Source organism: Manis pentadactyla, chromosome 5 (genome assembly GCF_030020395.1).
Source record: "Manis pentadactyla isolate mManPen7 chromosome 5, mManPen7.hap1, whole genome shotgun sequence".
In the NCBI taxonomy this organism is placed as follows: Eukaryota; Metazoa; Chordata; class Mammalia; order Pholidota; family Manidae; genus Manis; species Manis pentadactyla.
The window spans coordinates 96748334-96820422 of NC_080023.1; the positions used below are offsets into that span (position 1 = coordinate 96748334).

General features: G+C 35.4%; 1 long non-coding RNA gene across 1 annotated transcript; it reads left to right on the forward strand.

The window, feature by feature from the left end:
* The first annotated feature begins 10581 nt into the window (after window positions 1-10581).
* Window positions 10582-55051, forward strand: LOC130683941 (uncharacterized). Its single transcript, XR_008998076.1, has 4 exons — window positions 10582-10632; window positions 17110-17194; window positions 39212-39311; window positions 54938-55051. It is a non-coding gene; the product is annotated as an uncharacterized LOC130683941 (long non-coding RNA).
* The last annotated feature ends 17038 nt before the right edge of the window (window positions 55052-72089 follow it).

Genomic DNA, 72089 nt, shown 5'->3' on the forward strand with positions numbered 1-72089 from the left:
AAAAATCCATACAACTCAAAAGACAATTAGAAAATTAGAAAAATTACTTGATATTCACTTGCCAGGAAAGAAATGTCAATGTATAATTTTCAAAAAGTTTAGATGACATATACAAATAAAAAAATGAATGTTACAAAGATTAAATTAGCTCATTAAGGAAAAAAACAATTTTTTAAAAATTATATTTTGACATCAGATAATATTCTTAGTGTAAAATGAACTATTAAAAAATCAGTAAGAAAACAAGACCCAGTGGAAAAATGTGCAAAGAATGTAAAATACAATTGACAAAATAAGATAACTTAATATCCAAAAAAATTATTTAAAATATTCAGTCTTATTCATAATTAAGAAAATAAGTAGGAACAAAGAGCACATGTAATGAAGTAACAAAAATTTGAATTTCACTAAAACTTATAGGTTAGTTTTATTATCCATGTTTTACAAATAACTTGGTAAGCTCTCCGGACAGTGACTTTAAGAAAACTAAAATTGGTTATCCTAAGTAAATTACCTTAAAAATGTTTAATTCTAGACCTTTTCATTCTGTTCTTTATTTTGAATGTGTCTGCAAAAATAGTTCGCTAATGTAATAGTGATATTATTTCAGATTTTAAAGCTTTAAAAGGATTCTTGGGCATTTTTGTGGTAACCTAAAGAAAATTAAGCATCAACTTCCTTTACCCTTGTTTCTTGTATAAAAAATAATAATAATTACCAGTACTACCTTATTTTATTTTCTAAAGATAAATGTTAATGTGTATAAACTCTAGTTTGTGAAAATATATGTTATACTAATCTATTTTAGTTGTTGAGGAATTAAAAAACAATGATGAAATTGTCACATATATTCACATTCTGTTTGTAGGATATGGGAAGTTTCCAGTGAACCTCAAACTAATCATAAACTGAAAAGGTTTATTTTACTTTTTCTAGTGAAACTAATACATGTCCATAAACAAAGCAAGACAGAATATGAATTTACTTAAAGTTGTGGCAGTCATTATAAGCATTACAGACAAGAGCCTTTAGCAATATCCTCATGGTATTTAGAAATCTGCTTAAAAGCAATGTCAAAACTAGGTTATAGATTTCCTAATAATAGCAACAACCTGAGGACTTTCTAAAAGAGCTACAGTGACCCAAAGGCAGTCTTTAATGCAAGCATTGAGGCTACCGAAATCTAAAAACTGGATATTTAAGGAATGTGTTTTATAGTTGAACATAGATCTTTTGTGTCTGCCTTATTCCCCCTCTTTTGCCTTTGGAGAAATTCCAAAATTGAATTGCAAGCATATAAGATATACACCCTTACATTTTAATATATCACTATTTCTTAGTCTAGGTTCTCTTGAATGTTAAGCATGAGACAAAGGATTTGGTGCAGAAGGTTAATTTGGAAATATTATCCCAGGAAATAGGAGTGCAGGACAAGGTATTAAAGCAAGGAAAAAGGGAAACCTAAAACAAGAATGTATTTTGAATGGCCACCACTTCAGGCATGTGCTAGATTTGCTGGTACCTTATGAGAAGTTGTAGGAACTAATTTAGTGCTTTTTGCCTATGGAATAAATTGCCTCCTTTCTCCACTGGCAAGGTGACCACTCAGGCATTAAGTCTCTCATTTTCAGGCTTCGAAGGTTCCTATTGAAATCCTTATCAGAGCATAACAGAAACCCTGAATCCCAAAACAAGGGAGAAACAGTAAGGCCTCAGGTCAAGGGCTGTGATTGTACATGAACAGAGCAGGTAGCAGGGTCAGGAGTGACAGCTGGGGTCTAGAGGAATTTCAAATGAAGGAGAAGTATACAATAAAATTGTCAACTTTGTCTTTAGAAAAGTTATTCTAATTTAAACTTCCATCAGCAAAACATACCAATGTCTATACACACATGTATACATGCATACATACACTGAGTAACATTACTCCTAATAATTTTGGTATGGTTAGGCAATATGTATCTCAGTGTCCTAATTAATATGAGATTCTTTTTTTAGCAGTCTCTTATCATTTAAAATAATTTTATTTAAATAGAAAATCTGGCTAGAGAGGATAATGTTTATTAATGTTAATTCTTTGTCAACAAGATGACACACAAACTGTAAGCAACTGTCCATTTTCACTGTCAATCCTTATGGGGAATTATCAATAAGCTCCATTTTCTAGTGATTCAAATTATTTTTTTAAATAGTTTTATTGAAAGGAAAACAGAATGAGTTTAGGATAATGGATCTCAGCTTATAATGAAATCCTTAATTTCAACATAAAACTCAACAAATTTTTATTGAGGTGTCTGTTGTATGTGAGGAATATTTTATGAATATTTAGACTGGAGTATTATTTATAAAAGAAAAACACTGAAAATAGCCTAAATGACTATTAAAAGGAGATTGGTTAAAACAAACAATAATGGAAGCTACTATGCAGTCATTAAAAATGATATATATCTAATTTTATTAAAATAAAATTTCTGTAATATATTAAGCAAAAACTGTGTAAGAAGCTATGTATTAAAATTTTGCAGAAAAACAAAAGCTTGTGTGTTTTTGTAAACATTAATGAAATTCTGAAGAAATACATGCCAATATGGAAGTGAAAATTATCTCCAGAATATAAGATTCTAATTTTAACTTTCTACCTTCTAATGTTTTATACTTCCTAAAGATTATGTTAAATAGTTGTATATTTACCTTTACCAGTGAGTTTTACACATTCATATGTTTTTATGATGTTAATTGGCATCCTTTAATTTTAGCTTGAAGAATACCCTTTAACATTTCTTATAAAGCGTGTATGGTAGTAATGGACTCTCTCTGTTTTTGTTTGTTTTGGAAGTTTGTCTCTCTCCATTTTTTAAGTGTATTTTTTTGTTGAGATATAGCTGATAGACAATATTATATTGGTTCCAAGTGTACAACATGGTGATTCAGCAATTACACACATTATTAAATCCTGACCCCAACTAGCGCTATTACTATTGGTTGTGTTTTCAAGTTCACTGCTTCTTTCTTCTGTTTGGTCTAGTCTGCTGTTGAAGCTCTCTGTGCAGTACTTCAGTACAGTAGAATTCTTCAATTCTAGGATTTCTGTGTAGTGCTTTTGTTGAATTCTATTTCTTTGTTGAACTTATCATTTTATTCATGCATTCTTTTTAGTTTTTTTTTTTAGTTTTCTGTTTAGTTTTGTTTAGATTTTTTTAGTGTGTCTTGTAGCTCACTGAAGTTTAAGAAGAGTATTCTGAATTCTTTGTTAGATAGTTCATAGATCCCATTTTATTAGTGTCTGTTATTGCAGCTTATTAGTTTCCTTTGGTGGTGTCATGTTTACCTAATTCTTTATGATGCTTACATCCTTGTGTTGAAATGTTCACTGAAGAAGTGGTATTTTCTTCCAGATTTTACAGGTTTTACAGATTTTACAGGGAATACCATCACTAGTCAGCTCAGTTTGGGGTTGGAGACAAGTCAGCTGGTAGCATTTGCAGGCAGACAGAGCTTTCTGTTGGGATCTTTGGCTGGGCAAGGCTACTATCCCTACTCTGAGATAAGGTGAGGGTATGATCCTCCTGGTTGGGATCCACAAATGAGTGGGCCTGCTGACTGGACTTTATGTTAAGGCAAGGCAGCTGGCTGGGCTCCATGGTTAGGGAGGGCTTTGCAGTCACCTCTGGTTGGGCAGGGCATCAGGGTGTGTTCTCAGGTAGGTAGTGCCACTGGTTGGACTCTGCAATTTGGACAAGACTGCAGGTGGGGTTTCACAATCACTCCTGGTTGAGTGAGGCTTCAGGCTGTGCACTTCACCTGGGTAGTGATGCTGGCTAGACTCTATGTTCACGTATGGGCACAAGCAGGGCTTAACAGTAGCAAATATTAACATACTAGAAGGAGAGACTGACAGTAATACAATAATTGTTGTGGACTTTAATACTCCATTCCCAACAATCCAGGCAGAAAATCAATAAGGAACATCAGATTTGAAAAATTCCATAGAACAAATAGATCATATGCAGAATATTTCATCCAACAGCAGCAAAATATATTTCTTCTCAAGTACACATGACATTCTTAAAAATAGACCATATGTTATGCCACAAAACAAATTTCAATAATATTAAGAATATTTGGTTATCTTACCTAACCACAATAGAATAAAAGTAGAAATCAATGACAAAAATAAAGCTGGAAAACTCACAAATATGGGAAGATTAAGCAGTATGTTACTGAGCAATCAATGGGTCAAAGAAGAAATCAAAAAAATACCTTGAGACAAAAGAAAATGAAAATACAACATACCAAGATTTATTGGATGCAGCAAAAGCAATTCTAAGAGGGAAGTTCTTAATAAATGCCTGCCTCAAGAAACAAGAGAAGGCTCAATAAACAACCTTACTTTACACCTTAAGAAATTAGGAAAAGAAGAACAAATGAAGTCTAAAATTCATAGAAGGAAGGAAATTACAAAGATCAGAGAAGAATTAAATGAAATACACTAAAAAAATCAATGAAATTAAATTGGTTTTTTGAGAAGATAAACAAAATTGACAAATATTTAGCTAGACTCTCCAAGAAAAAAAGAGGGAAGGCTCAAATAAATAAAACTTAAATGAAAGAGACATTTATAACTGATACCACAGAAATACAAAGGATTATAAAAGATTACTAGAATAATTATTTGTCAATAAATTTGACAATCTAGAAGAAATGGATAAATTCCCAGAAATGTGCAACTACCAATACTGAATCATGAAGAAATAAAAGATCTGAACAGATCAATTGCTAGTAAGGAGATAGGGTCAGTAATCAAAAAACCTCCCAAAAAACAAAAGTCCAGAACCAGACAGTTTCATTGGTCAATTTTGACAAAAATTTAAAAGAGAATTAGCACCAATCCTTCTCAAACCTTCCAAGAAACTGATGAGAGGGAAACAATCCCAAATTTATTTTACAAGGCAAGCATCACCCTGATACCAAAGCCAGATAAGGGCACTACAAAAAGAGAAAACTGCAGACCAAAATCCATGATGATTATAGATTCTCAACAAAATACTAGCAAACTGGATTTAATAGGACATTAAAAGGTTCACACATCATGACCATGTTGGGTTTATCCTTGGGATATAAGAATGTTTCAACATACGTAAATCAACAAATATGATGTACCACATTAATAAAAGGAAAGATAAAAATTGATTGATCATACCAATAGATGCAGAAAAAGCATTTGTCAAAATTCAACACCCTTTCATGATATAAATTCTCAGCAAATTGTGTAGGAAATGCATGTATTTTAATGCCAGTTTTCACAGAATTAGAAAACACAGTCCTAAAATTTGCATGGAACTACAAAAGACCATGAATAGCCAAAGTTACCTTGAGGAAGATCAAAGCTGGAAACATCACTTTTCTTGATTTCACACTATATAACAAAGGTATAATAATCAAAACAATATGGTAGTGGCATAAAAACAGACATAAACACCAATGGATCAAAATCAAGAGTCCAGAAATAAACCCAGGCATATATGACCAAGTAATATTTGACACAGGAGCCAAGAATACACAATAGAGAAAGAATGGATTCTTCAGTAAATTGGGAAAATAGGAAGTCACATACAAAAAATTAAATTGGACCCCTTCTTTATAGCACCCACAAAAATTAACTCAAAATGGATTAAAGGCTTAAATGTAAGACTTGAAATCATAAAACTCCTGGAAGAAACATATGAATAAAGCTCCTTGACATTGGTCTTGACAATAACTTTTTAGATATGACATCAAAAGTGTAAGGCACAAAAGCAAGCATAAACATATGGTACCACCTCAAACTAAAATGCTTCTGCACAGCAAAAGAAACTATCAACAAAATGAAAAGGCCACCTAGAGAATGGGAGAACATATTTTTAAACAATATATCTGATAAGAGGTTAATATCCAAAATACATAAAGAAGTCATAAAACTTAATAGCAATAAACAAATTATCTGATTTAAAATGAGCAAAGGACCCAAATGGATATTTTTCCAAAGAGGATACATGAATGGGCAACAATACAAGAGGAACATGGAAAGGTTCATCACTAATCAACATCACTAATCATAAAGGAAATGCAAATCAAAACCACATTAAGATATCATATCACATTAGAATGGCTATTATCAAAGACAAGAAATAGCAAGCTAGTTTTGGTAAGAATGTGGAGAAAAGAGAACCTGAGGGCACTATTGGTGAGATTATAAATTGGTACAGCTATTATGGAAAACAGTATGGAGTTTCCTCAAAAACTTATAAGCAGAACTATAATTTAATCCAACAATACCACTTCTGGGTATACATCCAAAGGAAGTGCTATTACTTTATGTCAAAGAGATATGAGAACTTCCATGTTCAGTACAGCTTTATTAAAAATAGTCAAGACACGGAAACAACCCAAGTGCCCACTGATGGATGACTGAGTAAAGAAAATGTGATACACACACATATACACACACAAATGGAATGCTATTCAATCATACAAATGAACAAAATCAGAAAGACACTGTGTGATCTTGACCTCACTTGTATGTGGATACTTAAAAAACCAAAGTTACAGAAAGAGAGTAGATTGGTGGTTGTCAGGGGCAGAGGGGTGTGGAACATGAGTGAACATAATCAAAGGGTACAAACTTCCAATTAAGAAACGAATATATTTTTGGGATCTAATATAGGGCATGTTGATTATAGTTAACAGTACTGTATTGTATATTTGAAAATTAGTAAGAAAGTAGATCTTAAAAGTTCTTACCATACACAGGCACAAATAGTAACTATGTGAGGTGATGAATGTGTTAACGTGGTAGTCATTCTGCAACATATACATACATCAAGTCGTCATGGAGTACACCTTAAACTTACACAATGTTATATGGCAACTACCTCTTAATAAAGCTGTGGGGGAAAGAATGTTGATCATAAGGGCACCTATAAATTTACATAAGTTCATAACAGAGGACCTGAATAATTATTATGAGGTACAAATGTATGTTTCACTCATCCACTCATTAATTTAGCCAACAAATATCTTTTGATTCTATCATACACTAGGTATTATATAATAGGAATTGCTATAAATACAAAAATGATAGAGCAATCATTAATTCCTTTTTCCTGGCTGTTTCCAACTTTTCCTTCTACCTCCTACTTACATCGTTCGAGATTTACCTCCATCATCATCTCTCTGAAACATCACAATGTGTTTCAATTGTTGAGGGAAAGAAATGAGTTAAAATGGCACGTGATGATTACCTGGAGTGATATTAGGGGATCTGATGCTTAATTACTGTGTTGAAGAATAGATGAGTAGAAACTATCCAGCCAAATAAAACCTGGGAGATTAATAGATATTTAAAGCAAAAGAAGCAGAATGAGAAAAAACCTTGAGGTTTAAGAAGACATGGAAATTTGGGGAAGCACCAAATAGGTATTGCATACCATAGTACAATAAGAAAAAAGGCCAGCATTCAAGATTGATGAAGATTTCAGGAGAAAAAAAAATGTGTAAGAGGAAACCAACAGTCCAGAAACCAAAAGTTCTTCTTTGACATTTCCTCTTTTATTGCCATATAATCAGCTGTGATGATATTTACTTCTAATATATCTCTCTTATCAGTACATTCTTTCTTCATCTCTACCAACACCCTAGTTTAAGTGATTTACTTTATTTGGACTGCCAAAACAAGATACCATAGACTACATGGCTTAAACAACAGAAATTTATTTTCTCACAGTTCTGGAGGCCAGGAAGTCCATTATCAAGGTTCCCACAGAGCTGGAGCTCCTACTAATTTCCTCAGAGCTCTTTTCCTGGTTTACAGACAGCCACCTTCTCATTGTAATTTCACACTGTGGAAAGAGACAGATATTTAGCATTTCTACCTCTTTTATAAGGACATTGGTTCTATTTGATCAGGGCTCCTTTCTTTAACCGTAATCATCTCCTTAGAAGCCCTATTTCTCATACAGTCACATGAGGGGTTCAAGTGCCAACACATGAATTTTGGGAGAACACAATTCAGTCCATAGCACCAAGCTATCATTATTTCTTGCCTGAGTTATTAAATTAACTTTCTACCTGATTTTTCCATATCCGCTATTGTTCACCTTCCAAAATGTAGTCATTGTAGCTGAAATATTTTTAAAACACGTATCATTCTTTTGCCGGTGATATCTAAATGGCTTCCCATTAGTTTTGGGGTAAAAATAGTTTTTTAAACTGCCAATGAGCTCTGAATGGCTCCACATCCCCCTCATGCCCCTACATGCCCTCTGCTTCCAGCCACACTGGACCTGAGCATTGTTGGTTCCCCCCACCAAGGGGCCTTTAGACGTTTGTCCATGGGTAATGTGCTGCCTCCACAGCTTTCTTTCTTTGGTGAATTCTACTTTATCTTCAGATACCTGGAAAGAATTATTTTATGCTAATTAAACTACTGAGTGGGACCATACCCATTTTGTCTGCACGTATTCACAGCATCTATTACAGAGGTGGTGCACAGATGGTGCTTAAGAAAGTCTTTGAATTCATTAATTAATTCATGGCATAAAGATCCCAGATGATTTTTTTTAGAAGACTCTGTAGCCAAATAGGACCATAACCACGCTCTTCAAGTTCCTTTAAGGTGGAATTTCCCAAACTGTGATCCATTAAATATTAATGTTTTGTTAGACATTAATAGATGTATTACAAAATGGAGTTCTTTGGTCTCTAGAAGTGCTGAGTTAAATGAGATTTTTTTTACTGCAAGACTCCTTAGATCCTTTAATAACTTACTATACAATGTGAATCTTTTGGAGACCATACTATTAAATATAACCTCTTGATCACAAAACTCTTTTTAAAAAACACTCCTAACATTACGAATGACACAATGTTCCATATGCATACTTTGGCACACAGGCTTAAGGAATTTGGCCATACCTATCTTCAAGTAATTAAAATAAATGCCAACTAATAGATACTAGAATTGTTCATCTTTATCCAGTTATATTAAAACCTCCTTCTTTGATCTCCTGTATTATACAAGGTAGCTTTTGTTCTTTCCTTTTATGGGCTTCAGAATTTGAAAATAAATTACACAGTCTGTAGAATACATTGTTTTTATTTTGAAACAAAGACCAAGGAGATGGAAGCAGGACATTGTCATTTCTTCCTAAATACATTAATTTAGCAAATATTAATTGAGAGTTGTTAGTGTAAAAGGCTTGGTTCTGTGGGAAATACTTATTTGTATTAGGTATGGTCTCTGTACACAAGAAGTCTATAATATAAATGAAGATACAACCAAGTATATAATCATTGCAACATAAAAGCATATAATAAGCATATCAATGGAACAAAATGTAAGAATCCATTGCAAAAACAGATCACTTCTTTCTTTGACATAAGCAAAGAATACATAATGCATAAATAAAAACTAATAAGTGAAGTGAGAGCTTCACCTTAATAGCCTTAATGTCTTCAATCAACAAGAAGGTGAGGCTACCTGAAGATCTAGACTATGTAGGAAGTTAGGCAAGAGAATTGAGAAGATGAGAGAAGATTTGAAATTTGAGTTGTAAGGAATGGACCAATTTATCATCTAGCAATGAGTAATATGATTGTCAAGGAGTTTTGAGAACCCAATTGAAAATAGCATGAATTTATGGCGGATTCGTCAGCATGGTTCTATGATTAGCAAAGTCAAATGAGAGCAATGCTCTTCATAACTGTCCATGGCAGATGTGGTGGAACAAATCAACTCTTTTTTGAAAAAAAAAAGGCTATTTTGAACTATAATAGGCCATTAATCTTCACTGTTAAATCCTCAGGTCATTGAACTTTTTTTACACAGAGCCTGACGTCAATATCAAAGAACCATATATTTCAATTTGTGTTTCTGTCTTTAAAGTGTTGAAATATAAAATAATAGAGGACTCAGACTTTATCTCATGCTTGAGGTACTGTTGTTTTTCTATAAATACTGTATAATGATTGAGGGTAATGTCCTATACAGTTGTATTTCACTCAGAATACAGTGTGTTATGTTCCAAGTGGCTACACCTGATTTATAATTGTTGGTAAGATGGTTCTGTCAGGCAAGCTGTATTATGGCTTATTTTCACTTATCACATTCAATAAATCACTAGAAAAATAGGCCACAGGACATGTGAAACTCTGCAGAACAGAACTTAAACATCCATTTGCCTTATTATTGTGGTATGGGAGCTTCAATTTATTGCAAAAAGTGAATGGATGTTTTTTTCTCTAAGGTTCAAGTATATATGTCCAATGTTTTTGGCCTTTCTCCAGCAAAGGGATAATAGAGCTGGGATTATAATGCATCATTTTATACTTTTATATTCTTCATCATTTTTTGGTATTTCCAGCTCTGTCGCCACATTAGACTCAAAGTACATAGTGTTACTCTAGGATATTCTCAAAAATGGGAATCCTTAATAAGACATTTTACATTTTCTTATTATTACAGTTTGTCATTTCCCTTTTGTTCACTCTCTGTGTATACGTAGGAGGAAAGAACAGGAAGAAAGTGTCAAGAGGGAAAGAATACTTTTGTTCCTGCATGTCGACCTGAACAAATGAGCCGTACCCTGAATGGAGGTAATCATTAGCTAATAAGGATCAAGACTCTTTTCTCTTACTGGAGATTTCCAGTGTGAGAGTCAAAAAACAATCCCCACCTTGTTCTAGCACCTTTCAAGCACTTGGACTGGCAGAAGGAGCACCAACCCTGGTTGGTGCCTAGGTGATCTTTGCATAGCAATGCCTCGAACAGGGAGGAGAGCACTGAATACTCCAACCCCTGGTGCAGTCCCCAAGGATGGCAGCTGGTGCTGCAGCACCTTACTCTGATGACTCCCTGAGACCCAGTGCCACTCTGCTCTCTCTTCATGGATAGTTTGGTGACACAGCCAAGTTCAGATCCCGAAAGAGCCATTAACACTACTTGAATCATCAGCTCATTGTTCAACCCTTAGTCGGAGATGGTCCAGACCATCAGATTATCAAGATAGCAGATAGAAATAAATGCCTGCAAAACCTACAAAATCCACATTTCTTTTTGTCTCCTACTTCCACCTTCATGGCAGTTCCCTCTATATGTTCTCAAGGCTTCATGTCCACTCACATCCTCAAACATCTTGGCTACCTTGAGTGTCCTCTCTCAGTAATGCATTACCAAGATTCCTCTTCAGTGAATTACTCTCTTCAGTGCAACATCATGGTCTAGTATCACCTATATTAAAAAAGAAAGGTCCTGGTCCCACACATTTTTTGAGCTACCAACACTTTTTACTTCATTCTAATGTAGCCCAACTTTGGCCTATATCGTGCAGCTTTCAAGGTCACAGAGTAGAGACTTATTTCTTGTTTTTTGGGTTGCATTAGTGTATGGTCCTAGTTTCTCTCTCAGTTCACTTTTTAGGTGGCTTGGCACCTAAAATTGGCTCAGCAGCACTGAGTAGACTTATTCATAGAACACAAGGCGTGTCTACAGCTCAAAGCAGTGGCGTTAGTATGTGTTTTCCCCTGTTATTGTCTTACATGGCCATGACCCTAGCCAGGCAGCTTCCATTATTACATGGCTGATTCGAGTCCCCTGACTTTTCTCAGCTGTCCTATAAATACATGCAGGACCATAGAGAGAGGGTCCTTCTCTTGAAGCACTTTCCATGTTTTGTCCAGCTGGCCCAGTATTAATCTCATGTATGATGAATAAAAAAGGAATTTGTGCGTCCTACTGAGTCTATTGCTTCTACACTTCCCCTAATAAATGCACACAGGGACTAGTGTGTATGCGTCTACATTCCTCAACTCTAATGTACATTCTCATTTTACTCAGTCCTCATTTTACTCAGGCTTTCAGGAGCACTCAATATGTGGACTGTTCCCTCTCCTTTTTCTTCTCATAGTTCTCATGACTCTATTCCAGTGGGTCTCAAACTATAGAGCGAATCAGAACCACCAGGAACACAGAGCCCTCCCCACCCCCCAGAGTTTCTGTTTCAGTAGGTCTGGGGTGGGACCTGAGAATTGGCATCTCTGTTGCGTTCCTAGGAAATGTTGGTGCCTTTGTTCTAGGGATCCATTGCTCTATACTCTCATGGAAACCTCCTTTATCTTCACAAGTTCCCCACTTAATTATGCCACCGTCATGGACACTTATCATCCTCTTTGCCAGATTAGCCTGCTTCAAATGCCTCTAATTTATTTTCATAGTTCAGCCTCTCCCTTCAGTATTCATCCAGTCCCATGGCTTTATCCACTGTTTTCTTTTTTTTGAACTAGTCCACAACGTGGCTGCAGTGGGGTATGTGGGAGGCACTCGATAATGTGGGTGAATGTAGTAACCACAATGCTGCTCATATAAAACCTTCATAAGATTGTGTATCAATGATACATTAATAAAAAAATAAAATGAGCCCCTATATTCTGCGTAGATCTGCCTAGTCTTTACAGCTTGTTCTTCATATGGTGTTGTGGTGAGTATGAGGTGGTAAACTTCAATCACTTTGGCCACAACAGGATAACTACTAAAGCAGGCACAACAACACCTGGCAATCCAAGCACTGACTCTATGCTATTTTACAGTAGGTCTGTAAGATAAATTCAGAACCTAAAATATTTTCAGAAATAGTTAATTTTGTCTAGTTAATTTATATTAGTTGTAACTCCATAGCTTTGATTATTTTGAAATTCCTTGTTTAAAATCCATAGCATCATTTATAGTTTAATATAATATAATTACCCTGACTAGATAAACTATGTTAAGTTCTATTTTCAGTCATTGCCTGGAAAGATTTACATATGTCAGGCATTCTGTCAAGTTTTATAATTATTTATTGCATAATTGTATCCAATGCTAGGAAATGTTATTGGTAATATGCCTAAAGACAAGCAGTCACTTAACAACTTGAAGATGTAATTATTTAAACAAAAGGCTGTTTGACAGCATGATTCTGTCATGTTGGACAGAAGCACTTATCATCTTTTTGTGTAAGGAAACCAGTATTTACTTCTTTGGATTCAAAGTACTACAACTTGCTTCTAACCAGCATAATGTTTCAAAGGTGACAGGATGTACATGGTTATGTTACATGATATTAGAATGTGGATCTTGCTAAGAGACTGTCTCTTTCATTGGCTGTGAAGAAACAAGTTGCTATCTTGTAAGATGCCATATAAACAGGACCACATATCAAGAAGCTAAGGACAGCCTAAGGCTGACATTCAGAGAAAACTGAGGCCTTCTAGTCTGGTCGCCTGCAAGAAACTAAAAGCTACCAATAACTTTATGAGTTTGAAACTATATCCTCTCCCAGGTGACCCAGATGCAAACCCAGTCCTGTCTGACACTTTGATTGCAACTTTGTAGTGGACTCAGCTAAATTATGCATGACCCACAGATTCTGTGAGATAATAAGCATGCTTTGTTCTTAGCTGCAAAGTTCTTGGTTAACGTTGTACAAAAATGCATACGTAATACAATTGGGGATCTAGTTCTGTGATATTTTTCTAATTCAATAACAAGGAGAGAGTTCACTGGTTTTATTATAACAACTTTGAAGAATAATAAATTTAATGAGGCATTTATGAGGTAAAATGTTCTGAAGGCTCAATGCAGTTTCAATAGCTTTGTGAGCCTTATGCAGTGTTTACTGTCATAGATGATATAGAAGATAGGATGTTTTGATCTTTTGAATAATTAAAACATCATTGAAGAATACTTATGATCATTTCATGATTTCTGTCCAGGTTCACTGCATGGCTATGAGTACTTTATGAAATATGCAACTTTCTGTACATACGTTATTCTTCAATAAAATATGGAATAGTATGGCTATATTGGTGTGATGTACAACCAAATAATCTATATATTTACTTCTTATCACTAAGATCTAGAATGAGTATAATCTAAATAGGACCAATAAGACAATCTTTCACTTCACAGTTAATAATTTTACTTTAGAATTTATAAAGGCCAGGATCTTTGAGAGATAAAGCAACATCAGAGAACAATAAATTAAAATTATAGATGATAGATAGGTGAAAAATTGTTCTAAAATAGTATATGTCTTTCCCTGATTTTCTCTTCTGACAGTAGAATTAGGAATATTTGGGTTTATAGGCCTTCTATTTAATTGTATCTCCAAATTCATATCTGTTGTTCCAGTCTAGTCTCTTGATTTCTTTCGTGGTTGTTTTTAATCTAACTAAGGTTCTGAAAAGATATTCTCACTATTATTCTCCATAAACCTGTGTTTATGAGTAATCTTCACTAATTAATTCTATAGTACATAATCTTCTTTCATTCACCCAGCTCTCTGAATATGGGATGCTGCCAGAGAATCACTGAATCACTTTTTATTGCAAAAATTGGATCATGATTTCATGTTTAGTAAAAGGCTTGTTGCTCTGCTCAGACTGATGTACGGTCCAATATATCTTCCCACCCTTTTGCAGCAAAAGACTAACTGCATAATGTATTATTGTGGGGTACTGGAAAATGCACATGAATCTACATCTATAAATCTGTGCTCTAAAGTCTTTACCTCTAGATTGGTGAGGCATATTATCAATCTCAGTTGAACCATAGAACAGTCACTGTGTCATTGCCCTGGCTGAAAGAAGTTAATGCCTCTGTTGACAGATTTGTTTCAGAGAAAAAGCTATGTAATTTCCAAACCTTGGAATTCATGGCTGTGGAGAACAGTGGAGTGGAGTTTATCTACCAAGATTAGTGAATTCTTTACTAGAGCTGGAGACCATGGGGCAGGTAACTTGGTATCCTCAAAGATGCTCTGTGTACATTTTTGCTTATGGGCCTTTAGTCACAAAAATGTTTTTATTTTTCTTCCCTCACCCCCATTTAGCTCTATAATATGTAGAGTGATTAAAAATTACTGCTTACCTGTGCTTTAAGTAACTACTTGTTCCAACTTCTTACACTTGAACTTCATTGTCTTCCCTTTATTTTTTAAACCACTCATCTCAAGCAACAAACTTGACTTTAATAATTTCTACTCATACTGAATTCATCCTTTCCAGTGCTATAATCTAAAGATAATTTACATTTTTAAATGAGATGAGTAATTAATCATTAATCAAACACATTTGTTTTAAATAAATATTGAATGCCATACTATGAACCAGAGCAGATTTCTTTTTCTTTCTTCCCTCCCTCCCTTCCTTCCTTTCTTTCTCCCTTTGTTTTCTATTCTCTCAATATTTACTAAATGCATACTAGATCTGTGAGGAGGTACAGTGGGTAGTATATGCAGAATAAAGATATACCGGGCATGCTCACCTGAGGACTGTAGTATAAGAAATGAGACTGCATCAAATTCCATTTCTCCAAGCATCCCTAAGATCCCTGGGAGAAGGTTTATGAGGTTAAACAGACGTTTAACCCTCTGTCACATGTCCAGTAGTGGGGAGGGAGCACAAAGGGGCTCTGCTTTGTGTGTTTTCTAGGGAGTGGTGGAGCTCTGTGAATTTAGGGAACTACTAAATTAGGGGGAAAATCCTAATACACATGCCCAGCGCTGAAGTGGATAGAACAGTATGGTATCACTTACGTGAATTCTAGCCCAGAACTTAAAGTATTGTTTTATAGTTCTCAATAGGAAAGGCTTTAAATCTGAAAGAGTAATACAACCTATTGAGGGGTAAACTATCCACGTTTTCCTGTGGAGAGTTCAGCCTAGCATATACATCTGAAAACACTCGAAGGAAAATTGCTTCTCCCAAGTCATGGGAGTACAGTGTCCACAGCAAAAGGGGCCCAGAGAGGTGAGCGCCAAGAATGCTCAGAAACAATGGAGAACCAGTGGGAACATCAGTGAAGAAGGAATCGCTTGAAGTCAATACCATGGAAACTTCTCCCCAAGACTAGACTATCTCCAATAAGAGGCCCATGAACTTGGGCTCCTTAGAAATGAGATGAACAAAAGAAAGGGAGATAGCTAACATTTTTCAATACCTACTCTTTGACAAGTGTCTATTTATGTCTTTGAATGTGTTATGTTACTTATTTTCTTAAAAATCACCTGAAGTAGGCACTATCTCTGTTTTACAGACACAGAGAGAGAGGTCACACAGCATTGCCCAAAGCCACACAGGCTTTAGGGAAAATTCCAAGACCCCTACTCTAGAATCCAGTACACTGTGGACCCCGCATCTGGTCCTGCCTACCTGTCCATCTTCGTCTTGTTTTACTTTTGTGTAACATTGTAAACTTCCTGAATGCTGCTCTGAAAGGCTGTTTCCTACCTTTTTAATTTGCTTATGTTGTTTCCCATTACAAGGACACTGGCCCTGCTGCCTCGTCTTTCTTCACCGTGCTTGCTAAGACCACCTGGAGTTGCCACCTCCATAAATCTTTACTATCAGACAGGGTTAGCCGTTTCAGCTTATAAGACAACCATGAATATTTCCAACACAGCATTTATATTCACTGAATTGGAATATCACACTAGTCTGAGAACAGGAGCTCTGTTTTATTCTTCTGTATACTAAGTGTTTGGCATGAACTAGAGTGATTAAAATCAGGATGCAAATCAGAGACCCTGTGATTCCAAAGTTTAGAAGATTAAACACATTCACAATAATTATGACACCATGAGTTAGTGTAAAGCTCCATCAAAGGAGTGCAAATAAAATGCTATGGAAATTCATAAGGCTGGATCCTTCATATGTTGTGTGACTAGAAAGAATTTAACCTGTCTCCCAGTACCCTTCTTTTTCCACAATTAAGTATTCCTTATCCCAAACTGCAGAATTTCCTTGTCATTAACACTCCCTGACACAGAAAGAATTCATAAGAGCTAGCCAACACCTGTTTTTGTATTGATTCACATTTCTTAAGTTAGTGGTGGAGTCAATAGAATTCATATTTCCTTCCACAAAACATTTTTTGTTACTAGAGGCATGAAAATACTTTTATGTCTCTTAATTGCATTTTATATTGACATTTGGACTAACAAGTTCTACTCTTATAACGGTAATGTTCATTAATAATTTGTTACAATATTATTGACAAGTAAATGTATTTTGATATTATTATATGATTTTTAACAGTGATTTCCTGTGGATGTTATTTTGATGTTATTGAAACTTCTTGGACACATCAGAGGAACTTATAAAACTTCATGAACACTTTTAGGTAAGAATCCATTGCTTCCTAAATGAGGAAGTTAAAAGGCTTTAAATTATATCAGGAATTCTTTGGGTTAAATACAGGGAAATATTTCCTGACTGTAAAGTATGATATGCATGAACAAGAAATAATAAATTGAAGATTTAGAGTCTTATTGTCATTAAAGAAACACAGAGATTCCTATCTGCTTGGAATAGCTAAACTTAGACAATGCCTGCCAAGAAGTAGAAGAAGTAGACGAGGGATAGTAGAAGGTATGGCATTAGCTGGGTGACTTCTAGAAGAAATTTTCAAGATTGTTGGAAGGGTTTATATATTCATTAAATGAATGAAGTAAAGTAATAAGCTACAAATGTCAAATAAGTCCTATTGTCTCTGTGTGTGCCATGAGAAATTCCAGGTATTGAAACAAAGGTTATAGAAACTTAGCTCCTTACTAGTATTAAGCAACAAAAATTGAACTGAGTAAATTTAAACATAAATTGGCTTTATTCAGTGATTTATAAATTGGACATCTTTCCCTTTGCAATAGAAAGGATCTCAGCCAAGCTATAGAAAAGAAAAGGTTTTTAAAGGCAGAAAGGGTGCAGAAAAAGTAAATTATTAGCAAAAATATGCATTGCTTAGACAAGGTCACCTTCCTGAGGGGAACAATAAGGGTCTGTTAAGCAAGTGATCTCACTAGTAACTCCATACTGATTAAAGGTTACCTTCCTGGGGGGTTGAAGTTACAATTAGGTTGGGTATTAAGTCGTGGTTTGCTGGTGAGAGATTTAGCCCAAGTGACTCCATTTGGGCCCACCGTTTCCTTTTTAACACCAGACACTTCCACAGAGGAAAAATAATAGCCAATATTTGTAGGAAAAGAGGTTAAAGGGAAGATTTTAACAGAATATTCCTAGCACAGATTGAGGTTATTATATGTGCCCTTTCATAGAAACCTGTTTTTTTGTGAGTAAATATTTTAAAAGAGATTTTTGGTAAGCATGTGTGGTAGGCCAAATAATGGCCCCCCAATGATGTCTACACCCTGATTCCCCAGAACCTGTGGATATGTTACCTTACACAGCAGAAAGGATTTTGCAGATGAAATGAAAGTTGCTAGCTGACCTTAAAAAAGGGAGAATACTCTGGATTACCTAGGTGGTTCCAGTGTACTGACATGGACTCTTCAGTGGAAGAAGACAGATGATTCAGTGAAGATCTGAGAAGGAAAGTAGACATAGGGGAGATTAAGCATGAGAGGGATTTGGCCCACAATTGCTGGCTTTGGAGATGGAAGAAGGGGGCCATGAATAAAAGAATTCTAGTGGCCTCTAAGCAGCCACCAATAAAATGGGGATGTCAGTCCTATAATAACAAGGAATTGAGTTCTGCCAACAACCTGAACGAGGAAAAAACCAGATTCTCTCTAGAGATTCCAGATAGGAATGCAACCCTGCCGACACTTTGATGAGGTCCCTGAGACTTCTGACCTGCAGAACTGTAAGGTCTTGAATATGGGTGTTCTTAAACTGCTAAATTTGTGGCTTTGTTTTGGCTGCTAATTTGCATTAGGAAATATACAGAATGTGTTCTGTTATTTAACAACATTGACGTATTTGTAATCCATGACTCAATATACTCATGAAGATTGTCAAGATTTTTAGTTTTCTGATTTAAGACAGATGGCTTAAAATATTACATGAAGTGTACAGATTTTCACCTTATGCCCAGGGGAATGCAGCTCCTGAAGGATTACAGATCACGGTAACTGCATGAATGCTGACAACCGTTTCAGAGCCAGGAGATGGTTCTCTGCACTCAGGGCCCCATCTGGCCATGGCAGGTCTTCTGAACTGATGAATTCTATGATTCTAGGTATGTGTCAGCAGAAGAAAATGCAAGAGGAACTAACATTCTGGTAAGGGGCAGCCTAATTTGAAATAGAATTTTGATAATTTGAAATAGAGTTTTGATAAGTGTGCCAATTATCAAATCAAAGAGAAGGTGCACAAATACCCACCTTTCAGGTAAGTTGCTGATCTCCAAGAGCTGCTGTGAGCGTTTGGAGAGAAACAGCATGTAGACTGCTTTTATCATACATTTCCCACGTAGACTTCGGCCTCCCTACACCGGGCTGGCATCCTTGCTGCCTTCCTCATTTCCAGATAGCCCATGTCCTCCCATCATGCTGTCTCTGCTCTCATCCGTTCACTGAGGAGGCCCCAGACAGGTCTAGACCCTGTAGCAGATTGAGAGATGTCTGGTGCACACAACAGCAGGCATTAGCGAGAGGAAGTGCACTGCAGTCTGTTCACGTCAGCTCTCATGGCCCTGACCAGGATGGCCAGTTGCAAACGTGCTTTCTCTGCTTCAGTGTCAATGTAAATGCAGCATTTGCCATCCGGGATTATGCTTTTGTACTTCATCCCTAAAACAATTCTCCAAAGAGAAGCAGCAACAGCAAAACACAGATACCAATTCTTGAGCAATAAGCCTCTGTTTTACATAAGCAGTTAAGTTGCAGAAAAAATAGCCTAAGCTGTAACTGTGGAAATTTCACATGATCATACATAAGCAAAAAGGGGTTCTTTTTATGCTTGCTGATATTGTTACTTTGCTTCTTAATTACCTCATGAATACATGTTCCAGAAAAATGCAACACATAGAAACATTCCATTTTAAACAAATTTCACATAAATTTTATCAAGCACAAAAACAAAGATGCATATTGATTTCAGTCAGGAAAGTGAGGGAATTATTCTCCACCATCATAAAACTGACTGTGGTGAAACAGGTTCTATTTACTGCTTCACAAAAAGAATGATTCTGCTGTAACATAAAAGACAATGTGTAGTGAAGGTACTTCTAAGAATTTAGGTTCTATTAAAAATCTGTCTTAATACTCTGTTCTGCTATAATACTGAGTACTTTAAAGAAATTCTTTATTGCAATATGAGATTTTGTGTTAAAATAACAAAGGATAACAGTCATTGAAATGTAGGTATGAGTCTTACGTGCACATTTTAAAAGGGGGTGGTGGTGAAAATGAGGGCTTACGTAGGTCATTATAGCCACCATATTGAGAAAATTAAGAAGGAAGACAAAATAGAGATGAGAGTTAAACAGAAGGAAAAATAAAAGTTTCTGGACCATAATAATAGAATCTCTGGATCCAGTTGTGCCTGAGGCCAGATCCTCTCTTAACTTTCCTCCTATGTGAATCAAGACATTGTAATAATTTTTACACAAGCTAATTTATGTTTGGTTTTTATCATTTGCAATTAAAGAAATACTGCCTAATATAAACTGAGATCACATAGTCAGTACCCCCACCACATAAATCACAGATTTGGGTATTTAGGAGGATGCAAAGGGATGCACATTATCCCAAGATTCTAGGAATGGGAACATGTATGTGTAAAAGGATAACATTCCATGTGTCAGGATGCCTTGTCAAAAATCTATGTAAACAAAATGTACTGAAATGATTTCAGAAAAGGAGCTTATCTGTAGTTAGAGCTGTGAATAAAAGTTGAATGAGCAGGATTGATGTTGTTTATAATGGTTGGTATAATTCAAAGGAGGAGAAGGAAGTCATTTTTTAAATTCATGGTTTTGATGGATCTTAACTATGATAGAGCCACATTTTACTTGAAGGTTTTTTTTCTGTGATTTCTAATCCATGTGCTCACAATCTCCACATTGCATCACTCTGGGGATGCTTCATACATTAAAGTCTAAATAAGCTGCCTTGGATTTATGCACTACTAACTGGAGTGGGCACACTAATAAATGCTGCCTGGAAGCACCACCGAAGACCATAATGGAAGAGCTGGAGTATGGGGTCTAAGAGCAGAAGAGACTCATGGGTAGTCTAGAGGTTCTAGTCCAGGGTCTAGAGGTTCTCATGAATCAGTATTTAAGCTGGAGGTCCTTCTTAGTCAACAGTCAAGCGGTATCACAATTTTCCTCTGACAGAGCATTGCCTTTGCTGACCCACCCCGGGCTTCCTAAACAATGGCCAAGAAAGGGGCAGTAGAGTTCCGTAGCTGGTGGAGCAGAATGCGTCCAGAGGCAGATTCTCTGTAATAGTCAACTCAGCATAAACTGAGCTCTTTTCCAATTTTAAGGATGGCCTACACTGTGTAATTTTACAGGAAGATATTCTAATCTTTCCAACCATTTTCTTATTAAATTTATGATAGTTAATTTGGTTGTAAACTGGTATTTCTTTTTTAGATGTAATACATCCAAATATTTTACATGTAGTTGGCTCTTTATTATGTCAATTATTTAAGTTGTCTAATTAACTGAAGCATAATAATAATTGCTATTTTATTTTCTAATTAGAAATCACTTTTATCACTGCAAACAAGGATCCCTTATATAAACACCTAGACTGCCTCAGTGATTAGGCTATTATGATAGTTTGGTCTAATTTTTATTATTATATAATTTTGAATAAATAAGACTACATGTGACATACATGTAAGTGGCTTCTCCACTATTGCATCCTCCTATAACCCCTCCTACCTCAACTGGAAGATAACCAGTAACTTGATGTCTGCATTTATTGCTTTCTCTCTATTTGTTAAAATTGTTTCATAAGCATATATGCATCTCTTAACGACATGTTGTTTAGTTTTGCTTGTGTTTTAGCTTTGTAAATGGTTTCATACTATATATGTAGTTTTCATGACTTGATTTTTCTATTCAAAAGTAGGTTTCTAAGACCCCATCCATTTTATTGCTTGTGGCTGTATTTCATTCTTCTTCATTACTGGGTAAATGCATCATAATTTATCATCCATTCTTCTATTCATGGATGTTGGTGGTACCTTCAATATTTATTTTATAATGGACAATGATAGACTTTTTTTGCACTTTTCTTTTGAAACACACTTGTGGGTATTTTCCTAGAGTGTATAGCAAGGGGTTGAATTGATGTTTCACAGGCTATATAAATATCATTACAAGATAATGTTAAATTGTTTTCCAAAATGGTTTTGTCATTTTATATTTGTACCTGTGTATAAGAGTTCATGTTCATCTACAAATTCCTCAAAGCTCAGGATTGTCAAAGTATTTATTTTTCCTGGTCTAGCACACATTAATCATTTTGGTATTAATTTATATTTCCTTGACTACTGAACTTGAATATAATTTCATTTATTTATTAATCATTTCATCTTTCTTCTGGGAAATGTCTGTCCATGCCTTTTACTCATTCTTTTATTAGATTGCTTTTTCTTTTTAAAACTTATTTGAACATTTTCTTTATATATTCTTGTTTAAGAATCACTGGCCAATTATATGTCTTACAAATGCCTGACCATGGTTTGTAGCTTGTAATTTCTTTTTTCTGTTCTTTTCAATATCTTTTATTGAACAGAAGTTCTTACTTTTAAAATAAGCAAATATATTAAAATTTCATTGGGCAGTACTTTGTGTTCCCCTGAAAAAAATCCTTTCTTATGTGGAATAAACAACAAAGGGATTTTTGTCTTGTACTTTCTTCTAAAAGGCTTAAGGTTTTGCCTTTTATATTCAAGACTTTAATCTAGAACTAGATTTGTATTTATTGTGAGGTCGAGATTCAACTTCTTTTTTCTTCTGCTTAGCTATTCCTCTCAGTATGATTTATTAAATATTCCCTCCTTTCCCTGCAGTGTATCTTTTGTCATATATTGTATCCATATATACCTGTGCCTTTACCTGGGCTGTCTTCATCTAGAGAGAACTTCTGATCTGTTTAAGGCTGCATTTTGTTCATAGTCTTACTTGAGCATGGCTATGCCTGTCTTCTTACTCTGCATTCTTGACTATTGTGTTCAGAGGTTAACTTGTAAGCATAGAGGTGTTTTCAATATTTATTTTTAAAAATAGAATAAAAAACTGACCTGGACTGTTTTTCTCCTGCTGTACTATTTTTGTTTTTATGTCTTTTTGCACATTTTCCCACAAATGTTGAAAACTCAGGCAGTATACCACTTTCTTATAAAAACAGTCTCTATCCACTAACACCAGAAAACACTAAAGCCAAAACAAACATATGTATGTTCCTTGCTTTGCACTGCTGATGAGTGCCTCTTGCGTCTTAAGAAGGGGGAATGTTAGACATCTCCTTGGATTTAGGCATAAGGACATATATTATACACTACAATAGGAGATTGTCCCCAGTTCTTTAGGAACTCTTCCTCATTCGCTAGTTTTTTTTATCTCTTCACGTAAATATTTCCTTGGATGTGGCAACTGGAATAAAAAGTGGGTTGAAAGATTTAATTGTTTCTCAGAAACATTGGTACTGCTTGACTATTGATTAACAAGTACCTCCCAGCTTAGATATTGACTAACAGCCTCTAGTCTCTGGAAAAATTTCAGTGTTGTAGTTTTTACTAAGGAATGTGGTCCAACAAAGACTTTTAATTAAACAAAATGTACTGTTTACCTTCTTAACCTCTTTGCATTGCCTCTTTGAAAACCGTAGGGGGAAAAAGTACTATATGTATTCAACTAAAATAAAACACTTGTAAGTAAACTTTGGGACCAAATACGAGATGCAGGTGTGAGCTGGTAGAAGACTGTGTTATGCTTGGCATTATCCTGGGTTCTCTGAGACTGTAATTTTATAATTGATGACTAATATTGCCCTATTTCTAAGGAAGGTGGAAAAGATTTTTTGAGGGAAAAAATTAAGCATGATTCAAAATAGGAGTCCAAAAAGAATATTGGAAACTAAAGGCTACAAATCAGACTTAATCTAAAAAGGGGTATATACTAAAATGAATGTATCTTCTCTGGCTCATCACATGTCATTCCTTTCTTTTCACTGGGTTCAAGATGGGTCTCCAAAGCTTCCTGATCTAACCCACCCTTCTCCCTAGTCGCCACATCACATTGTTTACTTGGCCGTGCATTTTCAACTTAATTTTGGAATTGTGTGAAATGATTGCATTATTTAATTGCATAATTATTGCTTTAACTTCAAGTGTCTGATGTCAGAAACTTTTCAGATGATACATCACGTGACCCCAGCCTGCACTGCTGTGTGTTTTCCAATCATTTATGCTGAATGTCATGATACATATGTACGTCTCTGATATGTTCACTTTACCAAACCCTCACTGTAACCCTTCAGTACATTCTTACAAAAGCCTTCATTTCTGCTAAAATGATTTTTTAATCTGATAAGTGGATAGATTATTTAATGAATAAATTCAAAATTAAAATTCTGTAAAGTAGATTTTCCGTTTGGATAACTAGAGGGCTAAAGGTCAGAAGGAAATCTAATTAAAAGAAAGAACTAGCCTTTCTGCCAGTCTTTCAGCCTCAGTAAATACCTCTTGATTCATCCACTCACTGTGAATGTTTACAGGTATTAAGTTATGACGCTGCCAATAAAATTTATATTTAAGGGAAACATAATGTGCAGAACAAGTAGTATAAGTATTAAAAAGCATGACACAGAATTATGTGTATGTGCATAGACTGATTTAAATTACATTGAGAAAAGCACCCTGTGCATAGAGAAACAACTGGAAGAAAATAACCAAAAGTTCTGAGTGATTCGCATGGTTTGTGTGTCTATTTATTATTATTCATTTTACTTTCATTTTCTAAATTTTCTTTAATCTATAATATATATTATGGACTATATAAAATATACTGAAAAATATAAATTTTATAGTTTCTACTATGGTAAATGTGTATAATTTTATATCTATGTATCTTTATATAGTCTAATAAAAATATTTGTTCAATGTATTCTGAAATATCCTAGATTATCTACTATAACTTTTCTGTGTTTATTATTCAAGATGGTACTATTATTCATTAAATATGAATGAAATTTATTGCACAAAAATCATTTAGATTATTCAAGGCTGCATGGAAGGGATAGTTTGATGAGTCTTGTGTGAAGTAAAATTTTTATTAATACTTGTAATATACAATATTAATTTGAATCCTGGTTAAAAATTTATGCAAATGTTCAAAAATATCCAGAAAATATATTTAAATGAGTGAAAAAAAAGCACAGTTGTCAATATAACACATTAAATTGAATAATATAACTTCTTATAAAATCAAGGGTGAGGTGCTTTAGGTAAATTGAATAAGAAATTTTGAAATATTCAAAAGTATGCAAAATACAAATATATATGCAAAAATTATGAAAGGATAAAATTCATTCATTACATAGAAATGTTATTTATTTTACCAAAATTAATTTTAAAATACTTTGTTAAGTGAATTAAACATAGGATGGATTTGTGTTTGATTTAATAGCTTCAATTATGTTGACCTAGAGCCCAATTGGAGCAAAATCTTGAGCTTGATTAGGTTTTAAGTAGGAGATGAGTGGAGAAAAAAATTCAATAGAAGAGAAGCATGTCATGTGTGAAGGGAGCTGGGACACTGACAACAGGCTGAAGTTTCTAGTATGTGGGATGCAGTTAATAGGAGGAAATGTAAGTGGGGCTCCAACAGTGAGAAGCTGGAAATATCACTGTATTAATCTCCAAAATGAATTTTCTACCATGGTGACTAAAGTGCATAACATTTATCATTTGTGCCATATGGATCTGATAATCCAGTTGGGAAGACATGCATCTATTATTGAGCATTCACTAGGTATTAGGCATTTTTCTACTCATGTTTCTACATAGTTGCAATGGTGATATCCTTTGTGTGACGTCTAGACATTGTGTAATCTCTGGACAATATATGAAATGGCCACAGGTGATGTAGTAAGAAAATGAACCCCAAATCAAGAAGCGAGGTGATGTGATTTGCTAAAGGCAGTATTTGTAACTGATACATAAATATCCTAATGTTTCAGGGTGATGCTGTTAGGGTATGAAAGATTTGGTAAAACCCAGTTTGGGCTTCCTATATCAGGGCAGGACCTCACCTGAAAAAATTGAATAACATCACAGTCAAAGCATGGTTCCCTTGAGGACTAAGTGGGCTACAGAAGCCCCACTCACAGAATGTCATCCAGCTTCATATCTCCTGGCAAGAGTTCCTCAGAATGTATCCTTTGTATTTACAGCATCAGTAAACTGTAACTTCTATAAGATGTATATGTCCCAGTGGTCATTTCCATCAAGCCTCATCTCAGTGCTTTGTGTGATGCTGACGAAACATCACAGACACTGGCCCGCACTGATAGTTGGGCGCCACCTTAGTGACTTCCACAGGGGTGTCACTTGCTCCCACATCTGGTGGTCTCCCCATAGTGGAGTTCTGTATTGTCACTGGTCTGTTATTTGTTTACAACATGCATTTCGCTGGCTTGTGGATTATAGTGCTGGAGATTACTTATTTTTAATACTTTTACATTGGTCTCTTCTCAGATACCACATTTTGATAATTTTTACACTTAAATTCCATTGGAATTAATTATGTCTTTTCCTTTGGAAGTGTGAACACCAGATGCACAGAGAGGTGGTAGTGGTCCCGGTGAGGGGCAGAAGCAGTCGCAGAAATCATGAAGTCTAGTCATGGCGTTTATTACATTCATTCTGCTACGATATCTGCGGCCCAGTCATGGTCTTCAAATGTTCACTCCATTTTCTATTATGATGTCTCCTCAGCTAACTTCCAACCTCTCCTGTAGAGAAGCTTCAGCTGCTTTCCACAGACACTTGGGCTCAGGATTTAGAAAACTCAGGGTGCGGTCGTCAAACTCCCCGACCAAGACACTGACTTTGCCATTCCTAATCTATTGTTAACACACGACTGTGGCTTGAGAAATTTCTCCTTCGACTGCAGGCCCTCAGAATTCTGGGTTTGAAATGGGGAATGGGTACCATTTAGCTGAAACTTAAAGTGGTTCTAGTTCATTCTCAACTCTCACCTCCAACCCAGAGACTCACCTAAGAGCAGTGGGAAAATTCACAGATGCTCCCACCAACATGGAAACATCCTCCTTCAGCTCCTTCAACTCTTTCCCTTCTGCCATCTTGGAGAATCTGCATGCATGTGTGACTTGCATATGAGAGGACTATTACTACCTTTGCTTGGTGGATATCTTTTCCTAAATCTTTCCATCTTATATCTGATGGTGATACGTTTCAACTTAACACCTATTTAGGGACAACAGTGACTTCATACCTTTCAGTCCAAAAGAGAGTTGAAAAAACCTTTCCCTGGCCCTCTAACCAAGTCTCTGCCCTCTTTATTATCTTTATTTCACTGTCATTTGAAAAAAAAAAAGAAAATGCATATTCACTACCTCCCTGCCATTCCTACCACTGCTGTCAAAGTTGCCTCCTGATGCCAGGGATAAAGGAGGTGAGTCACTCCTTTATCCTTAAAGGCATTGTCATCTTCCCATGACCCACAGAATAGTGCTTAGTCTCATTGCTTAAAAATTCAAAATCCTAAAGGATCTGACCCAAACTTGTCTCTAATTCCACCACTCTATTTCATTTCTACCCTCTTAGAAAATTTGAGTTCCAATAATATTTTTCATATATGTTATTTTTGTATCCATTCCTCCATGTCCTAGTAAATGACAGAAATGTCTTTATGTCCCCATTTTCACATGTTTGAGTTCTCAGGTTCAACTTAAATTTTCACCAAATCACCAACATACACACACACACACACACACACACACACACACACACACACACAAACTCTTTTGTCTGAATTACCACAATCTTTTCCTCATACTCCTCTTAGACATTTACTCTCTATCTCATATTGGACTATCCCATAAGCAGACTACATTTCAAGTTTCTCAAATTCATGTTTTCACTAATTCTTGTATCGTCCCAAAAACAGACAATAATGTGTCAAAAGAAAAATAGTCAAAACACATTTGCAATAAAGGATTAATTTTACATTTGACTTCTTTCCTTAATACATTATTTTGGAATTGTATCATAGAGAGAAGATTTGGGTGAAATTTTAATTGTACCTATATCAGCCACATCATATTTATTATGTGTGTGTCTGTATATACATGCATCACATAAACAAACACACAGCATTAAAAATGATTGATTTTGACTTTAAATAATAACAAGCTAGTCAACCATGTTCCAGTTCTTGGAAACTTTACTTTAGAGAGCAATGGGAAGAAAAAGCTATTTTGTATTTTCAGTTATTACTGTACTTTGGCTTTTAGAAGGAAAGGAAAAACTCCAACTTGGTATCTCCATCAATCTTTTCTGGCCAGTCTCACCATGTGCTGCATTCATTTAATTTTATTACCTAGCAATCTGGCAATTTCAAGAGTGTTCAGCATTGTCAATCAGCCATCTGACATGGCAGAAGCAATTCATGTCATTCATAGGGCATTTCTTTTCCTGTCTGGTTTCAGTTTATGAAAACCATTAAATCACTCATGAAATTGCAATGCAACAGATTTACACACTCTGTACTAGAATTGGCCCATGCAGCTTAAAAATTAAGTTGAGCAAAATTGAAAACGAAATTTAGTATCCTGTATGCTACTTTAAGTCCTTCAGCTGAATGTGTAATCTGAACTCCATGAATTTAAAGGATGATTTATAGAATTAAAGAAGGGAAAGAAGGTCCTAGTATGGAAAGGATAGAATCTCAAAGGAAGGAATGGCTAGATTAAATCATGAATGAAAACTGAGAGAGGGAGAAGTAATAGAATTGGTTTGGTGTTAAGAAAATAACATAAAAGATGACATAATAATCAAGGCTTCTAGGACACAGTGAAAGAAAGAAAGCAAACCAGTGAACAATGTTAATAGAAAGGCCACTACTGGGAAAAAGGAAAAGGACAGTATTTAATGGAGTTCATAAAGATTCAGAAAAAATTTCAAAAGTTTAGAACTCTGTGGTTAAATTTTTAATTTTTTAAAAGGGAGTATTAGAATTACTGTTCACCTAAGTCACTTAGAAATGTGGTTTTATTACCAAAGAAGTGAACATAATGGACCTAAGAATTTTTTAAAAGTTATCTTTTCACCAGATGTAAACTCTATAGAACCTGTATCATAAAACAATAGTAAAAAAAAAAAAAAAAAAAAAAGGAGCTGAAGCAGCTCTAAAAATGAAGTTTCTATTTTAAGGCTTTAAAAATAATGATTTCTTGGAGGGAGCCAAGATGGCGGCGTGAATAGAGCAGCGGAAATCTCCTCCCAAAACCGCATACATCTATGAAAATATAACAAAGACAACTCTTCCTAGAATAAAGACCAGAGGACACAGGACAATATCCAGACCACATCCGCACCTGAGAGAACCCAGCGCCTCGCGAAGGGGGTAAGATACAAGCCCCGGCCCCGCGGGAGCCGAGCGCCCCTCCCCCCAGCTCACGGCAGGAGAACAATAGGCAGAGCGGGAGGGAGACGGAGCCCAGGACTGCTGAACACCCAGCCCCCGCCATGCGGACCAGAGCGCAGACACAGTGCGTGCGCGGGGCCCTGGATACTAGGGAAACAGGGCAGTAAGAACAGTGAGCGGGCAGCGGAGGCCTGGCACTGGAGGACACCAGAAAAGCGAGCGACCATTTTTTTTCTTTTTTTTTTGCTGTTTTGTTTTGGCGAGCACATTTTGGAAGTTTTAAAGGGATAGGGACACCAATACTAGGGAAACAGGGCAGCAAGACCGGTGAGCAGATGCCTGAGGCTGGCAACGGAGAATAAAGAAAAATGAGCGGCCACTTTTTTTTTAATTAAAAAAATTTTTTTTTGTGGTCGTTGTTTTCTTTTGGCGGGTGCTTTTTGGAAGTCTTAAAGGGGCAGGGCAGGACTTAATCCAGAGGTAGGGAATCCGGGGATCTCTGGGCACTCTAAACCCTGGGCGGCAGGGAGCAGGGAGGCCCTCTATGGAGACAAATAGCCTCCCAGCCGCTCCCCCTCCAACGCAACTCCACCACTTTGGAGTAGCAGCCCGAGCCAGGCCACGCCCACAGCAACAGCGGAGATTAACTCCATAGCAGCCGGGCAGGAAGCAGAAACACTGTCTGCGCGCAGCTGCGCAGCACAAGCCACTAGAGGTCGCTGTTCTCCCAGCAGAGGAGGGCCACAAACCAACAAGAAGGGAAGTTCTTCCAGCCGTCACTCATCCCAGCTCTGCAAACTATTCCTATCACCATGAAAAGGCAAAACTACAGGCAGACAAAGATCACAGAGACAACACCAGAGAAGGAGACAGACCTAACCAGTCTTCCTGACAAACAATTCAAAATGAAAATCATAAACATGCTGACAGAGATGCAGAGAAATATGCAAGAGAAATGGGATGAAGTCTGGAGGGAGATCACAGATGCCAGAAAGGAGATCGCAGAAATGAAAAAAACTCTGGAAGGGTTTATAAGCAGAATGGATAGGATGCAAGAGGCCATTGATGGAACTGAAACCAGAGAACAGGAACGCATAGAAGCTGACATAGAGAGAGATAAAAGGATCTCCAGGAATGAAACAATATTAAGAGAACTGTGTGACCAATCCAAAAGGAATAATATCCATATTATAGGGGTACCAGAAGAAGAAGAGAGAGAGGAAAAGGGACGGAAAGTATCTTGGAAGAAATAATTGCTGAAAACTTCCCCAAACTGGGGGAGGAAATAATCTAACAGACCACGGAAATACACAGAACCCCCAACAGAAAGGATCCAAGGAGAACAACACCAAGAAACATAATAATTAAAATGGCAAAGATCAAGGACAAGGAAAGAGTTTTAAAGGCAGCTAGAGAGAAAAAGGTCACCTATAAAGGAAAACCTATCAGGCTAACATCAGACTACTCGACAGAAACCCTACAGGCCAGAAGAGAATGGCATGATATATTTAATACAATGAAACAGAAGGGCCTTGAACCAATGATACTGTATCCAGCACGACTATCATTCAAATATGATGGTGGGATTAAACAATTCCCAGACAAACAAAAGCTGAGGGAATTTGCTTCCCACAAACCACCTCTACAGAACATCTTACAGGGACTGCTCTAGATGGGAGTACTCCTAGAAAGAGCACAGCACAAAACACCCAACATATGAAGAATGGAGGAGGAGGAATGAGAAGGGAGAGAAGAAAAGAATCTCTAGACAGTGTATATAACAGCTCAATAAGCGAGCTAAGTTAGGCAGTAAGATACTAAAGAGGCTAACCTCGAACCTTTGGTAACTACGAATTTAAAGCCTGCAATGGCAATAAGTACATATCTTTCAATAGTCACCCTAAATGTTGATGGGCTGAATGCACCAATCAAAAGACACAGAGTAATAGAATGGATAAAAAAGCAAGACCCATCTATATGCTGCTTACAAGAAACTCATCTCAAACCCAAAGACATGTACAGACTAAAAGTCAAGGGATGGAAAAACATATTTCAAGCAAACAACAGTGAGAAGAAAGCAGGGGTTGCAGTACTAATATCAGACAAAATAGACTTCAAAAAAAAGACAGTAACAAGAGATAAAGAAGGACACTACATAATGATAAAGGGCTCAGTCCAACAAGAGGATATAACCATTCTAAGTATATATGCACCCAACACAAGAGCACCAGCATATGTGAAACAAATACTAACAGAACTAAAGGGAGAAATAGACTGCAATGCATTCATTCTAGGAGACTTCAACATACCACACACCCCAAAGGATAGATCCAATAGGCAGAAAATAAGTAAGGACACGGAAGTACTGAACAACACAGTAGAGCAGATGGACCTAATAGACATCTATAGAACTCTACATCCAAAAGCAACAGGATATACATTCTTCTCAAGTGCACATGGAACATTCTCCAGAATAGACCACATACTAGGACACAAAAAGAGCCTCAGTAAATTCCAAAAGATTGAAATTCTACCAACCAACTTTTCAGAATACAAAGCCATAAAACTCGAAATTAACTGTACAAAGAAAGCAAAGAGGCTCACAAACACATGGAGGCTTAACAACACACTCCTAAATAATCAATGGATCAATGACCAAATCAAAATTGAGATCCAGCAATATATGGAAACAAATGACAACAACAACACTAAGCCCAACTTCTGTGGGACACAGCAAAAGCAGTCTTAAGAGGAAAGTATATAGCAATCTAAGCATATTTAAAAAAGGAAGAACAATCCCAAATGAATAGTCTAATGTCACAATTATCGAAATTGGAAAAAGAAGAACAAGTGAGGCCTAAGGTCAGCAGAAAGAGGGACATAATGAAGATCAGAGAAGAAATAAATGAAATTGAGAAGAATAAAACAATAGCAAAAGTCAATGAAATCAAGAGCTGGTTCTTCGAGAAAATAAACAAAATAGATCAGCCTCTAGCCAGACTTATTAAGAAGAAAAGAGAGTCAACACAAATCAACAGTATCAGAAATGAGAAAGGAAAAAACATGACGGACCCCACAGAAATACCAAGAATTATTAGAGAATACTATGAAAACATATATGCTAACAAGCTGGGAAACCTAGGAGAAATGGACAACGTCCTAGAAAAATACAACCTTCCAAGACTGACCAAGAAAGAAACAGAAAATCTAAACAGACCAATTACCAGCAATGAAATTGAAGTGGTAATCAAAAAACTACCAAAGAACAAAACCCCCGGGCCAGATGGATTTACCTCAGAATTTTATTAGACATACAGGGAAGACATAATACCCATTCTCCTTAAAGTTTTCCAAAAAATAGAGGAGGAGGGGATACTCCCAAACTCATTCTATGAAGCTAACATCACCCTAATACCAAAACCAGGCAAAGACCCCACCAAAAAAGAAAACTACAGACCAATATCCCTGATGAACGTAGATGCAAAAATACTAAACAAAATATTAGCAAACAGAATTCAAAAATACATCAAAAGGATCGTGCACTATGACCAAGTGGGATTCATCCCAGGGATGCAAGGATGTTACAGCATTCGAAAGTCCATCAACATCATCCACCACATCAGCAAAAAGAAAGACAAAAACCACAAGATCATCTCCATTGATGCTGAAAAAGCATTTGACAAAGTTCAACATCCATTCATGATAAAAACTCTCAGCAAAATAGGAATAGAGGGCAAGTACCTCAACATAATAAAGGCCATCTATGATAAACTCACAGCCAACATTATATTGAACAGCGAGAAGCTGAAAGCATTTCCTCTGAGATCGGGAACTAGACAGGGATGCCCACTCTCCCCACTGTTATTTAACATAGTACTGTAGGTCCTAGCCATGGTAATCAGAAAAAACAAAAACATACAAGGAATCCAGATTGGTAGAGAAGAATTTAAACTGTCACTATTTGCAGATGACATGATACTGTACATAAAAAACCCTAAAGACTCCACCCCAAAACTACTAGAACTGATATCGGAATACAGCAAAGTTGCAGGATACAAAATCAATACACAGAAATCTGTGGCTTTCCTATACACTAACAATGAACCAACAGAAAGAGAAATCAGGAAAACAACTCCATTCACAATTGCATCAAAAAAAATAAAATACCTAGGAATAAACCTAACGAAAGAAGTGAAAGACTTATACTCTGAAAAGTACAAGTCACTCTTAAGAGAAATTAAAGGGGACACTAACAGATGGAAACTCATCCCATGCTCGTGGCTAGGAAGAACTAATATCATCAAAATGGCCATCCTGCCCAAAGCAATATACAGATTTGATGCAATCCCTATGAAACTACCAGCAACATTCTTCAATGAACTGGAACAAATAATTCAAAAATTCATATGGAAACACCAAAGACCCCAAATAGCCAAAGCAATCCTGAGAAAGAAGAATAAAGTAGGGGGGGATCTCACTCCCCATTTTCAAGCTCTACTATAAAGCCATAGTAATCAAGACAATTTGGTACTGGCACAAGAACAGAGCCACAGACCAATGGAACAGACTAGAGAATCCAGACATTAACCCAGACATATATGGTCAATTAATATTTGATAAAGGAGCCATGGACATACAATGGCGAAATGACAGTCTCTTCAACAGATGGTGCTGGCAAAACTGGACAGCTACATGTAGGAGAATGAAACTGGACCACCGTGTAACCCCATATACAAAAGTAAACTCAAAATGGATCAAAGACCTGAATGTAAGTCACGAAACCATTAAACTCTTGGAAGAAAACATAGGCACAAACCTCTTAGACATAAACATGAGTGACCTCTTCTTGAACATATCTCCCAAGGCAAGGAAAAGAACAGCAAAAATGAACAGGTGGGACTATATTAAGCTGAAAAGCTTCTGTACAGCAAAAGACACCATCAATAGAACAAAAAGGAACCCTACAGTATGGGAGAATATATTTGAAAATGACACATCCGATAAAGGCTTGACGTCCAGAATATATAAAGAGCTCACACGCCTCAACAAACAAAAAACAAATAACCCAATTAAAAAATGGGCAATGGAACTGAACAGACGGTTCTCCAAAAAAGAAATACAGATGGCCAACAGACACATGAAAAGATGCTCCACATCGCTAATTATCAGAGAAATGCAAATTAAAACTACAATGAGGTATCACCTCACACCAGTAAGCATGGCTGCCATCCAAAAGACAAACAACAGCAAATATTGGCAAGGCTGTGCAGAAAGGGGAACCCTCCTACACTGCTGGTGGAAATGTAAGTTAGTTCAACCATTGTGGAAAGCAGTATGGAGGTACATCAAAATGCTCAAAACAGACTTTCCATTTGACCCAGGAATTGCACTCCTAGGAATTTACCCTAAGAATGCAGCAATCAAGTATGAGAAAGATCAGTGCACCCCTATGTTTATCGCAGCACTATTTACAATAGCCAAGAATTGGAAGCAACCTAAATGTCCATCGATAGATGAATGGATAAAGAAGATGTGGTACATATACACAATGGAATACTACTCAGCCATAAGAAAAGGGCAAATCCTACCATTTGCAGTAACATGCATGGAGCTGGAGGGTATTATGCTCAGTGAAACAAGCCAAGTGGAGAAAGAGAAATACCAAATGATTTCACTCATCTGTGGAATATAAGAACAAAGGAAAAACTGAAGGAACAAAACAGCACCAGAATCACAGAACTCAAGAATGGACTAACAGGTGCCAAAGGGAAAGGGACTGGGGAGGATGGGTGGGTAGGGAGGGGTAAGTGGGGGGAGAAGGAGGGGGGTATTAAGATTTGCATGCATGGGGGGGTAGGAGAAAATGGAGGGCTGTACAACACAGAGAAGGCAAGTAGTGATTCTACAACATTTTGCTATGCTGATGGACAGTGACTGTAAAGGGGTTTATAGGGGGTACCTGGTATAGGGGAGAGCCTAGTAAACATAATATTCGTCATGTAAGTGTAGATTAGTGATACCAAAAAAAAAAAAAGGCATTTCCTGTGTGGTAACCTCCAATGAGTTCTACACAAGGGTATAAAGGGCATATAAAAGTGTAGGCAAAGGGTCTGTTTGCGTTTATACAGAGGATGAAATCCTAATTGGGCTACCCTGAAAATGAACTAAGACACGATATGAAAAAGAACTTCCAACATCAGCACTCTCTGGAAGACTCGTGCCAGAAGATGATCATCAAAAAACCCCAACAAAGATCCACGCACTGTTACAGCTGTAGATGCACTCATCCCACCAGCTCCTGGACTTGCCATGGGAATGAGGAAGGAGATATTTAAGCTGGCCTATGCATACAGTAAAACAACAAATTTGACTGGATCTATACTGTTGGAGCTCAACCAAGAATTAGGAGAAGTGCAAATTGTAGCGCTCCAAAATCTTACAACTACAGACTATTTACTGTTAAAAGAACATATGGGATGTGAACCTTCCCCAAGAATGGGTTGTTTTAATTTGTGTGATTTCTCTCAGACTGTTCAAGTTCAGTTGGACAATATCCACCATATCATAGATAAGTTTTCACAAATGCCTAAGGTGCCTAACTGGTTTTCTTGGTTTCACTGGAGATGGCTGGTAATTACAGGTATGCTTTGGTTATGTAACTATCTCCTATTATGTTAATGTGTGCGCGCAATTTAATTAGTAGTTTAAAACCTATACATGCTGAAGTACTCTACAAGAAGATATGTCAAAGAAATAATCAATCTTCCCATGTTTTCTTCCGCCTGCTACTTCTATAGCTTTTCTGCTTCCTTCCTAATTACAACCCTTAAATAGAATTCGTGCCTCATATCAAATTTACCGAGTATCATAATTCTTCCAAGTGGTAAAGATACCTCAAGACAAATGCTGGGCATAGAAGCCACAGGGCATAAATATGCAAAGAAGTGAAAAGCTAACCTTTTCAAACAATATGGCTTCTCTCTCACTTACCAACTTTACATCTCCCTGTATGGCCCCGGAAGATGACTGGTTAGCCAGAGACGGGTAAGATTCCTCAAGGGAGGAACAACCTAAGACAGGCACAGTCGCAGGGGTGTCATCAGGTGATAAATTGGGTATCAACAGTGGTGAGGCTTAGAACCTCACCCCCCTGTTCTGAGAGAAATCTTCTGCATCCGTGGATGTTTTATTGCCCTTGTCTAGCTTGGATTAACACATAGTCTACAGGCACACACCTGATCATCTACATTTGCTCTCTTACAACACCAAACTATGTTTTCTACCTTTATCTTGTATCTACCTACCACTTCAGCATTTTATTAAAAATAATAATTATAGAGAAATGTGGTATCCACATATAAATCAAGTATAAAAATCAAATGAGTATTCATATTTGTACTGACTGTTTATAGTTCATAATACATGAGCAAAACCAAAAGTTTCTGTTATGACTGCCCTTGCAGTGTTCACCATGTAACTTATTCACTATGTAAGAATTTGTTCTCCATGTAAGAACTTGTTTGTTATGCCTCAGAAGATTGGAGACTGACGAAAATTAGGCTTGGGGTGGATTAATGATTGTGCATTGAGCATTGACTCCCCTATACAGAATTTTATTGTTGTTAACAACCATTTGATCAATAAATATGAGAGATGCCCTCAAAAAAAAAAAGTGTTAGGTTTTAACTCCTAAGATTGGATTTATTTTAAGAACTTCTTCCATACACTCTTTATTACTAAGACTATTCATTCAATGTTGGTAATAATGAGCTATGCCATATAATTGTACATTAAATGTTCCAAATGTTTTATTGTGTACTTGAAGTGTTCATAGCTATATTAAAACCTTAATTATATTCATCAAATGAAAAAAAAAATAATAATTTCTTTAAGTAACTCTTGTTTGCCCGTCAGTACTCTATCACATTTAGATTGAAATACAGAACTATTTTTAAATGACAGTTCATAATGTACTTCTTTTATTTCTTTGTAAAACCTTCTGAATTTTTCTCTTCATTTTTTTTTCATGGAGAGAAGGATGACTAGGAAGCTCATTTGACCATATTGAATAGATAGAAATAATTGAGCAAAATTGAATACTTTACCTACTGTCTAACCTATCAAAATACAGTTAATATTTCTATGGGGCTTAAAGGGTATCATGCCATTTTATTCTTTTTGTTTATAGAAACTAAACTTTTCAAATATTTAAAGGAAGATGTCAAAGTGGGCGCTGAAAAGAAAAGTATTGAATGAAGAGAAGGCATGTTCTCTGCTCTCCAATTAGGTCCTCAATGAAGATCTCATTCATTTCTTGGGTTCTAATGTACCCAATTTTATTTTTCATCATTAAATCATGTTTCAGTTATTTTAGTATGATTATGGTATACAGTATTTAGAAACATTAACTAGATGAACTAACAAAGATTTATGTCATTGACTTAATAAATTGCTACAAGGAACTCAATGTAACTCTTCTAGGTCATAATTTCCTAGGATAAATATTTCTTTATTTGGCAGGAAAAATAAAAAGCACAGGATCTGTTTGAGCACTCATGCTTTTCTCTAGCTTGAAGTCTCTTCTGAAAGTTAGGCTTGTCTCGAGAAGTTGTTCCTGGAACAGATTGACTCAGAGGGCACCATGACTTATAGTACTATTACTCTGAATAAACAGTTCTGTCTTATGAGTAATACTAAGGTCATGATTTTTAATCACTTGTAGCTTCCTTGAACCCAATGTATTTAACAAAACATACTTTAGTAGGAAGAATTCAAATGAACATATTATGTTAAAAGGACTTATAACGAATATTCACATTTGACCCGAGTGTTTATAGTTCACAATGCGTGATCAAAACTGAAAGTTTCTGTGATGACTGCCCTTGTACTGTTCACCATGTAAGAACTTATTCACTATGTAAGAATTTGTTCACCATGTAAGAACTTGTTTGTTATCCTTCAGAAGATTGGAGACTGATGAGTATTAGGCTTGGGGTGGATTAATGATTGTGCATTGAGTCCCCTATACAGAATTTTATTGTTGTTAACAACCCTTTGATCAATAAATATGAGAGATGTCCTCTCAAAAAAAATTAGAAAAAAAAAGGACTTATAAGATGTATTGGAAACTTCTTCCATATTTATTAATGTAATGTTTCATACTTTGAATTTTGAAGAAACTTGAGAAATTAAGAAATTTCTCACTAGTAATAGGCATAGTTCCAAAGCTTAAAAGTAGAAAAGGAGTTCTAAACTTGTATGATATTGATTTAGTAACTTTTTCTGGGGATCAGTTTCCTGTGCTGTAAGAAGAGGAAGTTGAATTAGTTGATGCATAAGGCCTCTTACATATCTATACATCTAAAATCCAGTTTTTCTATAAAGTTAAAACTTTAATAAACTTTTTATTTTAGAATATATTTAGATTTAAAGAAAAGTTGTAAAGAGAGTATCACTATTGCCCTTGTAACATCTTAACAATAGTATGATGTTTGAGTTCACAGTGAGTGAATTAATTGATACATAATTATTAACTGAATTCCACATGTTAGATTTCCTTACTTATTACCTAATGGTCTTCTTATATTCTATTATCCTACTTAGGATTTCATATTATATTCAGTCATCACATCTTAGGTTCCTCTTGGCTGTAACAGTTTCCCAGATATTTCTCCATTTTGATAACATTGTCAGATTTGAGGAGTAGTGGTTAAGTATTTTGTAGAATTTGCCTCTATTGGGATTTGTGAGATTTTTCTGTGGTTCTAGGTTTTTGGGAACAAGACCACAGAAGTAAGCACATTCTCACCACATGCTATGAAGAGAGCATATCAACATGAGTCACTGTGATGCTGATTTGATGACCTGAGTAAGTGTTTCTCAGATTTCTTGACTATAATGTGACTCTTTTTCTGCTTCCTACTCTTTGGAAGGGAGTCATTATGAGTAACTCATATTTAAGGAGTGGGGAGTTGAAGTCCACCTTCTTGAGGATGGAATATCTACAATAATTATTTGCAGTTCTACTACAGAGGAAATTTGTCTCATCTCACTCATTTATTTTATCAGTTATTTATGTTAGTATGGACTCATGGATATTTATTTTTTAGTTTAAGTTATAATACAATGTTACTTATTTTTTGCTCAAAGTATTTTAACTTTGATCATTGGAAATTTTTCAGTTGGCTGCTGTGTCCCTTTGATATATTCCCATCATTGGTGGTTTTGTTTTCTAAAGTACTTCCTGGTGCTTCAAAAAGCTCCCAGTTCATCTTCCATTCCAGTTCTAGAATAAACTATTTGTCCAGAGACCTTGACTCCTTCTTTAGAGGATGGTGTTAGAAACCAAAATCTGGGGGCTAGTGTGCTTGTTGCTACTAGAATATCATAGCTTTTACATACTTTTAGCTAACAGAAAAGAAATACATGCATGCATACTAACATTTATGTATCTAGAAATATTTATATTGATATATCCATCTGTATCTACATCAAGCTAAAAGATAAATTTGTGCTAATGTCTTTGACTATAATCAATTACCACATGGATCATTCAAGCCTACTCTCCTTGCTTGTCTAAAATCTCCTATTCCAACAGTGAGAAACTTGGCTCCCACCATGTGCCATCCATTTACTTAATTGTTCAGTTCCAATACATATGTATAGTGGTTTCATATTTGTTAACCCATACCTTTGTAGGAAACAACTTGATCAACTCAATTTCAATACTTATATGAAGTTTCTTTTGCTACTAGTCTTACAGATTCCATTCATTTTCAAAGTTACTTAGGTCAAAAACTTTTTCACTAACTCAGGCAGTTTGTTTCCTACATCTAAAGCCAGTTAGATTTTTTAGTTACAGCATTCTATGCTGGGACTCTCTGACCTGTAAATGATTTTTAAAATCTGTATTCATTGAGGTTTACTCATTCTGCTGTAAAGTGTTACGAATTTTGACAAATACAGGGTCATGTAGCCACTATAACATTATTATATAAAGAAGTTCACCACCCTAAAAAAATCCTGTGTGTTTTATTCACCAACACCCTCACCCCACCTGAGTCCCTTGCACCACTGATCTGTCTGCTAATCTCTATGGTTTTGTCTTTTCCAGAATGTCATATAAATGGAATCATGAAGTCTGTAGCATTTTCAAACTAGCTTCTTTCACTTAGCAACATGCACTTGAAGTTCATACATATCTTTTCTGGGACTTGATAGTTCATTCCTTTTAATGCAGCATAGGATTCCTTTGTATGGATATATCATAGCTTCTTTATTAACCAACTGAAGGAAATTTTGTTTGCTTTTAGTTTGCTTCTAATAAAGCTATTAGAAACATTTATGTGCAGGTTTTTGTGTGGAGATAAGTTTTCAAATCAATGGGTAAATACTTAGAAATATAATTTCTGCATCATATCATAAGAATATGTTTAGCTTTGTAAGATACTGCCAAACTGTCTTTCAAGGTGACCATTCCATTTGTATTTCCACCAGCAATGAATAAGAGTTCCTATTGCTCTGCACTCTAGCCAGTAGTTTGTACTGTATGCTTTTTTAAACTGTTCTAATAAGTGTGTAATGGTTACCAAATGTATCTCATTATTATTTAAATGTGCATTTCCCTAATGACAAATGATGTTTCTCATTTCCCCACGTGCTTATTTCCCATCTGTATATTTTCTTTCATTAGGTTGCCATTCAGATCTTTTACCCATTTTTAATTGAGTTGCTTGTTTTGTAGTGTTGAGTTTTAAAAGTCTTTGTATATTTTGGGTACAAATCCTACATCAGAGAGTTTTTATCATGAATGAATTTGGGAATTTGCCAAATAGTTTTTCTGCATCCATTAATACGGTCATATGGTTTTTTTATAAACCAACTGATATAAGTGATTACATTGATTTATTTTTCAAATATTGAACCAAACTAGCATACATGTGATAAATCCTGCTAGGTTATGGTGTATAATTCTTTTTGTATACTCTTGGATTTAATTTGTTAATAAATTATTGGGAATTTTTAATTTACGTTTGTAAGAGATATTGATCAGTAGTTTTCTTTGTCTTGATCAGATTTTGTTACAGAGTAATGTTGACCTCCCAGGATGAGTAATAAAGTGTTTGCTCTGTTTCTATTTTCTGGAAGAGATTGTGGAGAATTTATGATCATTTCTTTCAATGTTTGGTAGAATTTACCAGTGAACCCATCTGTGTCTGGTACATTATTCTATATTTTATTGAGGTATAATTGACCAAAAAATGGTGATATTTTGATATATGTATACATTGTGAAATGATTACCATTATGAAACTAACTAATATATCCATCACCTCACATAGTTACCATTTTCTTTTATGGTACGAATACCTAAGAGCTACTCTTTTAACATTTTTTCAAGAATACAATACAGTATTATTAACTGCAGTCAACATGCTGTACATTAGATCTCCAGAACTTATTCATCTTACAACTGAAACTTTGAACCCTTTCACCATCTCCCCATTCCCCCATGCTCCACTCCAGCCCCTAGCAACCATCATTCTACTCTCTGCTTCTGTGAGTTCAATTTTTTAGATTCCACAAATATGAGACCTTGGTTGCTTTATTTTTGGAAGGTTATTAATTATTGATTTACTTTCCTTTATAGATACTCTTGTGTGAGTTTTGGCAGTTTTGTGTCTTCTAAGGAACTGATTCATTTCACTTAAGTTATCAAATTTGTGGGTGTATAGTTTCTCATAGCATTCCTTTATTATCCACTTACTGTCCATGGGATACATAGTGATAATCTCTCTTTATTTTTGAGTTCAGTAAATTATGTATTTTCTCTTTTTCTTAGTTAGACTAACTGGAGTTTCATTAATTTTATGCACGTTTTAAAGAGCAAGCATTTTTGTTGTCTTTCTCTAATGTTTTCCTTTTTTCAGTTTTGTTAATTTCTGCTTTTCTTTCTCCAATTTCCTAATATGGAAGCTCCAGTTATTGATTTAAGATATTACTTCTTTACTAATATATATATTTAATCCCATATATATTCCTCCAAGCATGTTATTATTGCACCCCACGAATTTTGATAATGTATATTTTCACTTTCTTTTAGTTCAAAATACATTAAAATTTATCTTAAACTTTCTTATGTGATCCATGGGTTATTTACAAAGGTGCTGTTTAGTTTCCAAATATTTGGGGATTTTCCTGCTATCTTTCCCTTACTGATTTCCAGCTTAATTTCATCGTGTTCTGATAACATACTATCTATTAATTCTATTATTTTAAATTTGTTTTAGTATGTTTTATGACCTAGAAAGCAATCCATCTTGGTGAATATGTGAGTCTTTATATTTAAAGTAACATTAGTGTAGGCAACATATAGTTGGGCTTTATTCTTATATTCACTCTGACAATAGATTTTATATTGGTATAGACAGACCATTTCACATTTAAAGTGGGTTCTGGTTTTAATTGAACATTTTTATGTGATTCCATTTCATTTCCTCTTTAGGAGATAAATTGATAATGTATCAATTATACTTCTTTAAAAAACATTTTAGTGTTTTCCCTAGAGTTTAAAATATGTTTTTATATAATCTAAATCCACTTTTAAATAACACCGTACCACTTCACATGTAGTGCAGATAGTGTATAAGAATATTCCCAATTCGTTCCTCTTATTCCTAATGGCAATCTGGTCATTCATTTACTTATCCATATGCTATAATAAACCTAATATATTGCTACTATTATTGCTATACAAATTATATTTTAGAACAGTAAGAGTAATACAAACAAAATTATTTTATTTTCATTTATTCACTGTTGCTCTTTAAATGAAATAAAGTTTCAGTTTCATATACAACATACACACATAAGAATATGTATGTGTATATATATATATATATATATATATACACACACACACATACATATGGCTTGAGAACTTTAAAAAAATATTTTTTAGAGCATTATTAGTATTTATTTTGCAGTCAAATTTAATGGAGATACAGAGATTTCCCATATATCCTCTGTTCCTACATGCACATAGCCTCTCCCACTGTTAAACTCCTGCACTAGAGCAATATATTCTTACAATTAAAGAACGTACTTCACACATCATTATCACTGAAAGGCCATAGTTTCATTATAATTTACTCTTGGTGTTGTACATTCTGTAGGTTTTGATAAAGGTAAGACGACATGTACCCACCATTTAGGTGTCATAAAGAATAGTATCACTGCCCTGAAAATCTTCTATGCTCTGTCTATTCATCCTTCTCTCCCCTCTAACCCCTGATAACTCTTGATCCTTTTACTGTCTCCATACTTTTGCCTTTTGCCCATTTTTCTAATTAGCTGTTCATTTTCTTACTGTTGAGTTTTAAGACTTTTTTGTATTTTGTATATGTCATCTGCAAAGATTTTCTCTCAGTCTGTGTCTTGTTTTCTTATTCTCTTGTGAGCAAAAAGACACTGTTTTGTTTCATATATAAATAGTCATCACCATCCACAACATCATCTAGATTTTCTCTAGGAGTTCATACATTTGCATTTTATATTTAGGTCTATGATCTATTTTGAGTCAATTTTTGTGAAGGATGTATAGTCTATGTTTAGATTATGTGAATGTGAATGTTGGGATGTGAATGTTTAGTTTTTCCAGCCCCATTTGTTGGAGAGACTTTCCTTGCTCCAATGCCTTTCCTACTTTGTAAAAGATCAGTTGGCTATATTTATGTCGGCCTAATAAGGGTCATTTATCCTGTTCCATTGATCTGTTTATATGTTCTTTTGACAATACTGCATGATGTCTTCATTGCTGTAGTAATCAAGTTTTATAGTCTAGAAGTGGGTAGCATCAGACCTCCAACTTTGTTCTTCTCTTTTAATACTGTGTTGGCTATTTCTGGGTCTTTTGCCTGCCTATATAAACTTTAGAATCAGTTTATTGAATTCCACAAGGTAATTTGATGAGATTATTTTTCATGGCATATTTTTCCATTTATTTAGGGATTTTTAAAAAAAACTATTTTATTAAGGTATGATTAATATTTTAAAAGCTATACATATTTAATATATACAACATGCTGAGTTTGGAGATAAGCATATGCCCATAAACCCTCATGACCATCTATGCCATAAACATATCCATCACCTCCAATAGTTTCTTGCCTCTTCCTCCCTTCAGCCTTTCTTTCTTCCTTCTGTCCTCCTACCTTCCTTCCTTTCAAATATTATTATTTTTTTTACTGGCTGAGATTTTGATTGGGATTGTGTTTAATCTATAGATCAAATTGGAGAACGGTTATTGTGACAATGTTGAGTCTTCCTGTACAATAACATGGAATATCTGTTCATTTAAAAAAATTTTTTACTTTCTTCATCAAAATTTTGTAGTTATCCTCATATAGATCTTGTACATAGTTTATTAGATTTATACATAAGTATTTCATATTTTTGCATGGCAATATAAATGGCATCGTGTTTTTAATTTCAAATTCCACTTGTTCATTGCTGGTATATAGCAAAGGAAGGGGATTTTGTTTACTAACCTTTTATCCTGCAGCATTGCTATTATTGCTTATTAGTTTCAGGAGCTTTTTGTTTGGTATTTATGCTACTTGATGTTTTCTGAGTTTCCTGGATCTGTGATTTGGTGTCTGACAAATTGGGGAAATTCTCAGCTATTATTGCTTCAAAAGTTATTTCACTCTTCTTCTCCTAGTATTCCCATTACACATGTGCTACAACTTTTGTAATTGTCCCACAGTTCTTGTATATTCTGTTTCATTTTTTTAAGTTAATTAATTTTTTATTAAAGTATTATTGATATACACTCTTACGAAGGTTTCACATGAAAAAATAATGTGGTTACTACATTTACCCTTATTATCGAGTCCCCCACATACCCCTTTGCACTCACTGTCCATCAGTGTAGTAAGATGCCACAGATTCACTATTTGCCTTCTCTGTGCTACAGTGTTGTCCCCATGACCCCCCACACCATGTGAACTAAACATAACACCCCTCAATCCCCTTCTCCCTCCCCCCTCCCTCCCCCACGCTCCCCTTTGGTAACCGCTAGTCCCTTCTTGGAGTCTCTGAGTCTGCTGCTATTTTGTTCCTTCAGTTTTGCTTCATTGTTATACTCCACAATGAGGGAAATCGTTTGACATTTGTCTTTCTTCCCACTGGCTTATTTCACTGAGCATAATACCCTCTAGGTCCATCCATGCTGTTGCAAATGGTAGGATTTGTTTTCTTCTTATGGCTGAATAATATTCCATTGTGTATATGTACCACATCTTCTTTACCCATTCATCTACTGATGGACACTTAGGTTGCTTCCATTTCTTCGCTATTGTAAATAGTGCTGCAATAAACATAGAGGTGCATATGTCTTTTTGAAACTGAGAACTTGTATTCTTTGGGTAAATTCCTAGGAGTGGAATTCCTTGGTCAAATATATTTCTGTTATTAGCTTTTTGAGGAACCTGCATATTGCTTTCCACCATGGTTGAACTGGCTTACATTCACACCAGCAGTGTAGGAGGGTAACCCTTTATCTGCATCCTCAGCAGCATTTGTTGTTACACTTTTCAATACTGCCATCCTTACTGGTGTGAGGTGATATATCATTGTGGTTTTAATTTGCATTTCCATGCCAGTTAGTGATGTGGAGCATCTTTATATGTGACTATTGGCCATCTGAATTTCTTCTTTGGAGAATTTTTTTCTTCATATCCTCTAACCATTATTTAGTTGGGTTTTTTGCTTTTTGGTTGTGGAGGCGTGTGAGTTCTTTATATATTTTGGATGTTAACCCCTTGTCAGATATGTCATTTACAAATATATTCTCCGATACTATAGGATACCTTTTTGTTCTGTTGATGGTGTCCTTTGCCGTACAGAAGCTTTTTAGTTTGATGTCATCTAATGTGTTCATTTTTGCTTTTGTTTCCCTTGCTCAAAGAGATGCATTCAGGAAAAAGTTGATCATGTTTATATTCAGGAAATTTTTGCCTTAGTTGTCTTCTAAGAATTTTATGGTTTCATGACTTACATTCAGATCTTTGATCTATTGTGACTTTACTTTTGTGTATGAGGTTAGACAGTAATCCAGTTTCATTCTCTTGCATGTAGCTGTCCAGTTTTGCCAACAACAGCTGTTGAAGAGGCTGTCATTTCCCCATTGTACATCCATAGCTCCTTTATTTTATATTAATTGACCATATATGGTTGGGTTTATATCTGGGCTCTCTAGTCTGTTCCATTGGTCTATTGTTCTGTTCCTGTTCCAGTACCAAATTGTCTTGATTACTGTGGCTTTGTAGTAGAGCTTGAAGTTTGGGAGCATAATCCCCCCTGCTTTCTTCTTCCTTCTCTGGATTGTTTTGGCTATTAAGGGTCTTTTGTGTTTCCATATGAATTTTAGAACTATTTGCTCTAGTTCGTTGAAAAATGCTGTTGGTATTTTGATAGGGATTGCATTGAATCTGTAGATTGCTTTAGGAAGGATGGCAATTTGGACAATATTAACTCTTCCTATCCATGAGCACAGGATGTGTTTCCATTTATTGGTATCTAATTTCTCTCATAAGTGTCTTGTAGTTTTCAGAGTATGGGTCTTTAACTTCCTTCATTAGGTTTATTCATAGGTATTTTATTCTTTTTGATGCAACTGTGAATGGAATTGTTTTCCTGATTTCTCTTTCTGCTAGTTCATCACTTGTATATAGGAATGCAACAGATTTCTGTGTATTAATTTTGTATCCTGTAACTTTCCTGAATTTAGATATTTGATCTAGTAGTTTTGGAGTGGATTCTTTAGGGTTTTTTATGTACAATATCATGTCATCTGCAAACAGGGAGAGTTTAACTTCTTTCTTGTCAGTCTGGATGCCTTTTATTTTTTTGTGTTGTCTGATTGCTGTGGTTAGGATCTCCAGTACTATGTTGAATAAAATTGGGGAGAGTTGACATCCTTGTTTTGTTTCTGATCTTAAAGGAAAAGCTTTCAGCTTCTTGCTGGTAAGTACGATGTTGGTTGTGGGTTTGTCATATATATGGCCTTTATTAAGTTGAAGTATTTGCCCTCTATACCCATTTCATTGAGAGTTTTTATCATGAATGGATGTTGAATTATGTCAAATGCCTTTTCAGCATCTATGGAGATGATCATGTGGTGTTTGTCCTTCTTTTTGTTGATGTGGTTGATGATGATGGATTTTTAAAATGTTGTACCATACTTGCATTCCTGGAATAAATCCTATTTGATCATGAAGAATGATATTTTGACGTATTTTTGAATTCGGTTTGCTAATATTTTGTTGAGTATTTTTGCATCTATGTTCATCAGGGATATTGGTCTGTAATTTTCTTTTTTTGTGGTGTCTTTGCCTGGTTTTGTTATTAAAGTTATGCTGGCCTTATAGAATGAGTTTGGAAGTATTCCTTCCTCTTCTACTTTTTGGAAAAGTTTAAGGAGGATGGGTATTAGGTCTTCACTAAATGTTTGATCAAATTCAGTGGTGAAGCCATGTGGTGTAGGGTTTTTGTTCTTAGGTAGTTTTTTTATTATGAATTAAATTTGGTTGCTGGTAATTGGTCTGTTCAGATTTTCTGTTTTTTCTGAGTCAGCCTAAGAAGGTTGTGTTTTTCTGGAAAGTTGTCCATTTCTTCTAGATTATCCAGTTTGTTAGCATATAATTTTTCTTAGTATTCTCTCATAATTCTTTGTATTTCTGTGGTGTCCGTAGTGATTTTTCCTTTCTCATTTCTGATTCTGTTTATGTGCGTAGACTCTTTTTTTTTCTTGATAAGTCTGGCTAGGGGTTTATCTATTTTGTTTATTTTCTCAAAGAACCAGTTCTTGCTTTCATTGATTCATTCTATTGTTTTATTCTTCTTGAATTTATTTATTTATGCTCTAATCTTTAATATGTCCCTCCTACTACGGACTTTGGGCCTCCTTTGTTCTTCTTTTCTAGTTTTGTTAATTGTGAGTTTAGAGTGCTCTTAAGGGATTGTTCTTTTTTCCTGAGGTAGGCCTGTATTGCAAGGTATCTCTCTTAGCATGGCCTTCGCTGCATCCCACAGATTTTGTGGTATTGAATTATTGTTGTCATTTGTCTCCATATATTGCTTGATCTCTGTTTTTATTTGGTCATTGATACATTGGTTATTTAGGATCATGTTGTGAAGCCTCCATATGTTTGTGGGGTTTTTCATTTTCTTTGCATAATTTATTTCTAGTTTTAGTCCTTTGCGGTCTGAGAATTGGTTGGTACAATTTCAATTTTTTTGAATTTACTGAGGCTCTTTTTGTGACCTAGTATATGATCTATTCTTGAAAATGTTCCATGTGCACTTGAGAAGAATGTGTATACTGTTTCTTTTGGATAGAGTGTTCTGTAGATGTCTGTTAGTTCCATCTGTTCTAATACATTGTTCAGTGCCTCTGTGTCCTTACTTATTTTCTGTCTGGTTGATCTGTCCTTTGGAGTGAGTGGAGTGTTGAAGTTTCCTAGAATGAATGCATTGCATTCTATTTCCCCTTTTAATTTAGTTAGTATTTGTTTCACATATGTAGTTGCTCCTGTGTTGGGTGCATAGATATTTATAATGGTTGTATCCTCTTGTTGGATTGACCCCTTTATCATTATGTAATGTCCTTCTTTGTCTATTATGACTTTCGTTGCTTTGAAGTCTATTTTGTCTGATACAAGTACTGCAACTCCTAAGTTTTTCTCCCTATTAGTTACATGAAATATCTTTTTCCATCCCTTCACTTTTAGTCTGTGATGTCTTTGGGTTTAAAGTGAGTCTCTTGTAGGCAGCATATAGATGGGTCTTGTTTTTTTATCCATTCAGTGATTCTATGTCTTTTGATTGATGCATTCAGACCATTTTCATTTAGTGTGATTTTCTAAAGCATGTACTCACTGCCATTGCAGGCTTTAGATTTGTGGTTACCAAATGTTCAAGGTTAACTTTGTTACTATCTAAGAGTCTGACTTAACTCAGTATTCCTATTACAGTCACAATCTAAAGGTTCTTTTTTTTCTCCTCCTTTTTCTTCCTCCTCCATTCTTTATGTATTAGGTATCATATTCTGTACTCTGTCTCTCTGTTGTCTGACTTTGGTGTAGTTGATTTGATTTTGCATCTACTTAGTAATTAATTGTTCTATTTTCTTTACTGTGGATTTATTACCTCAGGTGACAGCTATTTAGCCTAGGAACACTTCCATCTATAGCAGTCCCTCCAACATACACTGTAGAGATGGTTTGTGGAAGGTAAATTCTCTCAGCTTTTGCTTATCTGAAAATTGTTTAATCCCACCTTCAGATTTAAATGATAATCTTGCTGGATAGAGTATTCTTGGTTTGAATCCATTCTGCTTCTTTGCATAAAATATATCATGCCACCCCTTCTGGCCTGTTAGGTTTCTGTTGAGAAGTCTGATGATAGTCTAATGAGTTTTCCTTTGTATGTGATCTTTTTTCTATCTCTGGCTGCTTTAATAGTCTGTCCTTATCCTTGATCTTTGCCATTTTAATCATTATATGTCTTGGTATTGTCTTCCTTGGGTCCCTTGTGTTGGGAGATCTGTACACCTCCATGGCCTGAGAGACTATATCCTTCCCCAGATTGAGGAAGTTTTCAGCAATTACCTCCCCAAAGACTCTTTCTATCCGTTTTTCTCTCTTCTTCTTCTTCTGGTACCCTTATAATATGAATATTGTTCCGTTTGGATTGGTCACACACTTCTCTCAATATTCTTTCATTCTTAGAGTTCTTTTTTTCTCTCTATGCCTGAGCTTCTTTGTATTCCTCTTCTCTCATTTATTTTTCATTTATTGTGTCCTTCACTGAATCTAATCAGCTTTTAAAATCCTCCATTGTATTCCTTAATGATTTGATCTCTGACCATAATTAATTCCTGAGTTCTTGAATACTTTTCTGTATCTTCATGAGCATGTTTATGATTTTTATTTTGAAATCTCTTTCAGGAAGGTTCATGAGATTGGTTTCATTTGACTCTTTTTCTCGTCTGCTTAGGATTTTGCTTTGAACCACATTCCTTTGACATTTCATATTTGTATATGGCACCCTCTAGTACCCAGAAACTCTACTCTCTGGAGCTGCTCAGCCCCTTGAGTAATGTTGGGGGTCATAGGGGAGCATTGTTGGTGCCTGGGGGGAGGAAAGAGTTTTTTCCTGCTTCCCAGCTGCTATGTGAGTCTCCACTGCCAGAACCAGGGGGCCAAACACACAGATGTAAGCCTCTGTGCTTTGCGATTGTAACTGCTGTGGTCAGGGCTTCCCTCTGCTTTCCTGACACCAGGGAAGGGGCCGCCAGTTTGTGATCCAGAGTCAGGCTGGCTAGGAGGAAGGTGAAGCAGGCTACTTATCACTGTGGGGGACCTTAGAGCTTCATATCCAGCCAGGAAGATGGAGCACCTGAAGCTCCTGAAAGCTCCCAACCTGCTGGGCAGAGTGTGCCTGGACAATTTTGTCTACCTGTCCTTTCTCCTGAGCAGTAACCTCTGTGAAATCCTTGCTCCTTTAGCAGCCCTCTCACTGTTAGGAATTTTCTCAGACTGTCACTTTTGTTTTGTCCCAGAGCAACCAGCCAGGTATGGATCCCTGTTTTCCACAAGTTGGAATCTCAGTCTTTCAGGTATTCTGCCTGTCTTAGCTTTCCAACCCCACTAATTACCAGAGCACCATGCAATATAGGTTTGTGCTCCCAGGGCAGACCACCAGGGCTGGGTGTTCAGCAGTCCCAGGCCTCCACTCCCTCCCTACTCCATTTCTCTTCCTCCTGCTGGTGAGCTGGGGTTGGGGAAGGGGTTGTTTCCCACTGGAACACAGCTTTGGTATGTTACCCTGTTCCATGAGGTCTGTTCTTTTCTCCAGGTGTATGCAGTCTGGTGCAGACTTCTTTCTTATTGCTCTTTCAGGATTAGTTGTATTAATTATATTTTCATATTATATGTGGTTTTAGGGGGAGGCCTCTGTCTCACTTCTCATGCCAACATCTTTAAACCCAAGCCTTTTTTTTTTTGTCAGTCTTTTTTCTCTTTTCTTTTCTACTTTGGGAATGTCTATTGATTTATCATTAGGTCAGAAATTTTTTCTAGATTGTTTTTGGTGTACAAATAACCCATCAAAGGCATACTTCATTTCTGTTACAGTGTTTTTAATCTCTATGATTTCTTTTTGGTTCTTTCTTAAAATTGCCATCTCTCTGATTGTATTGCACTTCTTTTCTTGCATCTTATCTATTTATCCACAAGGGTCTTTAATATAGTAATCACAGTTGTTTGAAATTTCTGATCAGATAATTCAAACATCTCTGCCATACCCGAGTCTGGTTCTGGTATTTGTCTGGTGTCTTCAAACTGTGTTTTCTTTTTCACCTTTTAGTATGACTTGTAACTTCTTAATAGTCAGACATTATATCCAGGGTAAAAGCAAAAGCAGTAAATAGACCTTTAAATTTTATAGTAAGGTATGAGGGGAAGGGATGCATTCTGTAGTTCTATAATTAGATCTCAGTGTTAACCTATGCCTCTGAATTATGAACCTCACAATTACTCCTCAGTGCCCCACCTCCCTTAGGTGGGATAGGTTTGCTATGGGTGACTGGATTTGGGTGCTTTATTTCCCACCAGGTTGGCTAGACTTTTATAGAAATCTAACCACATTAGGCTCTTGTAAAATATTCTCTCTTGAATGCAGGCCTTGTTCAGAAGAACTGAATTCTCTGACATATTTCCTAAACTTGAAAGAGAGACACACAGAGAGAGATGGCTTAATTGTTACAGTAGCATTTTTGTCATCTAATAAAGAATTATTTTTTCTCTATCCATTTTCCTGTCACTTTTGAAATCACTGTGGAATTATGCCACTTTTTTGGACTTGTCAAAACTAAAAAATTGATAAGCTTGAATCCCATGACAGTAAACTTGGCCATTTTGAAAATAGAATATTCTAAAGTTCTGGTCCATAAGAATAGTCTAAAGTCTAGTCAAACAGTATAAGAGCTTGAATCATTAATCAACTTTGATTTGATTAAGCCTATCTACTCCCAATAAACTAAGAGCCCTAGATATTAAAATTTCTAAATAAATTAAGGAATTCTTATGTTATACACAGTCATAAAATTACTATATGAATAAATATTTTTTTTATTGTAACAAGTTATTCCAATTACCTTGACTAAAATGAATAAATGGTTCAACATTTCAGCAATCTACATGATGTCACCTCTATACCATTATGATTTTCATATTATATACTCTTGGGGAATTTTCCAAATCATGGTGTTATAATGTGTATGTCTATGTGTCTCTGTTATAATTCTTATGTTCTGCTGGTATTGTCAAGGGTCTGGAATGAGTCAGATTTGTGAAGCAGTAGGACTTTTCTCTGGGTACTCTGCTAGTGTATCTCAGATATTTCCTATAATGTTGTAAGTGATTACAGATTCTATTTGTATATGCATTTCCAGCCAGCCTGCCTTTGTTACTTTATCAAACCAGAATTTAAAGAAAGCTTTGACCCCTCCACAAAGATATCACTAAAAACAGTTAAATTGTGATAATAAAACACATCTAAAAAAAGAGCTCATGTTATCTTAGTCCAGAAAAAAATACAGAAGTATAGTCTTGAAGGCAGAACCGGAACTGCTTCTAGAAATATTTTCTCCTAAGATAGAAGACACTATCTAACCCAAACCAATGAGTTCTCAAAAGTATATTCTTTTGACTAATAGCATCAGTATCCCATGTGAACTAATTAGAAATGCAGTTCTATCAACTTTCACTCCAGACCTATTGAATCAGAAACTCAGCAATATGTTTCTTCAACATTCACCCATATTATCAAGTCCCCCCATTACAGTCACTATCAGTGTAGTAAGATGCTGTAGAGTCATTACTTGTCTTCTCCATGCTGTGCTCCAGCAATATGTATTTTAACGACTCTGCAGGGTATTCTGGTCCCCTAAAATTTGAGAGCCTTCTTAAATGATAAGATCCAAAAGGAAACAATCACCAAGAACTCAAAAGAACAAAGGCATGTTAATGTTATGTGACACTGTTTCTTTACTTCCTGAATTTTGCTACTTTCTCTCCCTTCATATCTTCACCCTTCTGTGTTATTTTAATAATACATAATTCTTCTTCCATTAGGTGTGTCCATTGCTAAAGTTGCATACAATTAATTTAAGCACTCAGTTTGCATTTTTACCTTGAAAGATTATGTTCAATTGAAGAGCACATTAGTAATTAGCATTTGTTTATAGGACATCATCCAAACAGAACAATATAGGTTTGCAACAATACAGGTCCACTTATGTGGATTTTTTTTTCAACAAATATATTGTACCTGTAACCAAGTGCAATGCTTCATATTTCATAAAATGTGGTCAGTACAAAAGGAGATCCCTGTAGGGGGATCAAACCCATAATCCTAATGTTATTAATACTATGCTCTAACCAGCTGATCTAAGTGGCTACTATTTGGCTGGAAAGAAATGCTGAGATCTTACTGGAACACAGAACCAAGGTCCTACTGGAGCAGCTCAGAGGAAGATGCAGGAAAACTTTGTTCCTTCTAAGTACACCCCTTCCAGTCCAGGTGTGATACACCTGTAGGCAGGTGTCTACCCTGGCAGGGACCAATGGAACAGCTAATTCGTCCTCTGCTTGCTCTCTTTTCTCTGTTGGACCTTAAAAGCCTCCCATTTCTTTCTCCATTTCTACTCTTTGTTGCATCTGCAGGTAATTAATACATTTTATATACAGTGAGCTATGTAGTTAAGTTTTTGGGGATTCATAAGTTATGCCTGATTTTAAATGGAGGGTCATGTTAGTGTTCCTAACCACTGTCTGTGTGCTGTTCAAGGGTCAACTGTACTTTTAAAAAGTCTCAACTCAGCCCTGAGTCATTCAAGTGGAATTTTAAAGTTGATAAAGGAAAACAAAGGAAAAAGGATTTATGTTTTTTCATTTAGCTCAAGGTCCATTAAAATGTAAACTTTATTGCATGCTGCTAAATATGGCACCAAATGTGTATTTACTTTAGCTTTTACCATTATAATACTATAAGAAGGAAAATAATTAGACAGAGTTCTTTTTTGTATTTCTCTCAGAGGAAAATAGAAGTGGAAAATTAAAAATAGTAAGCACATAAAGGAGTCTAAAGAGGAAAAAAGAGGATAAAGAACAGAGAAAGGAAAGATTATGAAAGGGGGGTGAAAATATGCCAGATGGAGTTGAAAAGAATCTGTCAGGCAGAGTAATGAGAAAAAATAAGGCTCTATTTGTGAAAATAAGTCACTTATATAAGTCAAATAAAGAACTTGGACTCTGGAGACCTGATCTAATACTATTTCTTTTTTTTTTTTCAAATATGTGGGATAATGCAAAAGCTGTTTTTATTTTGTTTTGTTCTATCTAATGCTATTTCTACTCTTTGTTACAGGAACTTACTCAAATCTCTTGCTGTCTCTGTGCTTCTGTTTGTCTCCTTGAGGAAGAAGGATCCTAATGCCCACCTACACGTGCTGCATGGGAAAGTATAATGGTAAATAATGACACCTAGATCTAACTTTCTTTTTCTTAAGCTGGGGATGGAACTGAAGGGCTTACCTAACTGTTCTCCATGTCTTATTGGACTTTGTAAATACCAAATGACACATTAGAAAATAAAATAACTTTGGACTTCAAGAGACACTAAACATTATCTGAACCCGTTCCCATCTTAAAAATTCAGTGCAATTTTGAGCCTCAAGAAGCCATCTTAAAGTCAAATGCTAATTAGCAACAAGTCCTAGGCTCAAATCCAGGCTCTTTAACACTATTCCATATTTGGGGGATAATTTTGTGGGCTGAAAGAAAAGTAACATATGCTTTACTGTAAATCATTTCTTCTTATTTAAGGTTATGATAACATTATGGTAAAAAAGGTGAAAAACAAGAGTATCTGAAAATGCAGTTTGGTTTGCCTAAAATTTACTAAAAAAAGCAATCTGAAACAGTTAGATTCAACCATACTGCCCTACTTAAGCAATGTAGGGCATCATCCAAACAGAATGTTATCCCAAAATAGCTGTATCATAAAGCTTTCTAAATGAAATTTAGTTCAACTCAACTCAATTGAAAAAAAGATACCTTGAGTGCTTACTCTCTTCTTCCAATCATAACTCTATGCCTGGTGCTAACATTAAAATTAAAATTATACACAAATTATATATATTCTTTTATGAGTCATATTTACAGTTTAACATACTTCTAAGCCCAAAAGTACTTCCACAATAAGTAGTAAGGAAATTGCAGGCCTAGGTTAAGTAACAATGCAATTTACATATCATTAATAGCACAGTATAATCGAGTAGTAAAATTCTGGGCCATTTTCACTTTTAATATTTTGATGAATGTTTCCTTAAACTGAACAAGGACTGTATGATTGGTCCTAGACTTAATCCACCAGTTCAATGCTCAGATTGCTCAAAGATTTGCAGTGAAGTAGAAAATCTTGATAAAGGGTAAACATATAGAGTAGGTAAATTTTGCATAGGTTTGGGAGACACAGAGAGAATCATTCTTATAAAGTAAAGTAGGCTTCTGGTGATCTGTTTACTTTCTACAGAAAATTTCAAGTTTTGGCTAGTTCAACAGATCAACCATGACCTCATAGATAAAAGCATAGATGAGAACAGCAGCTGTACCTGGATACGGTGCAGTTTCCTCATTTAATTGTTTTTGTATGGTCATGACTGAAATTTAGTCATACATTTCCCAGCATGACTGCTAATGAAAATGTTTATTAAAAATTCTGTTATGTTAGATAGTTCTAAATGTCTGGTTTTCTATCCACCACATTATGTCTAGCTACAACAACAAAACACGTATGTAAGAAGTTCTAAATTCCCTCCCATATATGGTGGTGACAGAAAAGACATTCCATTCTCATTGCTTTGTACATGGAAAATGCCATTTTTAGAATTTTTTCAAAGTATGCCAAGAAACTGTATATTTGGCCAGAGAAAGCTCAATGGCATGCATTTGCCAACTTCTGCTACTGTTGTGAGGTCATCGCTAAGCACTTTATAAAGTGCTTATACCAACAACTCTTCAATGCTGGTGATTAATAGGCTTCTCCTGAGAACTAAATCTAATGCAGCTACTTTTCCATTTGATTCCAAATCAATTGCATCTCAAAACATAAATCAGTATATTCTTTAAACAGAGTATATATGTTCTATTTGTTCTAGGTGTTGCATAAACATAGGATTCAAATAGACCTTGAAAAATGATCTAATATATCATCCTACCTTCATTCAGTGTAATATCCAGAGTAATATTCACAATAGGTAACAACCAGTGTGACCACTGTACCACATGTCAGCCCTGTAGTTGCTGGGTTAGGGATGGTTCAGGATCCTGGTGTACAAGCCACGTAACCAAGGTGATAGTGAGGCATTAGGGGAATTAGGGAGCCATGTTTATCAACCTGAATAGCTGAAGTTTGACATAGTTCCCTGTTTTATCAACTAGTACATATTGGCTGAATATAAGCCCTGGTAATATCCAAGCTAAGCGTGGAAAGCCTTCCTCTTTCCTGTGACTCTAATACACACTAATTAGTCATGACACTATTTCCCTCTGAGTCCACATAGAAGTTCATACACTATCTCAAATCTTCTTCAGGGCCTCACTAATCAATCAAAACAAGTTGTCTATTTTGAGGAAAAAAACTACACTTCATATGTGATCTGAAAGAATTGTAAAGAAATGAGAATTTAGAACTTTATTTTAATGCCAGCTATTTTTCATGATCAGTGTTATCACAGAAATCTTTCTCACACCTTCCATATAACATTCATTTCCCTCCCCCAGAAGAGCCTTAATCAATTCCCTGGGCTCACATTGATATTCAAGCACATCTTTCATCTTTATCGTATACTCTTAGAATCACACAAGTTAACATTTGTTAAACAAAAATTTATTATCCTCTGTTTCATATTTAGAAACCTAACTCCCCTAAGAAAGGTAAACTACATGTTTAAGGGTCATATATTTATTTTGGATTTACCTCTGCATTATGCAAGATTAACATTCATTATTATTTCTATTTTTATTGCTTATATTTACCACAGATACATTTATAAATCTATATATTATATAGATTGTTTATACTTGCTATTATATATGTATATATAGTTACCTTAACAAATTATCACAAACTTGGTGGCTTAAAGCAACACAAATACATTATTTACAGTTATATAGGTTTGAAGTCCAGGGTCTCCTTGGAGCTCACTGGGCTAAAATCAAGGTGTCAGCAGGGCTGGGTTTTTTTTTTTTTAACTCTAGGGAGATTAATCTTCTTGGCTTTTCTAGCTTTTTTGCTCTTATTAAAATTTAGGCAGCAGATAAGTAACTCTGCTACTTTTGAGTTCATAGACATCATGTTGGTATGAGAATGAAAGGACTCCCCTGTTCCCTTTTCTTTTCTTCCTTTTCTGGGTTCCATTGATTTTTAAGGCTAAAAAAAAAGAGAAAATGGATTTTTATAATTAAGTAAATGTTCATAAGAAAACATCATATGTATGGCATTGCACGTACTGTTGATGACATTTTGGTTTTTTATGACATCAGAGACCAGACCTCCAGAGTTTAGACCTTTAAATTGATCATTTTCAGTATTTTAAACTAAGAATTAAACTTATGAGTACCTAATTTATTCCAGCACTTTGCTATAGGCTTAAAAATAAGTGTGTTAATTTAATCCATTCCAGAAATTGTGCCCTTCATCCTTAGTCCATTCTTTATCCTGGATGAATTATGCTGTATATTTCAGTTTTTAAAAATTGCAAAGTAATGGAGATTTGCTGCATATTGCACTGCAAAATAGCCAATAAATATGTCTCACTTTTTCCTTATTCTCTTGAATGTGCTCACACCATATTTCACACTGGATGAGAACTGTGTATTTTCTTTCTGTGAAGCAAGGCAACATAGGTTTTCTCATGACAGGCCGGAAATATTCACGGGTGCCACACTACTGATGCAAGGACTATGTGTGTGTAAGAATATTTGGTTTTGGAAGCATATCTATCTTAGGATTTCCATGGTAAAATAGCTGAGGTTCTTTCTAGTTAAAAAAACACAATTCAAGAGAGTTTTGGTGTTTCCCAGAGCCTTCTTGCCCTTGGCACATGGAACAAAGGGTGTGTGTGGAGAATTTACTCCAAAGCACTGCCACTCTGCCTGCGGTCCTCACCATTGTATCAGCACCTGGGAATCACGGCTTCTCCTGAAGTCGTTTGTTTATGATTCCAGCATGTTATTCTCCTTCACAAACTTCATTGTTCCTGAGTATAAACAAGTACCAGATTTCCTCATCACAAGCCTGCTTGCCTTTCTTGCTTTCATTCTCTGTTCTCTAATATTTTAATAATAATAACTGCCTTCTATTGAGTAATCACTATATGTCAGGCTTCAAGTTAAGCACTTTGTGTGCATGATAATATTGAAGCAACATCATAAGTTTATGTTATAGACTCTAGTATCAACCCTTTGTTTTAGATGAAGAAACCGAGGTGCAGAGAGGTTAAGTCGCTCACTCCAGGTCCCATGGCTAGCCAGACCTAGAGCAAGGAATTGTGCTGTAAGGAATAACTGTGTTACTTAGAATGGAGTTTTTTTGAGGATCAGTCTGGTGTGGACACACATAGCACCACAGAGAAACACATGAAAGCAGCAGAACTTTATTATACTCATGGGTCCTGAAAGTGGGATGTGTGGCACACTGAGCAGGGGTCCATAAGGGAGGAGCACCCTAGAGTGGGCTCAGTAAAGTGGATGGGGAGCCAGCAGAGAGTGAGGATCTGTGTACCTTTGTTGAGTGTCAGGGAGCAGTATGCAAGCAAAGGGGTGAGGGGGCTTCACTGATGTGTTGGAATGTGACCAGTTCTTAGAGGAACCTGTGGCAGGGACCAGCTCTATCACACAGGTGCCCCTGGTCATCTGGGCAGGGTGCTCACAGCCTGTTTGTGAGTGTGTTGAGGCATCAGGAAAATAGGAAAAACTTACAATATAGACTCTAACCCAAATGTATTCAATACCCAAGTGTCTCCTCCAAACCACTAAACTTCCCAGTTCTTTATTAAGTTCTACTGATCACAGAGCTTTATAGTTATTTTTTAAAATACCAATATCCTCATTTCCATGCTTTATTTTCATCTGCTTCAGGTTAAATGATTCTAGCATCTTACAGTTGTATCCTTAAATACTAGCGTTGTCTTACAATATGACATTTGATCATATTAGTTATTGTCACTAAATCCTCCCATAAAGACAAAAAAATGTCAGATTGAACATGCACATTTTTATCAGTTTAAAAGTGCTTTTAACCAAGGAGAAATGACAGAAATCTATGCTTTTATTCATAGGAGAAATAAAACATATTTTCCAATGTAAGTGACAGGTCTTATTAAAATACTTCCCTCATTTAGTTTAGAATATATAAATGTGGATCTTAAAATAGATATTTTAACTATTTGGTATAACTACTTCTATTTGAAATGTACTTTCCTGTGCATTATTGCACTGAAAGCAGGGAGCCATTTTTAGTCAGGTATAATTTTATTACTATTAACCCTTTTCATTCAGAGTAACTACCTAATTAGATCTACTTTTATTTCTCTGATTCAATTCAAGTGCAGAATATTAAATCTGGGGAAACCATCAAGATCATGAAGTAAATCCCCTCCTTTTAGAGATGAGGAAGGTAAATTCTAATTCCATGATGATGAAATGTTCACACGTGCATATGGCCTCCCATTATAATTTCCCAGTCTCCTTTCAGCTAAGCTTCTTGTAGCAAAGCTATGTATCTATGTGACTAAAATCTGTGGAAGGAATGAAAACAGAAGTATATTACACTAGCTTCCAGAAGCCTTCCAAAAGGGACAACTGGAATGTTTTCTTTGCCCTGTTCTTTGTTTTTTCCTTGTTTTGCTGCAGGAGCTCAGAGGTCACCCACTTAAGTTAAAACAAACAACAACAAAAAAATGTAGCCCAGAAAGAAAAGAGAAAGGGAAATAAACTTCACCTTGCTTAAACTGCTGCTATTTTTCTGTCACTCACAGATAAGCCTACTTCTAACTAGTACACAGCTGCCTTGTCAGAAAATGATCAAAAATTCCCCTTTTGTATGCTACCACAATCTACATCTTTATAGACAACATGGAAATAAATGAGATAAATTTCCCTCAAAAACAAGTCAATACCCAGATTCAAAAAGGCATATGCACCCCTATGTTTATCACAACACTATTTACAGTAGCCAAGAAATGGAAGCAACCCAAGTGTCCATCAGTAGATGAAAGGATAAAGAAGATGTGGTACATATACACAATAGAATATTATTCAGCCATAAGAAGAAAATAAATCCTACCATTTGCAACAACATGGATGGAGCTAGAGGGTATTATGCTCAGTGAAATAAGCCAAGTGGAGAAAGACAACTACCAAATGATTTCACTCATCTGTGGAGTAAAAGAACAAAGCAAAAACTAAATGAACAAAACAGCAGCAGACTCACAGAACCCAAGTGGACTAACAGTCGCCAAAGGGAAAGGGACTGGGCAGGATGGGTGGGAAGTGAGGGAGAAGGGGAATAAGGGGCATTATGATTAGCACACATAATGTAGCTGGGGGCAGGGGGGCGGGCGGGAGCGCACGGGAAAAGCAGTTCAGCACAGAGAAGACAAGTAGTGACTCTATGGTATCTTACTACGCTGATGAACAGTGACTGTAAGGGTGTGGTGGGGACTTGGTAATGGGGAGAATCTAGTAAACGCAATGTTGCTCATGTGATTGTATATTAATAATACCGTAATAAAAAAACCTAGCGGATGATCTCAGACACCTCTCCAAGAACATATCACGTGGCAAATGGCAAATGAGCATATGAAAAGGTGCTTAACGAAAACAAACAAAAATAAACAAGCCAGTAAAATCTATGCCCTGTGAATAGATTAGTAATAGACGTAAAAGAAGAGTATCTACAGTTTTGAAACTGAAGAGTTCTTTTCATTTTTACTTTTAGCAGCTTCATTGGGATATATTTGCAAGAATTTAAAGTGTACAGTTTAAGAGAGTTTAACATTCATAGACACCAGGGATGGGACTAAAAAGGTACTCATCTCAGATGCATTATTTAAGGAGACACCAAAACCTCACTTATCAAAATATATATTTTTTTAAAAATTAAATTGACAAGCAATGACCTTTGGGCCATCCACTTATTTTTGTAAATAAAGTTTTATTGAAACCACAGCTTGGAATAGGGTGAATTGTGTGAGATGGTTTCCTGCAAGTGCAGTCAGATCTTGTCTTCATCTAAAATTTGGTATTTTGTTCATTATGTTTTAATAAATAACTTGGATTTTAAGAAACATCACATTAAAATATTATTTATCTAGAAAGTATACTGAGTGTTTGCCTTCTCCCACACCTCCTTCTAACATCTCAGCAAGTATTGGGTGCAATCTCAGGAGCACTTAGAATCCCTTAATGGAAGGCTTGCACTGAGGATCTGGCTGGCCAGCTCTGTTTTTGACTGCCTTTGAGGCAAAGTCACTCCAAAATTTTGTGCTAACGTTCTCCTATAGCATGCTGTTTATTACTAGAAGAGATTTTTAGTTGCAGGATGTGTTGGAATATGGTTTCACTCTTAAGTTGATGTTTATTAGTAAGATTTAGGCAGGAAATATACTGGAATTTGTACAAAACCACACATAGCCAAATCATTAGTTAGAATTGCACTTTGGAGTTTTCTAAGGTATTAATTTTAAACTATGTTTATGAAACAAGCATAAAGCCAAACTCAGTACGGCAAATACAGTGTAATCAGGAAATGTCTGACTTAAGCTGCATATATAAGTAGACATGAATATATATCAAAACCACACACAGATTTACAGGGACTTCCTGACTGAATCATGAAGAATCATGTTTCTGAAATTCTTGAGCTGTTACTCATTTTGAAAAGGGTGTGTGTTGGAAAATAAAGGATAAGTTTGAATTATAGTTTTATAATAAATGGTGTCTTTGCTTTAAACATAATCATCGTGAAAGTAAAAACTTTGATTCAGGGAAGCTTAGCATCGTGGGCTCCTCTGTTTCTGGAATAAATTAGAATATGTTGAAAGGAATATAAAGATGAAAACATTCATTAATGTCTTATTTACTTGGATACAACACATCATCTTTGCTTTATATCTATAACCTATGCATTGATCTCTGTGTTCATTTATTCACTTAATTTATTCATTAATATTTTTTAAGGAATGAAGCTGGATGACAGGTATTGATTATTCAGGTATGTCAGTTCCAGGGTTTAGCCATTAACATGGCCTTTTTTTCACCCTTTTCTTTTCTTTTCCCCTACCTTTCCATCTTCCCGTTTCTACCATTTGGTAGGGAGAAACATCCAAAATTGAAAATAGAAAATAAGACAAAAGACACTATAGTAGTCTTGACTTTGGCTGCCTTCTCTTTTATTTTCCCTTTGCTATTTTGTCTTTTACAGCAGAATTAATCTCCTGCCAATAGTCATCTCTGAATCATCTAAGATATATGCCATATGTGATCCAGTACTATTCTACATTCAGAACAATGGGGCAATAGAACAGTGGACACAAATGCTGTTGGACCAGCCAAAATGAATCACCAATCACTGGTAGGTGGGCTGGATTTACCTAATCCTGCACATGCCCTAAGGACAGTCATCCCCAGGAATCATCTCCCAGCAGTCAGAGGGTAAAGAGATGCTTGGAACAGCACTTAGACTTCCCTCTCCATATTGTTTCCCCCATCCTACTCCAAACTGGACTTTATACTGAAGGGTGGTTATGGTGAAGGACCATCCTGGAATCATGCCTATCATTTAGCTGAGTGCTGTTGGCTCATCATTCATCCAGTCATGTTGATGTATATTACCTGCATCTTCAGGATTATTTGCATTTCTAGAAGACAGCTCTGTCCAGGCTATCCTCATCCAGTGAAGATTGAAATGAGTACAAATGAGTACTTGCAATAACTTGGTAATTCCTAGAGGGTCTCTCTAGAGATCTCCTAGGCATCTCTACAATGGTAATGACCCTGGTAAGGCAGGACAATATGAATACTCCCAGACTCTCCTTGTAGTCAGACAATACCTGAAATCTTGGAAAGAACAGGCATATTAACCATCTTACACTTATAATTTAGCTTACCCTGCTTTCATGGGTGATGTCCATCTCAACTAGTCTTTAATGATTCTAAACCTGCCATCTGGTACTGGACCCAGAGGAGGAGAACTGATATATCCATTCTAGTATCTCCTAACATAATTCTTTCTGTGCTTCCCAGCTCCCAGAACACTCCTTCAAATTATACCTCCAAATACTTACTGATGAAACTGAATTCAAACAGTAAATGAATTAAGTAAAGAAGCCGGAAAAAATGTTAGCACATAAAATTAATAGTCTATAAATATATACAAATGATAATGAGATATATAATGGAAAAGAAAACCACATTTATAATAGATACACAATAAAAGATAAATTATGTATAAATTGACTTAAGAAATGTACAAAACATATATGAAGAAAACTAAAATACTCAGAAAGAACACAAGTCAGCTTCACTAAATGAAAAGACATATTTTGTTCTAATTCAACATACAAAGATGCCATGCATACTTATCTACTTTAGATAACTTCTAAGTGTAATGTGATCTCAATAAAAAATACCACCAAGTTGTATTTTTTTCCTGGAGCTAGACATGTTGATTTTACAGCTCATATAGAATAATAAAGATACAATATTTGCTTATGAAATCCTGAAACAAAAAACCAATTGCAGGTGATTAGTTTAATAGGTATTGAAATTCACTGCAAAGCTTCCATACTTAAAAGTGTGATACCGATACATTAATAAACAGAAGACTAAAGGAAAAGAATAGCAAAGTTAGAAATAGACCCATGTTCATGGGTCTTAAGTATATGATATGGGAATTTAGTATGTGATAAATCTGTAATCTTTAGGCAATGGCAAAAAGGTGGAATTTTAATAAAAGATGTTGGGACAAATGATAGTAGAGAAAAATTAAATTTGAAATCACATTTCACATTTAAAATATGAACTCCAATAAATCAGAAACAAGTCAGAAAGCTAGTGTAAAAAATAATATAGAATATAGAAGTACTGGAAGAAAACATACAAATTCCTTTATATTCTGGGTATAGGGAACATCTTTCTATTATCTAAAATCACAAGCAAACAAAAGGTAGGTAGGTGAGTTCAACTACCCTTTAAAAAGTACTTTTGCAAGCCGCCAAAAACTCTAGACAACAACAAATTAAAAAATAAATTGGGATGAAATATATGCAGTATAAGTCATAGAAAAATAACTAATATTGTTGAATAAAAGTTTAAAAGTTGATGCTAAAAAGTCTTTAAAAAACACTAGAAAAAGAGGCAAAAGTCTCAAACAGGCAGTTCACAAGATACAAAAGCCTAGAATATGTGGAACTGAATTCCCAGAAGTAAAGGGAGGACCCAAAGTATATTTGAAGAGAAAAATGGCCAAAAATTTTTGAATTTAATAAAAATTATTTACCTCTAGATCCATCCAAAAGCTTAATAAATCCCAAGCATGAAAAACACGAAGAAAGCCACACCAAAGCCCATCATGTAAATTTCTGAAAACTAATGGTAAGGAGAAAATATAAAAGCAGCCAGGGGGCGGGGTTGGGGAGGGAGCACATTGTTATGGGGTGAATGTGTCCCCGCCAAAAAATTTGTATGTTGAAGTCCTAGCCTCCAGTACCTAAGAATGTGACTGTGTTTGGAATAGGGCCTTCAAAGAAGTGGGTAAAGTTAAATGAGGTCATGTTGGTAGGTCACAGTGCAGTCTGGTGTCATGAGAAGTAGTGGAAATTTTGACACAGAGAGACACCAGGTGTGCACACAGAGGTAAGGCCATGCCAGGACACAGTAAGAAAGGGACTATCGGTAAGGCAAGGAAAGAGGCCTTAAAAGAAACCAACCTGTCTAAACCTTATTTTGGACTTCTAACTTCCAGAACTATGAGAAATAAATTACTTTTGTTTAAGTCAGCCAATATGTGGAATTTTTCTATGGGCAGCTCTAGCTGACTAATACACATATTAGGAACAGAGAAACAGTGACCCCAGAATTGGCTCTTCAAAGTTATAAAGTACAGAAAGGCACTTCTCAAGAGTTGTGTTACTGTTAGTAGTGTAGGGCATTATGAGAGTATAGAAAAAGATGGGAATAAATTACTGGTGGAACTTTTATACCATAGAGATCTTTTAATCTTATAATTGTAACTTGCCCAGCATTTTCCAAAGTACGATCCTAAGAACATTAGTTCTATAGATTCTCATTCCCCCATTTGGCTCATGTTCTTTGTGCACAACTTTTCGGAAACCAGGTGAGGTCGGTCATGAGTGACTTGCAGGGCAGGATTTGGGCTTTCTATGTTGTTCAGAGTTAATACCGTCAAATGGTATAAAAACATCACTTGATTCCTGCCTTACATTAACCAAGACATTATTTAAGATTTACAACATAATGTGAATAGTTGTATTCATTGGTCATCAGACTATGGGGCCCCAGTTGAATATGTAAAATATCCTAATGTAGTTCTTACATGTAAGTATATGTATATTTTTAAAAGACACAGTGAGGGGTTACTTGATTATTTTCCATTACCTTGCAGGCTTATTTGTTAATTAATGGAAAACTCAAACGCACCTTTAAAAAATGTTTTTATTTAACTGTGTAATGCGTGTAGAGAAGGCTATCTGTTAGTGGCTCACAGAGAACCACTTGTATATGATAGGGCAGAGATACAGCAATGCTAGATGGAAAAGCAAGCAAGATAATCATACCCTTTGAGGGCTGAACTTCTTGAATTTGCATTTAGAAGCAGGGTTTCAAACCCTTTAGATTGTGTATGGTTAATCAGACTATATTGTCCTAAAAAATGAAAGATGCTACATTACTAGCACTAGTGGCATAATGTTGGTGCCCATTAGTCAGAGACCACAAGTAACACACCTGTTGGCAAACACACTTGGCTTTATTGATGTTCACCACAGCATGGGAGACCCTTTGTCCTGGAAACCATGCAGTACCTTAGAGGTAATAGAAGTAACTCACAGGATTTGGGCCTGTGGTAGGTGGTTTAGGAGAGGGTTCAAGGAAGCTGTCAGAACAAAGGAGTACTTCTATGATTGGATAACTTAACGACTTTTATTTCAGAAGCCAGAAGAATGCTGTAACTTGTTTAATATTTGAAAAGTCACAGTGACTTGTCTTAACTGAGAGAGGTAGGTTTTGGGTCATTTTCCTGTTTTCACAGTGACCTAGTGTCTATCTGTGCACAATTAATGATTATGGACTGGTTTTGTTTTTGTCTTGCTTCACTGTGGTCACAGGGCGGCCTTGTTTGATGTTGGTCGTCTGTGGGGTTATATTTAACAGAAGAACCCCATGGCCTCAGGGCAATACTAGGGCAGCTACGGGTACCCTTTTGTTTTAGCTTAGGCTGCTAGGACAAAATCCCATGAACTGGTGGCTCATAAACAAGAGAAATGTACTTCTCATAGTTCTGAAGACTTGAAGGTTGAGATCAGGGTGCCAATGTTCTGGTGAGGACCCTCTTGCAGGTTGCAGACCACCAGCTTTGTGTATCCTCACCCTGCAGAAGGACAGGGAGCTACCTCTGCGGCTTTCTCTTATAAGGGCGCTAATCCCATTCTTGAGGGCTCTGCTCTTCCAGCCGAATTAACCTCTCAAAGGCCCCATTTCCAAATACCAGCATACTGGGATGAGGGCTCCACCATATGAAGTTTGGAAAGACACAAACATCCAGTCCCTTTCACCTTACCGACCAAAGGATAGATTATAACAAAAGTAGAAATAGGGATTACTGTTTCCATCAAAGAAAAATATTGGAGTTTGCTGTTTCTGCAGCTCAAGGTAAGAGAAAATGTTTTGCTTCAAAGTGGGAAAAGAGCCACTGTGATTTCAGTTTGACCAAGTGTTCAACAGCTCTTTCCTTCAGAAAATGGAATTCCTCCAGTTCAGTATATTTACCAATAAAATCACCCTTTTCTATTCCTTAGACCAGGCATTGTTCATAAGCAGTAGGACCATTGTCTTAGGAAAATAATGGGTATAAGAGAGGTCTTCTGTAAAATGTAAAATATTCCACTAAGGAACCAAGAGCTCAGCAACATGATATATTAAAATTCCAAAATCTTAGTAAAACTTTATTTTTGTAGCTTATTTCTTAACTTCTTAGCTTTGGGTCTATATATGGGAAAATTGGAAAACGTCACTACTAAAATCAGTTTCATTATGTATAGTATGATTTATAATGCCTTCTGCTCTTCCTGTTAGTTGAAGACAGCTCATGAATCAATACAGATGAAGGTTTAATTTAGCTTAAGGATCAGGTTTTTTTCTGTCTATATTCTATTTATCAGGTTAATATTTGGAAACTGTTCTAAGTATGTTTATTTCAGCTTTTTAAATCTTTAGCTAGAAATTCAAGAATAATTTCTTTTAAAGAATAAAAATGTACTTTCTTGTATTTGGTGATGGTGAATAATGGACTGTGATTTGTTACTTAAGACTAGTTTTTAAGATTTCCTCCACCTTAGCCCCTTTAAACAGCTTTTAACCATGTTATATTCAGGTTGCTCAAATCCATTATCATACAAAAGAATATACTGTTCCTTCACTAAAAATTTATGTAGACATTCACCTGGAATTTTAGTCCTTCCATCTAAAATAGATAATGTGAATGAAATATTCTTTGCCATTATTTACAAAAATAATATAAAAGACTCTTTAGACAATTGTCTAGTCAGTATTAGGATCATTTTAACGTGTTAAAATTTTTCTTCTGATTATAATTAATCTCTCTGCATAGTTAGCACATTAAATGATTTACATTGTCTGATTCATGATAACCTGCTGGACTCACAGTGTCCAGATTCTGCAGGTGCAGAAAAATAAATAATTCTTGTAAGATAAATGAGACCTTCAGGTTTCCTAGAGAGTCTGTACTTTGTCTAAAGCAATGCAGTTTTTAAGGACTGTTGGTATAACTTTTCATTTGATTATGTAGTGTTTTTCTTTAATAGGAGCACTAAATCCTTAATAAAACTATTGAGTTTTATTAAGTTACCTGGGGAGAGAGATTGCATCTAACATCTGCTAGTTTACTAGAGATCTAAGAACAGAACTATTCACTGGTAAATCCTCAAAAATATATTCCTTGACTAATTTAGAGATAATCTGGGCTATTGATCAGATTCTATTTCTATTTCTACATTTTGTTCAACAAATTCAAATTATGGGTGTGAAATTTTGCCTTATTGATCTTCAGATATTTTCCTGATTTATTAGTAACTTTATCATTTTATTCATGATTAGTTGTGCAAAAGTTTAAATTTGGATACTTTCCAGTCCTTCCTTAGGACCACAGTAGAATGCTACAATCTCAATCTCTTGCAGCTGCAATTATAAAGACATGCTGAGCTACTAGAATTACAGGCAAAACAATTTTAAAAAAAAATTTAAGAACCCTAGAATTCATCATAATTTATAGGTAAGCAATAGACCCAAGGAGAGGTCAAGCCATTTCTGTTAGGTTTAGAATAGGAATTAGAATGTGATCTAATTTTCTCAGATGTCATTTATTGATACCATCTTTTCATTACTATTGACCTGTTCTCTCTGCATATGCAAAAAGCATAATTTTTAGAAACTGCCTAAAATAATCAAGGTGTTTCATTTCAGTTAGTGCTGTTGTAGAAAAATGCTATGTAATTTATATCCAGAAAATTTGTTTAACTCATACTTATTCAAATAATCTACCAATTAATTCTATCATTTTTTCCTAGTAAATAATCATATAATCTTTAAATAAAAAACTTGCTCTGCCCTTCTAAGACTTATACCTCTTTCTCTGTTTTTTTTTTTCATTATGGCTTGGACTAGAATTCCATTAATATTTTAAATTATATCAGTGATAATAGGCTTTATTATAAGAAAGATAAAATTCTTTCTGTAGCACTTGAAATTAAAAGGAGTGCACCATTATTTTCTTTATTATGTTTAGCACTTGCCATATTATTTTTATATAAAATTTTTATCAAGTTAGAAAAGCTCCTTTCTTTTCCTGGGTTGCCAAACATTTTCATTAGAAATAACAAATTGCTTTTACTATATTGATTGAAATATTCAGAAGTTTTATTATTTACACCAAGAATTGACAAACTTTTTCTGCAAAGGGCCAGATAGCAAATATTTTATTTTAGAATATAGACCGCATATATAGTCTCTGTCATGTGTTTTTTGTTTTATTTGTTTACAACCCTTTCAAAATACAAAAACCATTCTCAGCCCAAGTGCCATATAAAAACAGGCTGCAGGCTGGATTTGAACCAAAGACTGTAGTACATCAATCCCTGTTTTAGCTAATTAATGTAATAAATGATAGGGACAAATTGTCTGAATTTGTGTTGACAATCCCTGAATCCTGGAATTAACACTACTTGATCATGTTATATTATTTGCTGGCTAATAGTTTGGACTTGGTGACCTAGTATTGTATTTTGTGTCTAGGGTCATAAGTGTAAGAGGCCTTAAAATTTTATTTTCTTGTATTATTTGTGGCTTTGAATCAATATTCACAATTCTAACATCAGGTTGGACCACATGAAATTTCCACTAATAAAATGAGCCATGTAGCATACATGCTTTTTCAATTTTCCAGAAGTTTTATAAGACAGTAATAAGTAATTTATAGCTTGGCTGATTTAATCTACAAACCAAATGGGTCTATAGTTTCTTAAAGGGAATATTTTTATTAATATTGTAGAATTTAATACCTATTTTTCTATTTGAGTTCCATACTTTTATTGATCCAATTTTGGATATTTAAAAGTTTTTCTAAGAATTTATTCATATGATCCAGTTTTCAGATTTGTTGGTGAATAGTGATTTTAATAGTCGTGCTATTTTAATCTTTGTATCTCAGTGATGATTTTTCTTTCCATTCTGTACTTTGTTATTTGCATCTTTTCCATTTTTTGCCTCCTCTCTTCTCTCTCTTAAGCAGATTTGCTATCTTATTCATCTTTTTCTAACAAATATGATTCTGAATTTGTTAATATTTTCTCTTCATTCTTCATTTCACTTGTTCCTGCCCTTACCTTTATGTCCCATCTTCTTTCTTTTAGTTCACTTTTTTGTTCCATTTCCAACTTCCCCAGTTGATATTTAGCTCATCAATCTTTCCTAATTCCTGATAAAGGTATTTAAAGCTATCAGTACTCTTCCAAGTATGGCTTTAGCTGAATCCCACCAGTGCTGCTGACATTATACATCTTTTTGTATACTATTATGTATCTACAACTCTATCTATCTAATTATATGTATCTATCATTTTATTCATTATCAAGTTGTACATATCTTTACATTTCCTTTATAATTTTCTAGTTTTGTCAACAACTATTTAGCAGTATGTCATGTAGTTTAAAAACATACTGGTTTTCTTAGCTGTTCTTTTATTTCTAATTTTTATTTTGGTAAAAGAAAAATGTCTCTGAAAGACTGATCCTTTGGAATTTATTTAAGCTTCTTTTATGGCCTAATACGTGATATATTTTTTAAATGTTCTGTGTGTTCTGAAAAAGAATCTGTATTTCATGTCTGTTATTAAACAGAGTAGAGTAGAAAGATATAGATAGATAGATGATAGATGATAGATAGATAGATGATAGATAAATAGATAGATGATGATAGATAGATAAATAGATGATAGATAGATGATAGATAAATAGATAGATAGATAGATAGATAGATAGATAGATAGATAGATAGATAGATCATAGATAGATGATAGATGGTGCAAATACATACTACCTCAAGATTTGTCATTGTATTCTTCAAGTGTTTACTTTTGGTCTTGCTCTATCAGTTTCTGAGAAAGTTATTCTTGAAACCAACTATAGTTATAGGTTATATCTATCTTCCTGCTGTTTGGCTGTAGCTTTGATATATTTGGAGTCCATATTATTAGATGGGCAAATGTTTATGATAAACCTAGCATCTTGCCCTATTGTATCTTTTATAGGAACAATGTACTTATCATACCTTTTTATGGTAAAATCTGTTTTATCAGATATTGATATTACTTCCCCAGCTTTCTTTTTTGTTATATTTACCTGGTATATATCTCTCCATCCTTTTATTTTCATCCTGTTTGTGTGTTTTTAAGTAGATCTTTTATAGAGAAATCTCAGTGGATTCTGTTTCTGAATGCAATCTGAAAGTCTCAGTTACTGTATTTTACTTTTGCTCAATATCAGACAAATTTTCTGACCACAGTTTTATGTATAAAGACTTAGGAAGAAAGAAATAAATCCCAAATCTGACGTCTGGAAAAGGAAGTAGTAAAGGAGCAAAGGCCTAGACAATTTGTACATGTTTCCATCATCACAGCAGGGATTTTTCCCTTCCTGCTTATT